The sequence below is a fragment of the Girardinichthys multiradiatus genome, chromosome 21, assembly GCF_021462225.1.
Source record: "Girardinichthys multiradiatus isolate DD_20200921_A chromosome 21, DD_fGirMul_XY1, whole genome shotgun sequence".
NCBI classification, from domain to species: domain Eukaryota; kingdom Metazoa; phylum Chordata; class Actinopteri; order Cyprinodontiformes; family Goodeidae; genus Girardinichthys; species Girardinichthys multiradiatus.
The window spans coordinates 13,815,978-13,888,066 of record NC_061813.1 but is presented as its reverse complement, the minus strand read 5'-3'; the positions used below and the strand labels follow the sequence as shown (position 1 = coordinate 13,888,066).

The window sequence follows — 72,089 nt, the reverse complement described above, 5'->3', positions numbered from 1 at the left end:
AAAAGGTACTGCAAGCAGAGTAGTCCAGGGATATATGATGCCTCTAGAGGAGCTGCAGAGTTTCTCAGCTTAGGTGGAATGATCTTTTGACAGGACAACAATTAGTCATACATTATGATGGTCACAATTAATGGTAACGATGGATCGAGCAAATTACAAGACCTATTAGTACTGCAAATATTTGAATGGGCCGAAGTTTCACCTTCTAGCAGGACAGCAACCCTAAACATACAGCTACAGCTACAACAGAATGCTTTAGAATAAAGCATATTAATGTGTTGTATTAACAGAGAAATTGACTGAAGCAGGATCAATACGAATAAACGTCCCACTTTTCAGATTTTATTTGTAAAAAACGGCTTCAAGCAATATATCCCCTTCCCTCCATCATGCTCTGTTTTGTGTTGGTCTATAACATAAAATTCCAATACAATACATTTAAATTTGTTGTTGTTGTGGCAAAACGAGGTCCAAGGCACTAAAAGGTGAGCCAGTATTCACCTATCAATATTTGGCATTGCTTAGGACATTAGACATTTTAAAGGTTCAAATGATGCATTTCTTCTAAAATCAAATGTAAGCACAAGTGACCCATATGCCTTCCATTCAGCACTTTGAAATTATCTGTATAAAGAAAAAACATCAAATCAATTTATAAATAAAAACTAGACTGACTGCAATATTTTCAAGAGCTGTCTCACCTCATGGCAGAGGTTTCTCTTATAAAGGTTAAGATGTTAACAAGTTCATAACGGCAAAGTAGGTGCTTGCAACAGTTATATCAAGGTTATGACCAGTGCTTATGGCCAGAGAGAGACGGCTTTGCATTGATTACCACAGCAGCTTCAGCTGAGAATATGACCCGAGTCCCTAAAGCCAGCAGTCCATCACTCCTCCCTCCTTCCCTCCTCCATTCTCAGCCCAACTGATGATGTCTGTCTCCCTGAGCTGTCAATAGAGCCTGATGAGCCTTTTAGACACTTATCAATATTTAACCAGCCTCCCCCATTGACTCAGCAATTACTGCCTAATTGATCTTAGATTGATTATCATTAGCACCATAATGGTAGCATTGGTTCGAGGCAGGAGCTGATAAAAATCCTTAGTGTAAAATTACATAATCTTTTTATGCAACTGCTGTGGGAAATGAAATGTACGCGGAATGAAGAGTGACTGTGTCGAGAAGCTGTTCATATTTGTACTTATTTTTGCAGCACTGGGACTGACACAAAATGAAAATTGATCATATAGTTACCTAAACAAAAATGGAAGTTAAATGTATCGAATATATTTAATTTATTTCATACAAGTCAAATTTTTTTTCAATTTAGAGCAAACAGAGAGATGTAAGCCAAATTTAATCCAATCTGTCTGTCTGTCTGTCTGTCTGTCTGTCTGTCTGTCTGTCTGTTTGTGTCTCTACACATGGTTTCCACTCATTCTGGAAAAGCACGGAATTGTATTTAGGTATTTTCTAGCTCTGTATGAGTGTGAAAGAAAGACATCAAAGTATGGAAAAATAATTGTATTTCCAGATCTTTTAATCCCTTAGATGTAAAGATCCATTATTCCATCCATCCATCCATCCATCGATATTTAAAGACTGATCTCTTCTTCCATTTGTACTTAAAATTAACTAAAAAAAGAGTACGATCTCTTGAAATTTGGATTCTGAAAAAGTATAGAATTTACTTCTAACAATACTTAGGAACCCTGTCTACTTTGAGATGCAATAAATGCTACTAACACAATATTTAAATTAAAACATTGCATTTTCATGTGATATAGCTGCCAAGTTTAAACTTTCTTTTTGTTTTTTGAAGGGTAAGCCCAAAGATTGCTGAATGATTTCCTGTAGTTGAAGTTTTTCTTAAGCCAACATCTCTGCTGGTTAAAAAGTGATATTTTCAAGTGCTTTGTTCCCATATATTTTAAACGGGCAATGGATGCTTGACACTCCAGTATAATAATGTCTACAAGGCAAGGTTGTTTTTTTTTTATGTCAATAGAAAAAAGGCAGTTAACAGTATTTTGTCTAAACGACAAATCAGTGATACTGCTGCAAAACCCATACCCTGATGCTTTGTGGGTAATATCTTAGGTAGAACTTAAAACAGGAATAGAAATAATGGACACTACTGCTACCTACAGGGCAGTGCAATGGTTGGTTACCATGGAGACAGAACAGGGGCTAGTGGACTGTCTTTGGCAGGTCCTCCTGCTGCTTGCAGATGCCAATGGTTCATTCAGCACCCTAATTAAATAACAGTAAAGTTACGTATTTTTTGCCTTAACAGAGGCTAAACTTGCAGTACATTCCTAAGTTTTAATAAATCAATGAGTGAAAGGTTTTCATCTTGTCCTGTAGGCTGGGATGTCATTTCGTAAATCTGTAGATGACAAACCTCCTTTTCTTTTTGCTCATCCAATTTTCTGAGGAGCAATGTTATCATAAAACTGACATATCACATTTTTTTTCAGACGATCTTTGTCTGAGTGGCATTTATATTTCTGTGAACCAGCTAAATTATTGTAGACCCAAAAACTGTGTAGTCTCTACCAGTAACAGGGCTAAACTACAGTCCAACTTCTGACTAATCAAAGCATTCGACAGGGAGACTGTGAGGCTGTCTGGTGAATGATCGAACAGCAAACTAAGGCAATGGGAAGTTTTCTGGGAAGTGAAGCCTCCAAAGCCACTGAGCTCAGGCCAAAGCTTTAGATGCATCCCTGATTACCTCTGGAACCTTGGTGAATGTCACGACTGTTCTTGTGTGTTATTTCAAAATCTAACTTTTACTTTTCATCTTTTTTATAATGAATGTAAAATCAAAGCTACTAACTGTATTGGAAGTAGTTGATATTTCTGTGGCCTGAATCATGCTAAAGAAAAATCTAAAGTGGTTTTGCAATTACAAAAGCCTAAGATGTAAAGAGAATACATTGGAATGCTCATGCTGGTGGAGTTTAGTTCTTTGGTGCACACACACGATGATATATTTTATTCACCCACAGAGTCCTGAGAGGTTCAGGACAAAGGAAGTGCTACTCATTCATGACAGTTTAATGGAAGGAGCATGGCTGTGTGGACCAATGCAGGTCATCAGCCTGCTGAAATACCTTCAGCTTAATTTATTTGTAAAGTGATTATAACTGTACTATAGACTAATTATAAACTATCATTATAATTCTAGAGAGACTGTTTGCACAGCTTTACTTTCCTTTGACTAAATCCCGAATCCTTTGACGGCTGCTTTGTCCTATTATTGTCAGCAGAATTCACCTTGGCTGTATGAAGATTCAAAACACCACATATGGATCCTTTACTAATGAACAGCAGGTGCATGCATATTTCTAGAGTACTGTCAAATGATGTTTAAGAGGACTAATGATTGTGTGCATTATGAAACCAACAAATTGTTGTCTCCTGACCAGGTAAGAGGCTGTCAAAGCAGCTGTCAAAAATAATTTGCAGTACATGATCAAAAACTGATGTTTTACATGCTGCTATTTTTTCTTACCATCTCATAACCTTTTCCACGTTACTTATCTGCTTGCACTGATTTGATTTTGCCCATTTGTCTTCCATGTTTTCCACTGCCATCTTTCAGTTATCCATCCTTTAAAAGTCATCTTAGGTTAGATGGAATGTCACATCGCTCAAGTGTGCCCTCTGGGGCAACTTGTGTTATTTTAAGGGGTCATGTACATTTATCCAAGCAATGTCCTGTGGCTAAAGTAAAGGGGGGGCTGAGAAGGGCCATAAGTGGAAAAGATAGAAATTATTTGGTTTGGCAAAGTTTGCTTCAAAGAGGGAAATCACCTTTATAAGGTGAAATTTTAAAGATATTTCAGCAGTGGTCACTAGCTGGACTTAGGCTCAGTAAACTTTGGACTCTTGACCATTGACCCAAAATTTTTGTTTTAACACTGGTAGACTGCAAAAGCATATTGAAACATTGTATCAGGTGTTTTAAATCTTTTTGCATACTTACGAGAACTCATTTAGCCCCATTTAAATTATATTAATTTAAGAAAAATGATGTGTAAAAATTTGAAAACATTTTAATGAACTCAAGGGGTATTTTCATACCACATACAGAAAAGGGAAAGCAAAAATAAGCTATTTTGACCATTAGCTGCTGCCTGGGATGCTTGCAGCGGCTGCAGTGCTCATTAAGCAGTGATATAAAGCACAATCTCATAATGACTAAAGATCTGTTGTCTGGTAAGCACTAACAAAGCGATTGATTCGTAAGCAGTGGAAGAGAGGAGGCCAAGAGGAGAAGGAGAAAATTATAATGAGAGTGTGTGAGGGAGGGGGGGGCAGGCATTTAGTTGGCAGACAGTTTCCTGATTCAGCCAGGCTGGAGAGCAGGGGTAGCTGTCTTCTTCCATGTACCTCATCTATCACTGCCTATTTCTAGGAGACTCACCCCTTTCCCTGCCACCACACACACAGATGGACGAGTGTGAGAATTCAATCTTTCCTTGCCTCGCAGTCATCTGCAGAAATGCATTTGTTCACCCTTCGCGGCAAGGCCCCAAAACCTGCCAATAATAGTCCGATGGGGCTGGGGAGAATAACTGCAGGTAACCAAGCTTCCTACATGTGATCTCCTTCCAATCTGTAATGTCGCACAGGCAGATTAGGGACAAGTGGAAGCAAGCTTTGAGAAGTAGCGGTGCTCTTTGACGGCCAGGACCCTTTGGCACCCGTGGCCAACACAAAAGTGTTCAGTCTCAAAGCCACATTAATCACAAGAAAATAACCACTTGGTTTGCATTAAAAAAATCCTTTCCACTACACATATTATTATCATATTATTGTTAGAATTTGAATAGAATACTTCTGTATTGTCATTGCACATTCAGTTAGACAATATTATGAAGTTGTAGCGCATCTCCAGCCAGTGTATGGTAATAAAGAACACAGTAAAAACAGTAAACGTAGAGTAATAAATCAATTTACAAGAAATTTCTTTGTTTGCATCATTATCACTTAGCAAACTCATTCTTTATTTGTTCAGTGACCTGATGGCCCATGGAAAGAAACGGTTTTTTAATCTGTTAGTCCTGCTTTTGAGGCACCTGTCCCTCCTGCCAGAGGGCATGAGGGCAAACAGGTGCTGGTGAGATCGTCCATGTTCTCCTGGGACAATGTGTGCTGGCAATATCTTCTAGTGAGGCTAGGGGGATGCCACTAATATGTTGCACGGTGTTAATAACCTTTTGCAGGTTCTTCCATTCTGCTGCAGTGCAGTTGGCATACCAAGCTACATTGTAGGATGTCAGGACACTCTCGATGGTGCTGTGGTAAAAAGCCCATTCACACTTTTTCCCCTAATTGGTCCCTTATAAGTATCCTTGGGAACTTGAGTGTTTGTCAGGCCTTTTTTTACCGTCACAGATGTTTGGAGTCCTGAAGAGGTCCTCCGCTTTAAGTGTCCCAAGCCATCTGAAGGAGGACACCCATTGACCACAGATGGGGCAGGATCCCCCTTATGTTTTCTGAAGTCGATCACCATTTAGTTTTGCTGGTGTTAAGCACCAGGCTGTGTTAAGAACACCAATCTGCCAGCTTGTTGACCTCGTCCCTGTACACAGTCTCATCCCCTCTGCTGATGCGGCCCATGATTGCGGTGTTATCCGCTAATTTAATAATGGTCTCTGCTATCTATCTATGCCATATTAAATTCCAAAGTTATTGGAACCTTTGAAAGTTGAAATTGGGATTTGGGGGGTGGGTGGGGTTCCAACTTTTTGAGAAATCGTGGATTCTGAATTCAAATGATAAAGATCATTTACCTTGCTATGTAGCTAGCTAGCAATCAAATAACCTAATCTTGTTAGTGCCCCAGTTAATTATCTAACTAGCTGGCTAGCTATCTTAAATGGCAAACTTGTTCAAATTCGATCAAAAATACTTTATCAGTTCTAAACATTTGCTTTTTCCATTGATATGAAGCTACTTATGTTTTCACTTGGGATTATGTTGCTTGTGTTTGATTTTTTTATATTTGTTACTCCAAATTTTCTTTTTCCCACTTTTGAATGGGTCTGTAACTGATGAGTAATAGGAATAGTACAGTAATAGTGTGAAGGTGTAAAGAACACTTACATATGTGTTTAAAAGACATTACACAAGGAACTTTCATCTAGGTAAGGACTGAGATTATAAATAGTAGTTATTCTACTATTACTAAAAACTTTCTATCATACATATAGTTTATAGTCCTTAGCCTTACAGCTAAGGCTGTATGGAGCGTAGAGCAATGAAGCACTTCCCCTCCCCTACCTGCTGATGCACTGACCCACGGTGTGCATCCCACAGTTGGTAAAAAAAGACTTCTAACTTTTCTCTCACAATAAAGTTATTTGTCTGTTTCCAATGAAAAGAAGTCATTGTGTGGCCACTGAAGGAGCACCACCATTACTCTTATTAATGTAACTCTTCTTAAAATGACAATATCTTAGCCATGTCTGCTGCCATGGCACTCGCCATGTGTGGTCGAGAGACTGCTTACCTGCCTTATCTGATGTTTTCTAAGCAGCCAGCTGCAAGCTAGCTATTCAAACAGATAGCCTTGTTTTTCTCATTCTATAAAGAGCAGGAAGGTATACTAGTTTTTTAACAAATTTTTTTTAACAATTTTTGGTTCATTCTATGTATTAAAATTAAAATAACGACAAATTATTTAAATCACATCATTCTAAATTTAAGACAAGATAAATTATTTTCACAGTAGTATAAGTAATTGTTGATTTTCTGTTTTTAATAAAGGCAGTTCAATTATGCCATAAATGTTCTGTTTTAAATGTTTGTGTAAATACTTTGATGCAGTGAAGCTGTGGTATTTTTATATGAGGTTGTTATATGGCACAAGTCTGATATCAGCACCTGCCTAGTTACATGTATTTGTGATTATCGTTTTCATTCCATATCTCTTTGATAATTCAAACTATACTGGTTAAAACCTGTTTTAACATTATTTAAAAATGTTAACAAACCTTTATATTTTGTAAAAAAAAAAAACGTTTTAGCAGCAAAATGCCTATTTCTCTTAACCCCATGTATTGCAAATTAAAACTATATCTAATTCTAAGAAATCCATTTTAGCATGCAATTTGGCTATCTCCTTTGAGAAAACAGGCTCATCATTACTGTGACAGGCCTAAACTCCTTCCACGCAGCGTCTCCCAAAATAATGACGACCTTTTCAGCGGAACTGTCTGCGTGGGGTCAGAACAAGGGGGACAATGATCACAAGCTATATCTGAACCTTTCAAACAAAACTATCTCCCTCTGGTGAATGCCAAGGCAAGTTTGTAGACTTCCATGCTCTTTCCTTTTTTGTTGCTCGCAACTCTTTTCTGGTCATTTGCATAATCCCTGTGACACTCCGATTAATAACTCCTGTGTGATTTGCATATCTATGCCTAAAATTGAAGACAGGCGTTTATGTAGTAAACAGAGTCAAGCAAGACACAAGCAACTGAATGTGGGTAAGGCAGGACAAGGGGTGGACAAACGTGGAATATTCTTACAATAAACAGTAAACTCTAGCATACACACTTTTTAACGCTCTTTCTCATTTTCTTTTTTACAGCCCTTGCACCTGTGAAATATATTGGAGCAGAGAAATAGAAGTCCAACAGTTCCTGGAAAAAGGAAAGCAAGCTCTGATTAAACCATTCCTTGCACAGTGAAGGCACAAAAGGTGTTAAGGCTTGTATTTGCTTCAAGAGTGCCCCCTAGTGGTGAACATGAGCCTCTCATTTTCTTCTCTGATTTCAGACTTAGATTATTGAGCTCCGCAGATCATATCAACAAATTAAACATCCATTAACATTTTTGCTACCTAGCAAGGTCAGGAAAATTATGTTTTAATTCAACATTTGAACAATTGCAGTATATTCGACCCAATTTATTTGCTGTTAATGTATGCCTTTAATGTCTCATATAGACAAATAAATGATCAAAACAACATATATTTCAAAAACATATGTGTTGCTTTTACAACAAAACAAGTATTATCATTTATAACATTCTCAAACTAATACATATTACCTATATTTACAAATTTCTGTATAATGTGGAACTACCTGATTTTGTTTAGGTTTTGAACTACAAATGACTTAAAATAATTCATAATCTGTAGATATGTAATTATTGTGTGGACCTCATGAATTCTCAGGTTTTCACTCAGATTTACACACTCGCACAAAAACAAATCCGTGCCCGTCCCCAGGAGAGCAAAGCATGGAAATGACAAGCCTGCAATGAGATAATGACATCCCCCCACCCCCTCCCCTCCCGCGTAATGTGGCCGACGGCATTGCTGTCTCTCTGACGACATGGAGGAGTTATCTGGCCGGCTCCGGTGACAAGTCCCGTTCTAATCGGCAGGTACAGCTTTCACTGCGGCTCAGGACCCAACCGCAGAGTAGCGGCTGAATAATTGAACAGATGCAACGTGTTGAGGCGGTGTGGCTGTGAGGGGGGATTGCACGACCAAACAATATCTGCAATGTTCTTTTCTTAGGGTAATATTCTACAATATATTTTTTTTTCTTAGGGAAATTTTCAAAGTAACTTGCTGGCCCATTTGGGGAACATGTATTTTCTCACCTGAGTACCGATAAGGCATCAGCTGTGTGCACCTCCTCCTTTTTTTTAGCCAAGCATTTGTAATTCTGAGCACTTATTATATAGCTTTACATGTTCAAACTTTTGTTTGTTTGCTGAGCAGTTTCTTATCAGGTTGATAGTATAACAAATTGGGATGTCATGGTGGCATTTCACCCTCATCTGAGCTCATTCGAAAAACAGCGATTCGGTCATTCCGATTCCTGATTTCACAGAAAAGATTGCCAGTGGTAGGGAATGACAGTGCTTGGGTTTGTACTCTGCGTGTGTGTGTGTGTGTGTGTGTGTGCAGCAGGTTGGATGACCTTGGGAGACTGTCCCTGACCAAAGGAAGAATAGAAGGAGGGATGGACACAGCTGAAGCAGGTAAGCAGTCTCTCAGGCACACATGGCAAGTGCCATGGCAGCAGTCAGCTGAAACCGACAAGGCCTCTTTGTGAAAGCAAAGCGGTGCCCTCTGACACAGAAAGCGCTCACCAGAGGGTACACCTGAGGTCTGAGTGTGGCGGGAAATTAGTTAAGGGGCTCAAAGATGAAGGACCCAGGAGACTGGAGAAGGAGCTAGCAAACAAAGCTTGGACTAAAAGAATGTGGTTTTAAAAAGCTTAACACACAAAGCAAAAAAAATGGAGCTGAATATAAATGCACACTCCACTTTTCAGGTTTATTTTTTCTATTTGAATTTATTTGCTCCTGTTTGTTGTTCTAACACATGACAATTGTGAAAAACCTAATGTGGCATGAACAGTTTAGAAAAGTACCGTAATTTGGCCCTTGATTAACCTAAGGAGAACTTTTTATGGCTTTCCTTTAACAATGCCTTTTTTCTTGCTTCTCCATACTCCACTTTTATTTTCAAATGAAGGATCGTATTCACAGAAAACCTGTGTTTGCAGCGAGATAATATATCACATGGGTGGACTCTAGTTTCTATTTAGGTTTCTATTTAATTCTGATAAAGGGAGTCTGTTGTATTGGACTTTATTTAGGGCCATCAAAGTAATTGGGGTTGATAAAAATACACACAAGACTTTTCAGATTTCTCTTTGAAAACCCTGCATTCTTGCATTACTGTTGCTATGCTGGTGGGGTTTTTTTTATCCACTTCACAATGATGCACTGCTACGTGTTGGTCTATTCCATTTAATACAAATGAAATACATTAAAGTTTGTAGTTGTAATGTAGCAAACATGAAAAAAAAATTAAAGACTGAAAATTAAGATCGCTAAATGTCTTTCTTAAATGTCCAAGATGAGTATTGGGGATACAAATCCAGATTGGAACATCCTTGATGCAAAGCAGTAGTTTCATAATTTGAGTGTTTTCATAGCGATGTCCCTTTAAACCACACCAGCACCTCATTACTGCCTATTTCTTACATTTACGTTGCTATGCTGGCAATTTTCAAAGCAGTGTGCAATTCCCTCTGAACACCCCAAAGAGCCTGAGTAGGAAGTGCCTTTGAGGATCTTAATGATTACATTCTCCCCCTTGGGAGACTCCTTAGAACTATGTTACAGTCTGCCCAGGATGATAAATGCCCGGACTAAGCCCTTTCCTCCCACTTACCACATGCTTAAAAATAACCATTAAAGTGTTAAGGATGCTTTAGTTGCTGTAAGGGGAGATAACAGGTGAAAAAAAGGGGAATGCAGAATATGTTGATGTTTTTTTTGTAATGTTTTCTCATTATACTGACAAAATTATAGTTGTTTGTTCCAAAACAGGCAGAATAAGTAAAGAATTCCACAACAAAAATGTACAATTGCATTTACACTATATTGCCAAAATTATTCACTCACCTGCCTTGACTCACAAATGAACTTAAGTTCTTAATCTATTCAATATGACATTGGTCCAACCTTTGGAGCTATAACAGCTTCAGCCCTTCTGGGAGAGCTGTCCACAAGGTTTAGGAGTGTATTTATGGGAATTTTTGACCATTCTTCCAGAAGCACATTTGGGAGGTCATAGAGTGATGTCGGACGAAAAGGCCTGGCTCTCGGTGTCCACTGTAATTAATCCCGAAGGTGTTCTATCCGGTTGAGGTCAGGACTCTGTGCAGGCCAGTCAAGCTCATCCACACCAAACTCTCTCATCCATGTCATTTTGGAAGAGGAAGGGGCCATCTCCAAACGCTTCCCACAAAGTTGAGAGCATGGAATTGACTAAAATACCTTGGTATGCTGAAGCATTCAAATTTCCTTTAATTGGAAGTAAGGGGCCAAGCTTAGCTCCTGAAAAACAACTCCTCATAATCCCCCCTCCACCAAACTTAACACCTGGCACAATACAGTCAATGTGGCCATGGTAGTGATCAGAACACCTGATTTCAGTTATTTGAATGGGTGAGCGAATACTTTAGGCAATATAGTGTATTTTATTATATTCACTGATAGTGTTGCACGAGACTAACTCTTTGTAAGCAATATGAAAAGTTTTGTGGAGCTAGAATAAGATGTGGAAATATGTTCAGTATTCATATATTTCCTGTGGAGCTCCTTGATGAATAAATAAATCTGCCAAAGCCAAAGTGTTATTCATCTTCTTTCCCTTCTAAAAGTTTCACTGTGCCAATCAATCAAATTGGCTATTATGGTAGAATGATGTGTGTTTTCTCCCAAGAATGCCCATCAAAGGAAGCATTGTGGTTGAGACCTCCTCTGGACCCACAAAGGTGTCACAGTAAGCAGGGGTTGTCAGAGGCCTGTCACTGCTGGGTGGTTTGAAACCATGAAAAATACCCTCTCAGGGGAGTGAAGGAGGACGAGTGCTGAGGAGATGTGAAGTGTGTCGCTGTGTGCGACTGTGTGCATGTGTGTGGGCCTTTGACTCACTTTAGCCTGTTGCATCAACCATTGTCAATCCTCCTGACGATAGGTCTCCATCCAGACAGCGGAGCCTTTTCAGCTTCTGGGGTGATGGCTATATTATTGAGGCTGACAAGCACTGCTTCAAGGAGATCAAAATGTTTGCCTAATTGAATGCTGACAGTTTAAGTTTGATTACGCTCACAGCTATAGGGGTGGAGCTGGGCACTATTACAGGGAGGGAGTTCTATCAAAAAGTCATTTAGCACACCGGGGTTTCTGATTTAATGTCACTTATTTGTGACACGAGCGTGTATTTAGCACCTGTGACAGCTATATGTCTTTAAGACTTTATCCGCTTCCCAGGCTCCCTAACATTTTTCAAAATTTACAAAGCTGTTTGAAGGAGAATTGGCATCTTCTGTAGCCTTAAATACTAACTGATCAAAACATTATATTTTTGATAAAATAGAAATAATATTGTTTGACATAGAGCAGATGTTGAAATTTCCAGACAGTTCCAGCATTGAGCTAAGTACACATGTTCTACTGCCATATCTGCCAGAACTGGCTGCAGTGCTTTTCAATAACCAACATTTTTTCTGGTGATTTTCTTTTCCAGAATGGTACTAATGCATCAGTGAACACAATGTGCCTAAGCCCTAACAGGTCACACAGGTCAGTGGTTTAAGGACACAACAATCTTCAGTGTGGAAGTTGTTAAAGAGTGAAGAAGACACAAAGTTGTTGTTTTCAGTATCAAGCAAATACAAATAAATCACTATTTTTCAGACCAACATTCTGAATTTGCTGGAAATTTATTACAAATGTTCAAGAAGTTGTAATAAAGGTATTTTGTATTCTAATGGAGAAAAAGGTGGCATCATAAAAGTGAATAAAAATGTTTCTGTGCACCTATTTTCTCGAGCAAAATTCTTTATTAAAATAATCAGCTCTGTGTCATATACTCATATGGTATGACAAACGTTTGACAAATATCTATTTATTATAATGCCACACTAGTGGCAGCCTGGTGCATCAATTCTGATCCACCTTATCGCTGTTGCTTTAGGATTCAAGATGTAACTCGTCAGTGACATTAAGAAAAAAATATATAGATAATACAGTGCTACCTGCACGGTGGTGCAGTCTTTCTGCATGGAGTTTGCGGGGGGGGGGGGGGGGGGGGGGGGGGTTCTCTCCAGGTACTCCGGCTTCCTCCCACAGTCCAAAGACATGCCTGTTAGGTTAATTGGTCACTCTAAATTGCCCTTAGATGTGTGAATGAGTGTGTGCATGGTTGTTTGTGTGTTGCCCTGCGATGGACTGGCGACCTGTCCAGGGTGTACCCCGCCTCCCCCCATAGACTGCTGGAGATAGGCACCAGCTCCCCACGACCCACTATGGAAGAAGTGGTAGAAAATCACTAGCTGATGACTGGCTTTGTCCACACGTAGTCTGATATCTGGGAAAATGAATAACTTTTTATCTGTTTTGGCCTTTCATCCACACATAAACTCTGTTTTACAGCACTAAAAACTAATAATTTTGAAAAGTGGAGATTTATAAAAACTCTGTTTTTGATCCTACGTGTGTCCATGATCAAACAAACTTTTATGGTTTGGCGCATCACTGTCTGCGACAAATATTGCGGCATTGACGCCAAATGTGGGACCATTGTTTATAGACTCAGCCGTAAAGTGCAGTAAAAATGCAAGATGAACGATTCCCAATCGACAACATCTTGTGCTTTATTCTAAAACTGTGTTTAAAAGAAGTTCACCTTCTTTTTCTGTCAGCACAAATGAACCTCCCGGCGCCATGTTGTATACCTAATAGAAAGTCATGATTGTTTTGAAGGATTCTGATTGACTGACATAGGTTTTATTTTTGCAGTACAATGCCCCCTATGAGTCTTTAACGCTCAGTGGTGTATTTCTGCGGGTCGGTTTGGATGAAAACCATTCTAAGAAACCTCATGTGTACGAGTTTATTTTTAAAAACGATGTAGGGGAGATTTTTGTTTTTTTAAATACCCTTCTATGTGCATACAAGGCCTGTCTGACAGACTGACATTTTTATCAATGGAGTCTAAATATTCAATTTCATTTATATTTATTTTTGAATGACAGATGATTACTTGAAAAAAAATTTAACATAAAAGTCTTTCAATGTAGCAATGATTCAAAAGCTACAAATCAGGGACCAACTTCAGCATTATCAGCCACTCGACTGAACATGCAGATCAGCCATAGAGAATTCATTAAGGGTACAGCTGATAGAAAACATATTTTTTATTCTTTCATTGTGGCGCCATGTTGACATGTTTTAGGTCAGTTTTATAGCTCCAGAAGCATAATGAAGGTTTCTATTTATTAGGTTTTACATCAAGAACAGTTTAAAACATCATATTTTAACAAGTGGGCACCATTTTAACATTGGTTGATTGGGTTGCTTGATTATGCAAAAATTTCCAATCGCGATTTATTTACTCTATATAAAAATGATGACTTAAATGAATTAAAATGTTTTATTATCAAGTTTGGAAAAACAATACATCACTTGAAGAACTTGGATTGAGTGGATTACATTAATGACATGTTACATGATACTTTCTAGTTGAATTACTGCTTGAAATAAGTAACAAAGTGTTTATTGAATGGTGGATATTATATAAAAAATAAATAAATAAATAAAAACAATATGGTAGATTTGGTTGCACCATGCGGACAGTTGTAACACTGCCAGTTTCTCCTCTATCTCACTTTGGTGGTTGTCAAGGCTGCAAACAGGTTCGTGCAGATCTTTTGGGAAAAAAATTTAATTTGAGTATGTTTTTGAACCACCACTAATCTTTAGCACAAATACAATAGCAGACAACAGGTATATAGCTTGTTCTGCGCTTCACTTAGCTACTTATCTAAAACAACATGAAACTGAATGCAAATATCACTGGTACTGAAGAAAAATCCACAAAAGTCCAAATTCAGCCACCTGCAGCATTCAACCAGTCCAAAACGCTGCACACAGCATATGAGATGAACAACACACTGGCACTGTGATGAGTCCCTCTGACGAGAGAGGATTTCCCAACAGCTGTACTTTTATGGCATACATAAGTACAAGTACGCATCATACACTGGATGTCCAAACATCAAGACAACACCAAAGTGATTTATAGTTTTTATATTTTTAAATGTCTGCAGAGCTTAGATCCATCCATCCATCCAAACCTTTATTAATAAAAAAACAAACAAACCAAATCTCAGGTCAGTCTTAATTTGTTTCTCTTGACTGAAGCAAACGTACCGAACCGTGGCACCCCTAGTTACAATAGTTACAACCATTACATTTCAATCATAGAGCACAAAAATGTCTTTATTATTCTGACATATAGCCAAAAAAATATATATACATATGTATGTGTGGCTATGAATATAAATGAATATACATATATGTGTGTGTGTGTGTGTGTGTTATATATATAATATACCACATAACTTCCTCTTCCTAGTATGTTTTCTGTTCTGTGCTTTCAAGGTTTGATAAAAGACCTCTGGAATGGAATGTGATTTTCAGGGGTCACATGGGGAAACTGGCTTGGCTCCAGTTAGAATTCATTTAGTCAGATAACCTCAGCAGATGATCCCCGTTTTCAAAGGGGTATATTTCTGACAGGTCATTTCTGTACACACCACAATCTGTACACACCTTCTACATTGAGAACCACAAAGCGAAAAGCTTTGTGCCTGAAAGCCTCACCCCTGCACAGGTTTGGCTCTTTACCCACACATTAAAAACCATGTCATACAGATTAAATATACTACTAATAATAAACAAAGATATGACAAGCCTGTTGTTCAGTTGCAGACCACACAGATTTCTCACTGTTGTTCTCCATGATCATTCCAGAACCATACTGCTCACAGTAAAAGCTGCAGATAATAAGCAGAATGCTTAATGCTTTACATTCATGCATGCAGTTAACCAACTGACAGGAGGGAGAGAGGATGAAGCTTATTTTCCCATATTTTATTTAAATAACTGTATTAAAAATTGCAGAACATTTACCCACTATCAGTATTCTGAATCAGGTTACACTAACCAGTTATGTACCACTAACTACAATTTGCTTTGCAGGAGGGATAGTCTGTGCTTTGGAAAATGTACTACTGCTGCTGCACCAACATAGTGCAGGACTAACTTGTAGCTTTGAAGCTGAAACATGATCTGACTCTAAACTCAGAGTATGTTAAAAACTAAAACTAAAATCACAATAAAAATTCAGATAGAAGCCTGCATCTGTATTTGGCCCTCTGAGTAGATCATTTTTAGAACCACCTTTCACTGCAAATACAACTGCAAGTCTTTTATGGTATGCATCAGAATTTTTTAACCCAGTCTTGTTTGCAAAATAGCTCTAACTTAGAGGCGAAAAAACAGTTTTAAAGTCTTGCAACAGATTCGCAGTTTGAATCAAGTGTGAACTTTGACTAGACTATTATATCATATAAATCTGTTTTGATCTAAACCATTCATGAATTCCTCTGTATTTAGCTCCAACCATTTCCCCATCAACTCTTACTCCATTGTCCCTGCAAAAGAAAAGCATGCATACATCATAATGCTGTCACCACAATGTTTTACCATAGAAATGGTGCTTTCAGAGGGATGTGCAGTGTTCTGCGTGTCAAAACGACCAAAAAAACGAAATAGTTCAAGTTTTGTCTTACCTGACGAGAGCAAGTTCTTGCATATGTTTACTGTGACCCCCACATGGCTTGTGGCAAAATGCAAACAGGACCTCTAATCACTTCATTTAAACAATGTCTTTGCCAGATTTATTGGATCTCTGCAGATCCTCTTGAGTTACCATGGAGCTTTTGGCTGCTTTTCTGATTTATGCTAACTTTGTCTGGCCAGTCAGTTTAGGTGGGCGTCCATATTTTGGTACGTTTGCACTATGGCCGCTATACCTCTGTTTCCAAATAATGCATTGACAGAGCTCTGTGAGATGTTAAAAGTTTGGGATATAGTTTTATAACCTAACCCTGCTTTAAACCTCTCCATAACTTTCTTCATCATGTTGTTTGTTTACTGATGTTCTGTAAGAAAATAAGATGTACTTAGTGTAAGGTTAAATTACACACAGGATGACACAAGATTTAATAATTACATGAATTCTAAAGGCAACTGGTTGCACTGGACTTTATACAAAAATAAAGGGAGATAAACACAAATGAACAACAGACATTTTTCACTATTTCATATATTCTTTCTACTTCACTATAATGCACTGCTTTGTGATTGCAATATTTGAAAAAGTTTAAGTGTTTTGAACTCCTTTGCTAAGCAGTGTTGGTTCCATCGCTGTTTAAAAGTGTAAACAATAAAAGCTTTCAGAAAACTAACAGATATTTGTCAATAGTTTTTTTTTTTCTATGCATGAACTTTTTTCCTTTCCCTTCACAGGCTGAAGCAGCAGCACTAGATAAAAGCAGCAGTCCAGCTGAGACATGGGGGCCTTAGAGTTTAATAAAAATGCAATCTGCAGAATAGGAGTGTGTTTACTTTTCACCATTTTCTAAATAAATGGCAATTTCTCTCGAAGAGGCTGGAGGGACTGGTGTGTGATTCAGCCAAACATGACTCCACTTGACCCTTTCCGAGACTCAAATGATGTCTGACAGCTGTCTAGCAGACAGACTTCACTAAAGAGTATGCGTTATCTCTCCCAAATAACACAGGGCCAATGAATGAAAGCAGACAGCTTGAGGCGTCCGTGGCGTTCATGTGCAACTGGTCCTCCTGCAAAAACTGCCCTGGTTTCCTTGTGTTCAGCTCTCAAAATAATAAAAACAGCTTAGTCTTTGGGTTTGCATAAAAGCTCAAAGGGAGTGCATCCACATGAGGCCTTTCAGTAAAGTATTAATCATTGACCTGACTCCGATTAATGAGCATTAGCAGAGAATTTCCAGATCCGCACAAAGCTAATTAGTGAGTGTTGCCTGGCTGTCTATCAAAACTGTAACAATAGAGCTGAATTACAAAGAGCTGCCATGGGAGTGAGGGAATATCTAGATGGGATTAATGTAAACAAGTGAAAAATGGTGGATGATGAGGTTCCTGCCTGCGGGGGTTGACTATTTACAAGAACAGAGGAAAAAAAAAGAATTAAGCAAGGATAAACTACATTGTTTCACTGCAAATTGTGTTACTAAGAACACACATGTGGAACGAGGCACCTGTTGAATGCTGAAATGAATAACCATAGACTCCTTCCGCGAGGTCACGTTTTCCTGACCCTTCCTGGTAATTATTCTTGATACAAGGATTAATACCTAATTCAACAAATAGGCTGGGATGTCTCTTTTGCTATTAACTTTGCAACACAAGGGGAAACCTTCCAGGATTAGTTCAACTCACTGATTACTTTGTAGTCTTGGAGTTGACTGCAGGATGTGCCGCTAGGTTTGCTCACCACATCGATTTCCTTGTCAATATTGAGGTTGAGGCTCTCAAGACTTATCACCTGGCTCTCTCGGCTGTACTCTCTGTAAATCTTATTAGAGATGGAAGCTGATTCTGAATGGAAGCTGAGATGAGCACAAGGTTAAAGTAGGACATAACTTGTACTGATGTCTAACGTACTCCTGGTGTAAACTTGTATACATGCAACAATAAATAGCTAAACGTTCCTAAAAGACTGCAGTAGTTTAACTGAAAATAATAGTTAAATATAAAGTTACGCCAAAAACTGTTCATCCACCTGGATATTTTAAAATGTTAAATTATTTCTGTTATAGCAACGACTTTGTTTCTGATAGGAGATAAAAATAGACATTTTTCAAAAGATAAAACAATATCAAATGAAAATCAAATATAAAAACAATGTTTTTATTCACATTTTATGCAAACATGTCAAAAATTACTTAGACCTTTCTCAATAATCAGTGTAAAGATCATTATAGGATTGCAGCAACATACATCCTTCTAATAATTTCTGACCAGCTTTTGGCATGTTTCACACTGGAATTTTTCTGTTTATCTCTTGTGAATAGCTCCACCTCTTTGAGGTTTGAGGGCCTCCTTTCCATTACCCTCACCTATAACTCCCTCTAAGATTTGTTATCAGATTTATGATGAGACTCTCCAAAACGTGAGTATTTTTTCCAGTCAGAAAAGTCATGTTGGTAAAATTAAAAGGGTACTTTAAACTAAAATCTGAAAGGCATGTGAATAATTTGGGGTTTCACTGTAAGGGGTGTGCAGCAGTCAATGACTTGATAATCTTTAAATGTAATAAATCCAATAACATAACATTATTTTACCAGTAATGTATGTCATTACATTATTTGTGTTGCATTAAAAAAATCCTCTGAAAATGTATTAACTGTAATCACTACTGTAAAAATATATAGATACAACTGCATTTCTTTGAAAAAAGCAATGTTTTGCAGTGTTGTAGTAGTTTTCTCAACATAAATGGGTGTAGTGGATGGCATAGTTGTCACATTCACTCAAGGTTAAGTTTTATGCAGCACTCAATCCCTGATCATAGTTGTAATAATCACTTTCAAAATAATTTGTACTAAATCATTATTTTTAGTAAAATGCTGTTCACATTTGCTTATTTAAATTCATACTTTCACAAATAGATACATTATTTAATTAATTACTGTGAAGCACATTTGGTAAGTAGATCAATTAGCGTAATGTGAATTCAGGAAAAGAACAGTGGTCATGTGACCTACACCTGTCAAAATGGTATTGGACAAGAATCCTTCAATTATTAGAAGATTTTTGAGTTATTGGCATTATTACTTTTCAACCCACTAGAATTCTAATGTTATTGATGCCATGATATTTCTTGTCAATGTGAAGTCTGTCTTGTTACATGCTTCTGGTTGTTCTCAGCATAAAACCTCCGCTGGTGAGGTAAGTCTGAGCTAATGTTGTGAACTTAAAATGTGAATCAGTGCCTTCATGAAGCTTGACACCCTGTTGTAGCTATGGTTGAGACTCTTATTTTGAAGTACAAAAGGAAGTAGTTTTTAGGCTGCTATGTTGTGTTGATGGAGTTTGCTAACAAAAACGTTTCTTTAAGCATACTAAGGCACTGAAGAAGCCTCTACCACTTTTAAATCTTTAATCTGGCAGCATTTTGGGAACCAGGTAAAAAAGAGAAATGGTGACAGAGTGACAGACAACCAGCTGTTACCTTTAGACATTAAAGCCATCTAGTGCATAGCAAAGCTATGATTTAGCTTCTATTGGAGTTAAGCCATAGACATAATTGGACCTGGGCATTTGGGGCTGAAGCCTCAGATGTTTGTTAAATGGCCTCAGATCTTATGGAGGCAAACATTTAAAAGTGCATCAAAAAGCCTGCATTAAAAACCCTGAAACACTGTTTGAATAGTTTCTGTGCATTCTACAAAAGATGAAATATGTGCATTTCGAGCTATGCTGCATTTTTATTCATTTTTTGATCAGTTGATTTCAGGTCTATTTCATATTTCTGGATACAAACTGGTCTCAAGTACCTTGACAAAAAAGTGTTAAAATCTAGAAATGGGAGAAAAACATCCAATATTCAACTCACTTGAAAGAGCCATTAAACCTCAATTAATCATCTACTTCATGTATTTGTGCCTGATTAGGTAAAGATGAATACAATAAATGACGACTCACAAATATTATAAATCCTATAAAACTAACAAAACTTTTAGAGAAAGATGACAATAAAACCTGACCCAGTGACAAAAGAAATTCTAACAACTAAAGAGTATATATAATCTGAACTACACAAAATATAGCAGCATAAGTTGAATGGTTATTGCAGTAACTATTGATAATATTAGCTTATTTGTCAATAAATAATTTGTTCAAATCTAATCTTTTGACGAAGACCAGTGGCAATGAAATTAGAATTTGATTAGTGAAAGTTTAAAATAAGATTTTAGAGATTTTGGACCTGTATTTTTGCACCTATATTCCTGGTCAGTGCAAAATTGGATCCCAAATAACAAGTGTATTTGAAGGAGGTCCAGTATCTTGTGTCGTTAACGAGTGACGGCAGGATGGAGCAGTTTATGGTTAGACTAGGGTCATCTTCAGTAATGCTGCTTCGGTCTTTTGTGGTGAAGAAAGAGGTAAGCTAAAAAAGTGAAGCTCTTTATTTAGAGGTCTGTCTATGTTACGACCCTCACGGTCATGGGTTATGCGTCATGACAGGATGGACCACATGCCAAATTTGAGTGGCTGAAATCAGCTTCCTTTGTAGGGTGGTATGACTCAGCCATAGAAATGGAATGAGAAGGCCCATCATCCAGAAAGAGCTTAACTCAAGTTGCTGCACCTTTGCTTCTTGCTGCCTATACGTTGGAGATTTTCCAGGCATGTCCAACAGAGTGGAGGCTGTGGGGCACATCTAGAACTTATTACATCCCTTTGGCCTATGATCCCCTTTCGTCCAATAGAAATAGCTAGGGAATGTCGCTGAAGATGTTTAGGCTTCCCTCAAAGAAACACCATGATCTCATGAAGACAGTGGACAGATTCACAAATGAATAACAAAGAAAAAAGTTAAAGGCTATGTTGTTATCATCCTTGGGTGTTTTGTTTTGGTTTTCATTTGTTTTTGTGTTCTCATCATTTCCTTGTTTTTTGTTTATGTTTTATATTCTTACCATATTCAGTTCATTTCTGTGTTTAATAGTGTGTTAGTTCTTGCCTTATTAGTTCATTTCTTTGTGTTTAGTTTTTTAGTTTATTCCTGCATTCTGTTCCCTGTTTATTCTCCTTAGTAATTGTCTTTCTCCCTGGTTAAATGTTTTCTTGTCTCCTAGTTCAGCTTGTCAGTGGTAATTAGTCTCCCTTCCTCAGTCTCCCTGCTTGCCTTCTGGCTCAGGTGTTCCACATATATCCCCCGATAGACACACTTGCATCTAATGTCATTCCCCACACCTTGCTCAGTATATGGGCTCTCTGGTTGTCATTGTTCTCTACTGGATTCTGTGTTACCTTCGTTCCCTTGTGTGTTATCCCGTTACTCTGCCAGTATCTCTGTCTCCATGTCCTGTTCTCCTTGTGCCAAGCTGTAAGTTTTACCTTTTGTTTTTATTAAAATCCATTTGTTCATCATGCTGCTCTTGAATTCCTGTCCGCACATTGGTCCTACAAACAACCCACAAATCCTGACATATTTTTATGAACTTTAACATATTTCTAAATAACATTTTCCACTAGCAAAAACATTTGGAGAGTCATCTGGTACAAAAGTTACAAGTATCACAAATATTAATTATTTTAACTTACAAATTAAATGTTTGATATAAATCCAGTATGGCAGATTATGCTTATATCTTTATTGGATGTACTAAATTTAATATTTAACATTATACTAGTTATTCTGCTTTTAACATTCTGCCCGCACCTAAGTCTCCCCTCCATTACCACCGCAGTCCCATGACAGTTTGTATCATGCTGACGGTACACTCCTTCAGAGATTTTTATGTTTCCAGCCTCGGGAAGAAACGGTAAACTTCAATTTTTCTAGTTTGTGCAGATTCAAACAGTTGTAAAATTTACTAATGTAACTTTCATAGCAAGTTGCAAAATGTCATTAAATAGAATATTGTAGGTTATTTTCAAGGTGGGAAAATCAGCCAGCCAGTTATGGCTCATTTGGAGGAGGCAATGATGGCACTGTTGGTATCAGTATTGCTGCAAATAAATGTCCAATCAATGTCACCTCGCTGGGGGGGAAGGAGCCTGAGCTGGTGCGGGAGGTCGAGAGATATTGACTAGAAATAGTCGGACTCGCCTCCACGCACGGCGTGGGCTCTGGAACCCATTTCCTTGAGAGTGGCTGGACTCTCTTCTACTCTGGAGTGGCCCGCGGGGAGAGGCGGTGGGCTGGTGTGGGTTTGCTTGTTGCCCCCCAGCTCAGCTGTCTCGTGTTGGGGTTTACCCCAGTGGATGAGAGGGTCACATCCCTGCGCCTTCGGGTTGGGGAGAGGTCTCTGACTATCATTTCGGCCTACGGGCCGAGTGGTAGTGCGGAGTACCCGGCCTTCTTGGCGTCCCTGTCGGGGGTGCTGGATAGTGCCCCTCCCGGGGACTCCATTATTCTGCTGGGGGACTTCAACGCCCACGTGGGAAACGACAGTGACACCTGGAGAGGCGTGATTGGGAGGAATGGCCTCCCCGATCTGAATCCAAGCGGTGTTTTGTTATTGGACTTCTGTGCTAGTCACGGATTATCCATAATGAACACCATGTTCTAACATAAGGGTGTCCATCAGTGCACCAAGATACCCTAGGCAGGAGGTCAAAGATCGACTTTGTTGTCGTATCATCAGACCTTTGGCCGCATGTTTTGGACACTCGGGTGAAGAGAGGGGCTGAGCTGTCCACTGATCACCACCTGGTGGTGAGTTGGATCCGCTGGAGGAGGAGAAAGCCGGACAGACTTGGCAGGCCCAAGCGCATAGTGAGGGTCTGCTGGGAACGTCTGGCAGAGCCCTCGGCCAGGGATGTATTTAACTCTCACCTCCGGGAGAGCTTTGACCAGATTCCGAGGGATGTTGGACCATGTCCTCCACATCTATTGTCAATGCTGCTGCCCGTAGCTGCGGCCGTAAGGTCTGCGGTTCCTGTCGCGGCGGCAATCCCCGAACCCGGTGGTGGACACCGGCAGTAAGGGACGCTGTCAAGCTGAAGAAGGAGTCCTATCGGCTGTGGTTGGCTTGTGGGACTCCTGAGGCGGCTGACGGTACCGTGGGGCCAAGCGTGCCGCGGCCCGGGCGGTGGCAGAGGCAAAAACTTGGACCTGGGAGGAGTTCGGTGAGGCCATGGGGAAGGACTACCGGTTGGCTGCGAAGCGATTCTGGCAAACCGTTCGGCGCCTCAGGAGGGGGAAGCAGTGCTTCGCCAACACTGTTTACAGTGGGGGAGGGGAGCTGCTGACCTCGACTGGGGACATTATCGGCCGGTGGAAGGAGTACTTCGAGGATCTCCTCAATCCTGCCATCACGCATTCCCTGGTGGAAACAGAGGCTGGGGACTCGGGGTTGGACTCTTTCATCACCCAGGCTGAAGTCACCGAGGTGGTTAAAAAGCTCTGCGGTGGCAAGGCTTTGGGGTTGGATGAGATCCGCCCTGAGTACCTCAAGTCTTTGGATGTTGAGGGGCTGTCATGGTTGACACGCCTCTTCAACATTGCGTGGCGGACGGGCACAGTGCCTTTGGATTGGCAGACTGGGGTAGTGGTCCCCCTTCATAAGAAGGGTGACCGGAGGGTGTGTTCCAACTACAGGGGGATCACACTCCTCAGCCTCCCTGGTAAGGCCTACGCCGGGGTATTGGAGAGGAGAGTCCGGCCGATAGTCGAACCCCGGCTTCAGGAGGAGCAGTGTGGTTTTCGTCCCGGCCGTGGAACACTGGACCAGCTCTATACCCTCTACAGGGTACTCGAGGGTTCATGGGTGTTTGCCCAACCGGTCCACATGTGTTTTGTGGACCTGGAGAAAGCATTCGACTGTGTCCCTCGTGATGCCCTGTGGGGGGTGCTCCAGGAGTATGGAAAAGGGGCCATCCGGTCTCTGTACAAGCGGAGCAGGAGTTTGGTTTGCATTGCCGGCACTAAGTCGGACCTGTTCCCGGTGCATGTTGGACTCCGGCAGGGCTGCCCTTTGTCTCCGGTCCTGTTCATAACTTTTATGGACAGGATTTCTAGGCGCAGCCAAGGGCCGGAGGGGGTCTGGTTTGGGGACCAGAGGATTTCGTCTCTCCTTTTTGCAGATGACGTGGTCCTGCTGGCCCCATCTAGCCAAGACCTACAGCATGCACTGGGGCGGTTCGCAGCTGAGTGTGAAGCGGCTGGGATGAAGATCAGCTCCTCCAAGTCCGAGGCCATGGTTCTCGACCGGAAAAGTGTGGCTTGTCCTCTTCAGGTTGGAGGGGAGTTCCTGCCTCAAGTGGAGGAGTTTAAGTATCTCGGGGTCTTGTTCACGAGTGAGGGAAGAATGGAGCGGGAAATCGACAGACGGATCGGTGCGGCTGCCACAGTAATGGGGGTGCTGTGCCGGTCCGTTTTGGTGAAGAGAGAGCTGAGCCGAAAAGCGAAGCTCTCGATTTACCGGTCGGTCTACGTTCCTACCCTCACCTATGGCCATGAACTTTGGGTCATGACCAAAAGAACGAGATTCCGGATACAAGCGGCTGAAATGAGCTTCCTCCGTAGGGTGGCCGGGCACTCCCTTAGAGATAGGGTGAGGAGCTCGGCCATCCGGGAGGGGCTCGGAGTAGAGCCGCTGCTCCTCCACATCAAGAGGAGCCAGTTGAGGTGGCTCAGGCATCTATACCGGATGCCTCCTGGACGCCTTCCTCGGGAGGTGTTCCAGGCACGTCCCACCGGGAGGAGGCCCAGGGGACGGCCCAGAACACACTGGAGGGACTATGTCTCTCAGCTGGCCTGGGAACGCCTTGGGCTCCCCCCGGAGGAGCTGGAAGAGGTGTCTGGGGAGAGGGACATCTGGGCGTCTCTGCTGAGTCTGCTGCCCCTGCAACCCGGTCCCGGAAAAAGCGGATGACGACGACCGACCGACCGACTGACCGAGCTTTAACCATGTTCTCCCACACTGGAGGCATCATCTCCTAGGAGCAAAGTGAGTGAAAGCCTTGGGCAGTTATTGGTGAAAATTTAAAACTGTGGACTTCTTTCCGGATGACTCTACATGTTGCTGACTCTGCCTAATGTGTTGATCATATTTGTCCTAAAAAGTATGCAAGCCATTAATGTGCAAAAATGATGTACAAGCACATTTTAATAAATTTAAACATAATGTAAAAGTTAACTTACTTTAGTAATTCAATTTAAAAATTTAATAAAAATTATTCATAATAGGGGCTGCACGGTGGTGCAGTTGGTAGCACTGTTGCCTTGCAGCAAGAAGGTCCTCGGTTCAATTCCCAGCCTGGGGTCATTCTGCATGGAGTTTGCATGTTCTCCCCGTGCATGCGTGGGTTCTCACTGGGTACTCTGGCTTCCTCCCACAGTCCAAAGACATGCCTGTTAGGTTAATTGGTAACTCTAAATTGCCCTTAGGTGTATGAATGAGTGTTTGGTTGTTTGTATGTTGCCCTGCAATGGACTGGCGACCTGTCCAGGGTGCCCATAGACTGCTGGAGATAGGCACCAGCTTCCCCGTGACCCACTATGGAATAAGCGGTAGAAAATGACTGACTGACTGATTCATAATAGACAAGCGCTTTCAAATAAAACCTTTAAAGTGGGACTAAGATGCATTTTTGCTGACTCTGGGTTTGTTTTTGCAGGTTTATGATGGAACTGTTTTGTGACAGAACTACAGAGTGGCATATTTAAGGCATCCTTTCTCTGTTCATTTGGATCTTCAGTTACAATCAAAACCCCAAATTCAGTTACTTATAAAACAAGAATAAAACAAAAGACCAATAAAATGAAGGAAGTTTAACACAATGATTTATATTATGGTCATGTTATGGCCTACACAATCCTGGGGAAACTTCCAACTTAGCTAAGTATTTTGCTAGAAAATAGAGTGGAAGGTAAAAGTTTGGTTAAAAAAAAAGAAAAGTGCACAAAAACAGGAATAACTGTAGCCGTGAGAGGGTTGTTAAGCATATCCCATGCCTGAGTTTGGAGATTTCCAAGGTGTGGACAGCAGCTGTAGTCAGGGCTTCAGGAGCCACCACACTCTGTTGTGTCGAGGACAACTGTTGATTTTTTGTGTTAAGGCTCTCCTGAACCAGAAACAACATTATAGGTGTCTTACCTGGGAAAATTAATAGAATGTTGCTTATTGATCCAAAGTCCTCTTATCAGATGAAGGTCGATTTTGCATTTCATTTGGAAATTAAGGTCATACAATCTGGGGGAAGATTATAGAGGCAAAGAATCCAAGCTGCCTGAGGTCCAGTGTCAAGTTTCCACAGCCAGTAATAATTTGTTGAGCCATGTCATCTGCTGGTGTTGGTCCACTGTGTTTTATCAAGTCCAAGTCAACAAAATGGTTTAGCAGGAAATTCTAGATCACTTCCATCCTTCCTCTGATGACAAGCTTTATGGAGATACTGATTTCATCTTCTAGCAGAATTTTCCCCCTGCCGACGCTGCCAAAAGCACCAGTACCACCAAGCTAACCTGACCTAATCCTTAAAGATCTATATGGCCTCCATTAAAGCAGCTTAGGGTTCTTTAAGACCCCAGCATTTACAGGCAAATCACCTCGATGCCATGCTGCATTGACCCAGTAATTCAAAAAGGAGTCCAGACCAAGTACTGAGTGGGTATACTGTACAGTAAAGTGACAACTACTTTTCAGTGCGCTCAGATTTCTGTACCTAATCAAATTTTTACATTTCTTTTATGTAATATTTTAATTTCTAAGAAATTTTATTTTCTGTTTTCTTTTTTTTTTACTGTGTCCTGTCCGGCAGAGTATTGCTCAGAATTGTTGTCTGAGTGCCAAGAAATTGCCCAACAGATTTACTTTCACAGGCGGAGCATCACAGCTAATGCTTTAAAGATCTGCTTGATATTTATAAAATAAACTTTATTATAAACTTCTTTGGGAATATTTCAATTGTTACGGACACGGAGACTGAAATGAAAAGGAAAAAAGTAGCTCAAAAAAGAGAGAGATGGGGCAAAAGGAAAAAAGGGGAGAAAAGGAGGAAAGAGTGGAGGAGAGAAAGAAGGATGAAGAGAATACAAGATTACACCCTGCTTGCTTATACACCTGCAGCTGTATTTTGGGTTTTTTTAACAAAATAGTACACGGTAATTCTGAATGTAAAATGTACTTAGTGAGAGGTGCAGCCCAATATAGAACATCTGTGTATCTGTCAACACCTGAAGCTTAACACCTGTGAGTATGGGTGTGGACGCGCTTTTGTATACAAGGTTTCTCCACAAAAATATGCAATAGCGAGTGTGAGGACCCACAGACCTGCCCCATGGTCCCTGGACGGACACTGAGGAGATCCGAGCCACAGACATCCAAAGGCCCCCCAAAGCACAGGAACCCCAGGAGAACCACCGCCGGGACTACCGCAACCCCCTCAGAGAAGAGCAGTGGAGAGTCCCAGGGGAACCACCGACCGGCCCCAGGGAGCCGCAGCGACGAGTCCACAGGCCTGCCGGCAGCCGTCCACACCCAAGCAGATCCAGCCATGGACCCAGAGGCTCAAGACCCCGGGACACCCCCCAAGCAGAGGCCCGACAGAGCCCAGGGGGCCAGGCGCCGGCAAGCAGCCACCAGGAGTGAGCCAGCACACACCAAAGCACCCAGCCCCGGACACCGAGAACCACAAGTACACCAGTGGGCAGAGACTCCAACCACCAGCAAGTAGTGTGGCGGGGAGGAAATAGGCCCCCATAATATGGGGGTGCCTAAGCTGATCCAGGAGAGGGAGCAGTCCAAGACCCAACCTGTCACAAAAAAAAAAAAACAGGCACAGTCACTCACAATCATCCACTCCCATACACATAAAATCACTCGCACCCAACGTAAAGATAGACAGTTTTTATTTTCTGTTTTCTTTAGCTGTAAACAATATTCATCAATTAGAAATAAACATTTGATACATTTCAGTTTGTGTAATAATCTATGAGTTTCACTTTTTGAACTGAATTACTGAAAAAGAATTTAGATAAAATTCAAATTTATTTATTGTTTGCCTTTATTTTGTTTCCCCTTAACAGCTTCAAGTTAGGTACTACTTAGCTTTACGTAACAATGTGAAGGTTTGTGCTTAATCCAAGTTTTTATACTCACAAATTCTCAACTACAGCAAACCACTGACCTCACATAAACAAACACACCTTTTTCTCAGCCTGGTCCCTGTTGGGTGTTGGCTAATGATAGCAACTCACGCTAGATGGATAGCCAGGCTGTGCCTCTCTTCGGAGGTGAAGGCCATATTAAAAGGCACAGCAGTATCGCCATACCATTCTTTGGCATGCTGCTTGGCCTCTTTGCGTTAGTCACACTAAACCACCCAGGGAATACTTTCTAACATTTCTGATCTCCGTCCTGCTACTCCTGGCCCTGAGAAATCAACAGCCAGGATTTATAGATTTGCCTTAGATTGGCTGTCCCGCATTCGTACCCCCATAAATACTTTTACAGCTCTGCTAATGCTACTGTTGGGAATAAACAAGGTTACAGCCGACAAGATGAGGCGGAGATTTAGCTGGCAACTAAAGTGTGGGGCAAAGAGAGATGAGTAATAAGTGGTGAAGTCAGAAAAGCAAGGGAGGGACATGCATTGGGGACGAGCATTTTGTAGCTTTGAAGGTTTATTTTTTACATATCTACATAATCTTTCCAGTGCTGAATTATACATGCCTTCAGACAATTTTTAAGCTTCCTACAAGCTAAAGTATGGTAGCAGGATTCGGCTTTCTGTCACCCTGCATATATACATATATATATATATATATATATATGTATATATACATATATATATACATATATATGTTTTCTTAATTCATATAGGATGAATAAACAAACATCTTGGTTTAAATAGAGCTGGTGACCTTGGGCATAGTTTTTAAAGACATTATGGATTAATTATTCAGTCACATTACTTTAGTTCAGCTTTAAATGCTACTCGTTCAGACAACTTCATGAAACTTGCAAGATTTAAAAGCATAAAATATGCATGATCAAGCCATCACTCCCTCCATAATGAATAAGCATACATTAGAATTGACACAGTCACTCCCTGCGAGACTTGTTGCGACTGTCCACATGCAGTTTTTAGAGTTGACTAAGCAGTGCATGTCATCCCCACTATTTGCGCCTTCAAAGTCAGCAAAAGCAGCATAGTTAAGTTGTTCCCAACGGGAGGAAAATTCAATGGGTCGCATCAATTGTTTATGAGGGTTCCAGTTCAGAAAGAGGTCAACAACGGGGACAAATCGATTGCATCAGAGAGAACTCATGTGTTTTCTGGAATCTGTTTTGACAGACAGTTTGTTCTGTATTCCTTATATTATTTCATTCTCTTTGAGAAATTAAAGCTGCGCTAGCTGCAATAGCAAGAGGTGATGCAGCAAGCCACCTCAACAGCTGTTAAAAATGTCAAATTTAAATCTCACCACCAACAATGCTGTCTTGCATATCATTATTATTAAGACTTTTTGGACAAACTCAATTATGGAACACATTTACAACATGAGGTGAGAATTACCTCTTCATGTATAGCTGAACAACAACTTTGTTTTCTATTAAATAATGCATGTTTAAAGAGGTTTTAAAACATTTACATATATGTTTAGGTTATTATGTAGGTGTAAACTGTGATGAACTGGCAACCTGTTCAGGGTTTGCCTGTTGTCTGATGGGTATAGGCACCAGCCTCTCTGCGACCTAAAAGGATTAGTTAGGCATAAATCATTATCACACAGATGTAAATGCTAAGTATGATAAATTTTAAGGCGTACAAGTTGAAACCCATACTCAAAAAAATAAAATAAAACATTAAGAGTAGAAAATACAAAACAATAAAATGAAGTGTAATGGAAAAAATAAACAACACGACTTTAAAGGACAGCATTTCAGTAGCTGTTTACTTGTGCTTTTGTCTTAGCTAACGTATGAACTGTATGAGTCCTCATCTCTCCAATTGTTGTTGTTTCTTACAATAAATCAAATAATCCAATTTTTATCCAATTTATTATCCTGGGACAAGTCTTTCCAGAGAGACTTTTTTCTTTGGGTGAGGAGAAAACTGTCCTCTTCACCTGTTTCCTGCACATTTCCTACACAGTGGGTCTTTGTACCAAAAACGCTCTCTCTATCCTTTTTAGCATAATAGCATTAACGTCAGCATAATAGACAAGAGATCCAACACAATGATTTATTTTTTAATTGTACAGATGCTTACCTGTTACGTTTCAGGACATCAAATTAAGCATTTCAAAAGTATTTGTACATAAAATTTAGACTTTGTAGGTATTATTTTAGATATAATTTAAAGAGGAAGTTGATTATAGTTTAAAGGTTTTCCCCCTCCAACTGTTTTCACCACAGCAAAAATACAAACAAAATACAAACATGATGATACAATGATGAAATAATTTCTTCTAATCACATTTAGAGAAAAACACTTCTGAGTCATATGGAAATTGATACTTTGAGATGACAAATCCCACATAGCAAGTGCGAGGTGAAGGAGATGGGATTTTCTTTAATGAGCATGCACCAAAACCATGTTTAGTTTAGTTTTTTGTCTGCACATTGATGCAAAGTATCTGAACTATGATCTTTGATGTAATATTTTAACATTTCTTTCTTTTTAACCCTATAGTTTCCATTCATTTCATTTTGCATTGATTTAGTGCCACTTCACAACAAATGTGGTCTCGAGGCACTTTCCAAAAAAACTTGACCTGTTTTAGCCTAAGGCTGTCTATATGAAGTTTTCACTTTATTGTTTCTCCTGGTTTTCATAATCTATTTCCCTGCTTTCTTTATGTAAGAGCACAGTCTGCTTACTTATATTAAAACCCTTTAACTGAGTTATGGTGGATTCTGTTGTAACAAAATGCACAAGTACAGTGATTAAGGGAGTGTTTTGAAAAATTCAGCAGTAAAACTGGTAAAATTACAAAGTTGAAATTCTTGAAAACGATATTTCCCAGAAGCCCCTAACGGTTAAGAAAGACATAAATGGTGTCTCTAGGGGCATCTTCAGAAGGCTTATGGGCTGAGGAATGGTAATGTCTCAAGTTTAGTAAACACGTCCATCAGTTTAAAAAAAAAAAAAAAGCAATATGAAGCTGAAACCGAAGGCTGATCCTTTTAAAAGTCCTGAAGCCTAAAATACTAAGTACGAAAAAGTGTGCATATGTATTCAGCACTCCAACAGCTAAAGTCCATCGAGCAAACAGACTGCACACCTGGTCGAATCCGAAATATGAAACATATTATCGTGATATTACTCCTGGGTGAGTTGCAGTATTAAGCTGAAATGAAGCCTGTGCAAAGCCAAGGCAGAGCATACATCTTTATCTGTGTCCACTTACAAAAGGTTATCTTTCATATTGCTCAAATGCTACCTGATAAATGTCCTGGTAACTCTCAATATTTCAATGGCGGGTGGCACATTTGTCATCGTTGGGATGGCGGGCAAAGTAGGGCACAGATGGGAACTTCTCCCCTGACGGTGGTGTTGCAGTATAAGCTGCGGGTCGAAGCAGACAAGCGCATGTGATTGATAAGCCTGCGTGTGCCAGCGTTTTTACCAGAGGCAGGCAGAGCTCACAGTCAGGACTAGGACCTAATGAACTGCACCGAGCGACACACAAAAAAGTTAACACAAAACTGTACTTAACTATGAATTTGTAGCTCCGAAAGGTGATGTTTTAAAATTTATTTAACACTGTTGCATCTGTGGTGTAGTCAAAGCTCAAGCCGCTTACCAGTGTTAAGGTGTACTGAGGTTCAGAAAATAAGACCCTCTCATAATCATTTCTAGTTTAAATTCTTTTTAACGAGAAGCAAGAGATATGGCCAGAGTCACTGTAGTTTTCTCCAGCTGGCTGAAGCATAAACATCGGTTACTGCACACTGCTGGTCACCTGGCTGAAAGGAGTCTACAACACTGGTTAGGCAGCTGACTGCAGGGTGCAGATAGCCCAACTAATTTATCAGCTAATATCAGCTTGTTATACAATTGTATTTCACTACAAAGAGAAAAAGCTTAATAGATCATATTTGGCACAATAATCACTTAAAAACAAAAACTAAATTTAGCGGATCAAAATAAATAAATGTCACTGTTACAACTAGTGCTGCAAATTTCTTTTTTTACTTTCAGTTGAATTTTAAATACTTCCTATTTAAAAAAAAACATTGTATTATTATTTGTAATACTTCTTTGAAATCAAATTGGAATTGGCAGATCAGACCTCAAAGGAAACAGAAACTGCCATCTCTAAATATAAATGTTATATTATTTTAGCAACCGTAAAAAACATTTCTTTCTCTTGTTTTAAATAAATCTAAATCCATGGCAGTTTTACTGAAGGTTTTCATATCAAGAACCCAACCTATACCAACAGTACTTCAACGGAAAAAGGCCCATATGTTCTCCAAGGCGATGCCTTATTGATTGACAGCAACAAATTAATCTTTGTTTGTGCCAAGAGAGTAGCAACTTCAGTTATTCAATCTGAAGTCGCTTTTCTTTGTTTAGTTTGGGTCATATATGAGCCAGGATATTAAGGTTATTACCATCTTAAGCAGTTGTTACAAATCAAAACAAAGATTAAGAGCTTTCAAGAAAGTCAGTATATGTGTTTCAACACGCTAGTGCTAAGAAAAATAAGTTAGAAGCATTGTATTAGGACACAGAATTTTATAATTTTAGAAAAAAAGGTTAAGTGATAACAGAACCTCTAGCTGCGACTAAAATGTTACCGAATATATTGTTGCCATGACCTGATTTCTTTATACTCTCTGTCTCTAGTTGGTAGAAAAATAACCGAAACAATGTGGAAAACTCCTTCCAACTAAGGGTTATATTCCCATCTAATATTAGACACATCATCTAGAATATATCTAGATACACTGTCATATAAATTCACCCATTGTGAAACATGGCAGTGGCAGCATAATGCTGTGGAAGGACAGGGAAGCTGGTCAGAGTTGATAAAAAATGGATGGAAGTAAATACAGGGCAACCCTGTAAAGGAAACCTGTTAAAGGTTGCAAAAACAACTGGATTGGAGGTTCACCTTCCAGCAGGACGACCGTGAAACATACAACTACAAGGATTTAGATCAAAGCATAGTCATGCGTTAGAATAGTCAAATTAAAGTCCAGAACCCAATTGAGGATCTAGCAAGACTTGAAAGCTGATGTTCATAGATTCCCTCCATTCAATCTGAGTCTGAGCAAATTCTGCAAAGGATGAGCCATTCATCTCTAGATGTTCAAAGCTAGAAAAGAGAAACCCCAAAACACTTTCAGCCTTAATGCAGTGAAAAACTGGTTCTGCAAAGTATTTCTTTCCACTTCACAATTGATTCGACTCTGTGCTGGTCTATCACATACAATCCTAATTAAATTAGATTTAGGTTTGAGGTTATAAAGTGATAAAATATGAAAAATGTGAAGGGGCATAAATGCATTTGCAAGACATCTTTAGTAGAGCATACATCTAAACAGGACACTGCCAGTTGTACTTCCAATGCTTTGCTCTGTATTCAGAAAAATGGGCCCAAGGACTGTAATGGTAAGCTTACCAAGTCCCAGCAATTTCCTACAGACTGCAGTGTCTGTTTTGTTTCCCGTCTATTCAGGAATGCTTTTTTTTTCACGCACCGTCTTGACAGCCTACCATCTGCTGCTAAGCCCATTTAGATCTCATATATCTTCTCCGTTCTGTATCGGCTGACAAGACTTTATATTTTGGGACTAAAGATGATCAGTTATGATGCTTTGGCTGAAGTATTCCCGCAATCTGAGACGTGTGCCTGAGGCAGTAATCAGATGAAAACATGACAACAGACACTCTGAGGAAAATATTTTATTTAATAATGTAAAAAAAAAAAGAGGAAGAGAGTCTCCGATGACCAGCACCTATTCAGTCAAAGGAGGAAAACAACCAGTAAGTAATAAAAAAAATAACATAAAACAGTGGAAAGAAAATAAATAAATAGGCTACAGAAAGAACAATGCTCAGTTCCTTTAAATGTAAACTACAAGACAGTTTCCAGCTCTGTCTGTACAGCAGTGACTATAATTAAACTGTGTCCATTTTCTATAGGGGTGTTGCTCCTCCAAAGGATATGTCAAAGTAAGGATACAAATGGTTCTCCAGAGCCACAATATCAAGCCTTGGTATCTTAAATAGATAAGTGTAAAAACAATTGTAAGCATTTTAATGATGCATTTTGTGCTGCACAAAAAGATGAATGCATAATGAGGATGTATTGGCCATTTTATTGTTCACCTGAGGAAGAGTTTAAAGGCATTGGAGTCTTTCTCACCTGCTGGTTTCACCGCTGCTTTGGGCCCTTCTTGCTGTCTGCGCTGTCTTGTTTCGGTCTTGCAGATCTTGCGAATTGCTGTGAAGTTAAAGTTAAGGACCATCGGTGGTTTTTCTTAAATTCCTTAGATCTAAGTGACACTTTCTGCATCAACAAGTGTGCAATTAGAGCTACCAAGCTTCCCTGAAAAGCCACATCCGTTGCTAAACATCAGGATCCCAGCTGTTGCTGTCCAAGAGCAGATCTGTTATCATACAGAACACATAAATTCTCATGCTGTAGGCAAACTTGCACGATACAGCTTTGAGCGTTTTCCCTTGTGACGCTCTCTGCCTCGTATAAATTTCATTCAAGAAAAGGTTGCAGCTGTTTCCTCAGAAGGTCAGAAGACCACTGGCCAAAACTGACCTTCCGGGAGCCTGGGCGTCTTGCTTTTTAAGCTGCCTCGGTTGCACGGTGACAGAGTAATAAAGCTGTCACCTCTATGACAGGTTAAATAAAAAGAGATGATGTAATCTGTGAAAGCTTATCACAGATGATGAACCTCACACTTTAATCTGCCAGGTTTTGTGTAGCAGGCTGACTGGTTAGCTCCCAGGCAAGCCTTTAATAAACTATTAGAGGAAATTTTTACTGGTTCTCTGCTTGTGCTTTCTTAATATTCTTAATAAAAGTTCAGCAGCAGTATAACCCTTCCTTGACTTTCTCATCCCATTGAAAGATAAAATTCTAAAGTTCCAAAACATTCCCAGTTATTTTTCCAGTCCATTGCAAATAACTCTAAACTATATAGAAGACTTGACTATTTCTTTGCTTCCAGGTCTCACTTCTCTTTTGGAAAACAATGTATGGCAAGCTGAATAACGCATTAGAAAAGGTATTTTAAAACCTCAGCTCCGCATCCTGTTTTAACATTCCGAACAGCTCAGTCTGTCTTAGTTTCAAGTATAGGGTTAAACTAACAAGACTGCAGACAAACCTGTTTATGATTTAAGGGATGCACTAATGGTAGTTTTCTTGGCCTATTCTGAGTTCTGTCAGAGATTAAATCATTTCTAGTTGAAGGTGTTTATGGTAAAACAATAATAATAAAGGCTTTTAGGTTTTCCAAAATGCCCTTTTTCTTCTCTGCAACTAAAGGTTACCAGGTTATTTGAAAAAATGGAAAAAAAAAAAAAAATGACTGCATATCTTCACCTATAGGCCAGTCTTGGTTCATAAAAAATATATTTTGAATTGTAATATTTAAATTTTCAGCTTACAAGTCTGTAAAGCTGAAAAATTGGCCCGTTTTAATCACCGGTGTACTAGTTGGTGCATCCTTAAATAACAGACTAATAAACCAATTTCAGTGTTTGTGTTTTTTTCAGAGTCAAATATAAGGTTTCTGTAACCAGCTGTTTATACACTCACCGGCCACTTTATTAGGTACACCTTGCTAGTACCGGGTTGGACCCCTTTTGCCTTCAGAACTGCCTTAATCCTTCATGGCATAGATTCAACAAGGTACTGGAAACATTCCTCAGAGAGTTTGGTCCATATTGACATGATAACATCACACAGATGCTGCAGATTTGTCGGCTGCACATCCATGAAGCGAATCTTCCGTTCCACCACATCCCAAAGATCTGGTGACTGTGGAGGTCATTTGAGTCCAGTGAACTCATTGTCATGTTCAAGAAACCAGTTTGAGATGATTCATGCTTTATAACATGGCGCGTTATCCTGCTGGAAGTAACCATCAGAAGATGGGTCCACTGTGGTCATAAAGGGATGGACATGGTCAGCAACAATACTCAGGTAGGCTGTGGCGTTGACATGATGCTCAAATGGTAACAAGGGCTCCAAAGTCTGCCAAGAAAATATCCCCCACACCATTACACCACCACCACCAGCCTGAACCGTTGGTACAAGGCAGGATGGATCCATGCTTTCATGTTGTTGACACCAAATTCTGACCCTACCATCCAAATGTCGCAGCAGAAATCAAGACTCATTAGACCAAGCAAGCTTTTTCCAATCTTCTACTGTCCAATTTTGGTGAGCCTGTATGAATTGTAGCCTCAGTTTCCTGTTCTTAGGTGACAGGAGTGGCACCCGGTGGAGTCTCCTGCTGCTGTAGCTCATCCGCCTTAAGGTTCAACGTGTTGTGCGTTCAGAGATGCTCTTCTGCATCCCTTGGTTGTAACGAGTGGTTATTTGAGTTACTGTTGCCTTTCTATCAGCTCAAACTAGTCTGGCCATTCTCCTCTGACCTCTGGCATCAACAAGGCATTTGCTCCCACAGAACTGCCGCTCACTGGATATTTTCTCTTTTTCGGACCATTCTCTGTAAACCCTAGAGATGGTAGTGTCTGAAAATCCCAGTAGATCAGCAGTTTCTGATCAGCAGGTTTGAACTGCAGCAGATCGTCTTGACTCTGTCTACATGCCTAAATGCATTGAGTTCCTGCCATGTGATTGGCTGATTACAAATTTGCGTTAACGAGCAGTTGGACAGGTGTACCTAATAAAGTGGCTGGTGAATGTATATTGTGGCTAAAGGTTACAAAACGTAGCATTTTAAACCTGGGTTAAACTCAGATGTGGGAAAGCTATGCGCTTCTCAGAAATGTTTCTCAGAAAGTACATGGTCTTGCAAAAGTATTCAGACTTTTTAAAGCTTTACACATTTTGCCACATAACAAAAACGAACCTCAACGCATTTTACTGGGATCTTACTAGACAGACCAACACAAATTCGTGCATAATTGTGAAATGGTAGGAAAAAACAAACATTTAAACAAATTGTGGCATGCATGTGTTTTTAGACCCCTCTACTCTGATGGCCCTGAATAAAATCAGCTCAAGCAACTGAGACGTCACCTAATAAGTAAAGAAAAACCTTTATTTGTAAAAACAAAAGGCTGAGCACTGTGGATATTTTGTTCATCATTTTTACAACCAAAAACTACTTTCCGCTGGTCTACCGAATAAAATCCAAATAGAATACATTGAAGTTTGTGCAAAAAAATAATTTTTGCATATATATCTATGCGATGAGGTCCAGTGTGAGCTGGCTACCTACTTGTAATAACCTGGGTGTTAGATTTAGCAAGGTAAACACTCTTTGATCTGAGCACATAACTATGCTGTCTCCATGTTAACTTGGTGCAAAATGCACATTAAAACAGCATCAAAATCAGAAGCCTTGCTCCGTGTGACAGGTTGAAAAGTTGATGCATAATTAGCTCTGAGAAGGAAGGAAGAGCAGGTGGTGGTTCAAAGCTGCCAGGAATTAGTCCTCATCATCCTGAAAGCACTGAGGGCCACAGCCAACAACACATCTGTGGAGGGGAGGGTTCATTTGATAAAGCAAAAACACTTCACCTGATCCCTGTATTGTTTTGATACATAACCTGGCTATGATTAAAACTTTTCTTGTTACTTAAGCACATAAAATATGTTGCTTATTGTTGTCAGTGATGTTTAGAAAGGTTCAGATTTGAACATTTTCCCACCAAAACAGAACTTTGCATTTTGATGTGTCTTCACAACAAAAATGAATTAAACCCGTACTAAAACACAAAGCCTGGCATTCCACTCCTTTTAAAGACCTTGTCCTCATTTCATCCTCCCAGAGAGGGGATAAAAGGATACGACGACGAGAGGTTTGTCGTTGAGAACGAAGCCGTTGGTTTCCCGCAGGGCTTTTTCTGCGATCCGCTCGTTTGGGAGTCCTATGAAGGCTTGGCCTTTCATCCGCCCCTCCTTCATTAACACAATGTCAAACCTGGGGAACAAAGCAAAAGCGGGGGGACACATCAATATTGCTCCTCGTTGGTGGCCCGTCCGGCACAACAAAACACCGCGCCCCGTTCGGTTTGACACGCGGAAATGTTATCTGCTTCTGTGAGCACATAAAACCTGAAGGCTTTAAATCCGAACCATTGATTTTTAGCGAAGACAAGCAACTGGAGGCTGTGAAGTTTATTTAGCATTCAGTGCAGGATCTGCAGCTGATGGGCATGTGTCCTTAAAGCCTTTCTCTCCAGAAGCAGTTAATAAAAACACACTCCCACTTCAGTAAATGCTGGACGACACAGCTGACAACAAGCTTCCGATAAAATAAGCACTCAGCGGCAACACTGCAGCCGATCTGCTTTAATAAACTTCTTATACAGCCTTGGTTGTGATCCTTCCTGTCATATCTCAGGATAGACGATGACTGGAGAAAAATGGTTCAGTCAAATTAAAAACCAGAGCTTTGCCACCATCTGTGGAGGGCCAGAAGTGCCACAATCCAATAAATTAAAATATTATTTATATATATCACAATTTAAATCAAATTGGAAATAAATACATTAAAACAACATAAGTATAAGTTTCAGATCACTGATTCTTGATGTGCTGCAGCACAGGACTCTATAAGATTTAAATGGTATTTCACTATATGTTTTGAGAAATATTTTTGAGGATATTCAAAAATCAACAAAATACTTATTTCAATATTTATGTAATTTTTTCTTACCATCTCAATCATTTATTTATATAACCACTTTTTTGCCAATATACTTCTCCAAACATTTGAATATCAAAAAAAAAGTTTAATATTTTTTTCCACTCATTTCAGAGAGAAAAAAAATCATATAGATTCATTTCATATAAAGTACACTGTTTCAAATCCTTTTATATCATAATTTTGATGTCTGTGGCTTAAAGATAACAAAAACCCCAAATTCGGCGTCTCAGAAAATTTAAATATTACATAGGTTCAATAAAAAAATGACTTTTTCAAACAAAAATGTCAGGCTTCTGAAAAGTATGATCATTTCTATGATCTCAATACTTTGTAGGTACCAAATCCTGCTGGAAAACGAAAGTAGCTTTTTCATAAAGCTTGTCAGCAGAGGGAAGCATGAGGTGCTCTAGAATTTCCCGTTACATGGCTGAGTTGGTTGTGGAATTCATAAAACCCACTGGACCAACACCAGCAGATGACATGGCGGCCCGAACCATCACTGACAGTGGAAACTTCACACTGGACTTCGAGCAGCGTGAATTCTGTGGTTCTCCTCTCTTCCTCCAGACTCTGAGGACTTTATTTCCAGATGAAATGCAAACTTTACTTTCATCTGAAAAGAGGACTTTGGACCACTAAGCAACAGTCTATTTATTTTTCTCCTTCGCCAAGCCCATGTGTAGCCCATGTGTAGGATTCGTCTGTGTGTGGTGGCTCTTGATGTGGTGACTTCAGCCTCGGTCCACTCCTGGTGAAGTTCCCCAAAATTCTTGAATGGATTTTGCTTGACAATCCCCTCACGTATATGGTTATCTCTGTTGCACCTTTTCCTACCACATTTTTTCCTTCCACAAAATTTTCTATGAATATGCCTAGATATAGCACTTTAAACAACCAGCTTCTTTAGCAATGACCTTTGTGTCTTAGCCTCCGTGTGGAGGGTCTCAATGACTATCATCTGGACATCTGTCCAGTCAGCAGTCTTCCCCATGACTGTGTAACCCACTGACCCAGACCGAGAGACAATGTAGATGCTCAGTAAACCTTTGCAGATGTTTTGAGTTAATTAGCTGGTTAGGGTGTGACACCATGAGTTTTCAGTATTTCACTTTTTCAAAATATGCTAGATTTCTGCGACTCTAAATTTTTGGGTTTTCATTTCCTGGAGGCCGTGATCATCAAAATTACAAGAAATATTTCACTCTATGCGTGATGAATCTATATATAATAAACACTTTCTGAAATGAGTGACAACAAATATTGAACCTTTTACTGATGTTCTATTTTTTTGAGATGTGTCTGTATAGGGCCAGTCAGTAGGCGGGGCCAACAATTGGCCAGAACCTGAGTAGTTGTGCAATTTAACCAATCAAGAGTCAATTTAACAAGCCATAGTGACAATTTCAGTTATTAACTTTAAATGATCTAACTGCTGCTACATATGAGAAAAGCTTACATTTGCATCCATCGATCTATCTTAATTTTATCAATATCTCTAAATATTTATTTAAGTATTTGTTTATTTATTGGATTTTGGCACTTTTGGCCCTCCAAACTAAAACATATACTAAAAATATAAATAGAAATCTATTTAAAAAATCTACCACAGGTAAGTAAAGGCCAGCCTGAGCCCCGGGCAGAGCTTCTCTTGTTTCCATTTCTCACAGGAGTCTGGCCCCGTCTATTTGATGTAGTGCTGACGCACCAACATCAAAATGTCCCTCAAGATCTCAGTGTGGATACTTATTAAAAACGCAGGGCAGAGTAAGCAGAAATTACCAGAAGCTCTCAAGGGGAACTGAATAATTGCTGGAGCCAAAAATAGCCCAAAGAGGAGAAAATAGAGTGCAGTGGCACACAAGAGATAAATATGAAATGGATTTGTGTTCACATACATGTTTCTCTCAGCCTCTGATGACAGGTCAATGTATCTCCCATAGATGTACCTCAGGTCCTGAAAGACATACATCAACAATAATCAGTACAAAAACAAAAATATTTACACCAACTGAACTGTTCCCCATTTTGTCAAATATCAACCACAAACCTGACTAGGGGGCTATCGTAATACAAAAGCAGGTCGCACAATTAAGATTTGCATTTGTAAGAAATTTATGAAAACTATGAATGCCTACCACTTCGCTTCCAAGTTATTTGTTACTCCAAATAAAACTTCAATAAAATACACTGAGGTTTGTGGTTTTAATGTGACAAAACTAGAAAAGGTGATGAATGAAAGCAGCCATTTTAATGCGAAAATGCACTTTTACAAACACAAGGTCCTGATACAGGTGAGTGCTCAGGACCAAAACAAAAGCTTCAGATTAGGAAGAATGGATGAAAGTGGGTCACATGCAACAGCTGGACCTACCTTCTCCTCCACCGGCTTTGCGATGTTTTTCACGTACAGTCTGCAGGTCGGCTCACCAGCTTCATAGTTTTTAAAAACAGACATCCTTTTTATCTCTGGTTTAAAAAGAGGGGAGAGAGGAGAGGAAAACTGATGCGAGACGAATTAAAAAACAAAAACAAGTACAAAGGATCACACAGCTGCCAAATTCAAAGTCACTGCATCTCAAACGCTCAATGTCTTATTAAATGTGCAACGGAGGGTGGACTACTGCAGCCATTTCTGCTCTGCAGTGCCTGAATCTATTGGAGGTCTGGTTGATTTCATTCGGCCCATTTCTGCCTGGGGGCAGGAAATGTTTTCCGAAGCAAATATTACAAATCAGGTGATGCTTTGCACTCAACAGCTCGTTTATTAAACGATGGTCACAATTAGCCTGTAGCTAATTACAAACAGAGCATCTCACAACTAATGCAACAAATCTTCCCATTTTTTTTTTTCTCAAGTCTCAGAAAAAGTTCACGCTGATGTTAAACTTTCACCAGCAGCTCCTCCTTCACTGAGGGATTCGTCAGTCTCTAGTTTCACGGTTGATTTTCCCACAGTTTGCACTTTTTTGTTTAGCAGCAACGTCTCTCAGAATAACTCCCAGTTTATTCTAATATGCATTTCAAACGAACTACAGCATCCTGGGCTTGTTGCATCACCTCTCAGCAGAGAGTGAGGAGGAAATTAGGGTGTTACAGCTGTTCTGTAATACCTACATGAAAAGGAGGAATGTTGTCATTGGAAGCACGTACAGAAGCTGAAACATGTCCCTCTATGGTTTTCCATGTTTATTGATTTTATAGAATTCCGCAGGCTGTTTGTTCTTTGTCTCTCTACAACAGTTTGCAATAAGTTCTGCTGATAATCAAACCAGCGATGTTCCCTGGGCTTAGTTTTCACATTTTAGCATGTTATTGCAACAGAATTTAATGTATTTATGGGCATTTATGTGTTAGATCAACACAAAATAATGCATAATTGTGAAGTGGAAGGAAAATTATACATATTGCATACTTTTTATAGATAAAGCTTTGAAAAGTAAGGTATGCATTTGTAGTTAGCCCCCCTCCTCCCATTGTTGGACCACCTTTTGTAGCCAATCCAAAATATATTGGGGGTTTTCTATAGGGCATTTCTACAGAGCAATTTTGAACATTTTCCTTTGCAAAATAGCCCAAGCTCAGTGAGAGCGTAAGGACAGCACATGAACGTCAATGGATTTAGGTCTGGACTTTGACTGGGCCATGCCAACGCATGAATATGCCTTATCTAATCTTCTCTACGTCCTTCCCAGTCTCAAGTCTTTTGTTGCCTCTAACAGGTTTTCTTCCTGTTAGAAAGAAGAAAAACCTGTTAGAGTTTTATTTGTGAAGACAAATATTTAGCCTTATTTGTCTTCACATCAGCTCTAAGATTATACCTGTGTCTGCAGAGGAAAAGATTCCCAACGCATGATGCAGCCACCGCCTTGTTTTACAATGGCAGTGTACCTAACTCTGACCGGAGCACCTTCTCTTACTAGTGTTCTGTGTTCCTTACAGGGCTTGTGACCAACCGTGAAAAAATTGAAACCCAAGTACTCTTTTCCTAATACTTTACAATTTTGTTGTACTTTTGTTGTACTCCGCAAGCCACTGTGGCTCGTATTTACCGTCTTTCGACAGCCGGCCTTTCTCCAGCTCCTTCCTGGAGATGACATCTGACATGAGGTCCTGTTCGTCGTCGCTGTGCTCGTCTTGCTGCTGGTTCGATTGAGCGCTGGGATAGAGCTTCCCAAAACCTTCAGCAACTGCCATCTCCTGGTTGCTGCTGCCGGAGGCGCTCTCGCTCTCATCTGCCAAGAAACGAAAAGCAGCAAACCCTCATTTAAACAAACCCATCAGTCAGTCCCATAATTTTAGGTGCCGACATATAAAACATGTCTTTGTGGTATCAGTATAATCTAAGTCAGAAAAATGGGAAATTAACGATAAATGAAAAACTGAAGGTCTTGAAGGACAGTAGCAGGGATGAATGTTTTCTGCAGTGCATGAATGCGGACACACGCAGCAGATGGGAAAGAGCAGCGAAGCTGTACAAATCCGCAGAGGGTGAAAGGTTTGTCATATCAATAAGGTGCATGTGTGTGAGCGTTGGCACAGAACGCTCTGGAGCTTTTCTGATAAACACTAGATCACTGCTTTCAAACTTATAGCCATCCTTATCAGTCCCCCACTTTTCCTTTTCATTCAAATAGCTTGTTTATCACCCCCACCTCTAAGAAATCCTCTGTACACGACTTTCAGATCTTTTTAAATTTTTAGGGAGTGAAGCTGAAGCCAGAGAGAGGGGAGATAAGGCAAACAGGAAACCCCACAGATGACAAGAGACACAGACTGTGCCCTCAAAAGACGTTTGCTCGCACAGATAATAGTTAAAAACCTTTCTGCTGCAATTTTCTGCTTTGATGCACTGCTGTGTACCCCTTGGCTCTGACTACACTTCTAGTAGGGACTTGAACTTGTGTCAACACGGCCAAAAAATCATCTCTCGGCTCGAAGTGATAATAACAACACGTAAGAAAAGAAATCGGAGCCTTGCGTTGTCTCTCCTTCGCAGCAGAGGGTGCAGACCCTTATTGAGATTGTGATTTCAGCAGGTGAAATGTTCTTTGTCAGACAAGTTGCATCAGGTGTTACAGTTCCACAGGCCATACAAACTCTTACTAATAAAACCGTAACAGTTAAAGCACAGTATTCAATGTAAACAATGTTGCTACACATTTTTCAAGTTCAAATGATCATTTTTCTCTAAATTCAGTTGTCATGAGCTCTTCATGTTTATGTAAAAATAAAAAATACTGAGGTTCCTCGTGCATCCAACAGTGGAAAGGCTGTACATAAGAAATCTGCATAGGAACGCAGAGGATGGATGGATGGACGGACAGATGGATGGATGGATGGACGGACGGACGGATGGATGGACGGACAGATGGATGGATGGACGGACGGACGGGTGGACGGACAGATGGATGGATCGATGGATGGACGGATGGATGGAAGGACGGACGGGCGGATGGATGGATGGACGGACGGACGGATGGATGGAAGGACGGACGGACGGGAGGATGGATGGATGGACGGACGGGAGGATGGATGGATATGAGCAAGGAATGGTTAAGGGGAGTAAAGAAGAAGAAATAATACAGGGAAAGGACAGATAGAAGAAGGTATAAAAGGAAAGAAAAAGGAAAGACAAAAGGGAGGAAAGACGGACGGACGGACAGACAGATATTGTCTTTAAGCATAATAATAAAGAACACCATGCATTCACATTAAGAAACCAGATAAGAATAAGTATGAAAGTATGAAAAAACACATTTAAAAAGATAATAACAGGTAAAGGCTATGACCACAATATAAAATGACTTGTCAATAATGACTGTCCTAAATTGACTGTTACATTTAGTTTTTAGAGATGCTGGTTATGTCGTTATGATGGCTGCTGGGTAAAAACTGTTCCCATGTCAGAAACCTGTCCCGTCAGCCGGAGGGTAGCAGGGAGAAAAAGTGGTGAAAGGCGAATGTGAGGTCTTTCACAATGTTGAAGGACTACTGCAACGTCGAGACTGAAAAATGTACTCCAGAGGAAGACCAGTGATAATCTGAGCAGTTTTAACCACGGCTCTGTCGGCTGCTGAACAGTTCCCAAACAAGACAGTTATGCACCATGTTAATACATTTTCTACAACTTGGCAGACCGATGGGTCTTCCTTAGTGTTCTAGGGAAAGAAGAACAACGCTGAGATGATGGGATAAGGAATAAAGCCTGGAAGTACAAGTATTCTCCAGAATCTGTTCTTTTGCAATACTTATTTAGACCTGGAAAATACTGAAATTAAATTAAACACCCTTCTAGTCTGTGTAGGGACCCTGGATAAAAGTCCTTTCAAGGTTCCTCCGAACACAATACACTTTTAACCCCACCTCTCTCAGATGCTGTCTTGATGCCCCACTGACATATAATTCTGTTTAACATATCCTTATTCTAAACTGAGGAATCATGGAGCATGGATGACGTCCCTGAACTGGATGAAAACTCTAACATGGTGGGCAAATGGAGGCGTTAGTTGAGGTTGAGCCACCGCATCAGAGTGCGCAGGACTCGGTCCAACCTGTGGAAAATAGTGTGTTTCCTAAAATCTCCTTTGTCACTTATTACATTGCCTTGAGTAAGAATCTATACCCAAATTTTATTTTTTTTTACTAATATTGTATGTCCTTGGCTTGTATTTAACTGAAGGGTATCAAATAAAGAGGACCGAATACACACTTTTATTGGTAAAAATGTAAAAAAGCTAAAATACAAAGAACATTCTTTTACCTCCACTTTATCCACACTTTGTAATCGTCAGCCAATAAAATCTGAGGAAAATAAACTGAGGACTGGTGGATGTAAATAAAAAGGTCAATAGTTTAAAAAAACGTTTTCAAGGCACTGTACCTTTAAGCAACCACCTTGTGTTCTGCTCTGTTTGTCCTTTTCAGCTGCACACTCATTTCTACAACTATAAATAATTCACAAGTCAACTCATTTCAGGGTAAATGCAAGGACTCCCAACCTGAAGCTGCAGATCTTTTAATGAAGTAAATTCTTTGATTCTTCTGTGCGAGTTATTAAAGTAAACTCAATGGTTAAAAATACCTACCTTTGCCATCCACATCAGGCTGGCTTCCTTCCACAACAGCTGCCACCTCTGACGAGATGTGAAACTCTATTTTTTTCAGACCCGCAGGGTTCGGGTTCTCAAACACATCGGAAGGCTGCAGAACCGGAGCACTGAAGGCCACAGAGAGCGAGAGAGAAAAACTGAGCATACAGCAAAACTGGATGATGCATGGTTGGTTTACAATTTGTTTTGTTTTGCTAAATCTGAGATGCTCCACAGTCGGGTAAACATGTGGCCAGGAGATGTATTTATAGTCTGCACACAGACTCCGCTCTGTTCTTGAGGGAGGTGGTGTGCAGGTGTGTGAGAATGTGGAACAAGGAGAAGTCGCTGAGCCACATGGGGCCGTCTTTAGGAGAAAGACTGATTGTCTGGAGATTTTTGGCCTCTGCTTTAACCGAACTATGAATACAGTATCCGGATAAATCATGTTTGAGGACTGCGACATGCCTGAGTGCTTTCTATGTACCTCTGAGAGCCTGGCTTTGGAGTGTAGAGCAGATCCTTGATCTTGGGCTTCTTTCTCTTTGAAGCTGTTTTGGGTCTCAGGGGTCTTTTGCATGCTTGGTTGACCAGGCCCATCAAACGAACAATCCTCAAATAAAACAAGCACAGGGAAAAAAAAACATGACTAACCAGGAAAAAAACAAGCATTCTTAATCTAAAAGCACATGAAATGGTTGAAATAATTATGAATGTTAATTCAATGCAGAGACTTCCATCGTCTGTAATGATGATTTGTTCCTTACCTCTCTTTATCTTCATCATCCCCACTCTCATATTCCGACTCTTCCTCGCCAGATCGCTCCAGCTCCTCCTCTGGTAAAGGGGGATAGTGAGGGGGGAGAGGGGGAGGCATGGGGATGGGTGGAGCAGGACGCAGGAGCTCAAACTATAACATACAAACGTCCGCGGATTAGCTTGAACACAAACAGCTGCAGCTAAGCTTAACATAACCGAACAGTAGCACCACTGTGGTTTTTTTTTATTAGCTTTCACAAGTTTTGTGGTTTAAAAGAATATCAAAAAGAAAAAAAAAACTATGCATTTAAAAAGATAAATATTTTGCAATTGAAAAAAACATAAAAGGCAGCAGGTTTACCATCATGGCGACCAAACAAATCAGGTATCAGAGAGCTAAACACAGAAAATTCTGGATATATCTTTTTAAATAGTTCATATTAGAAGCGTCATTCACCATACCTACCATACCATTTACATTGACTTGCAAAAGTATTCATACTACTTAAACATTTTCACATTTTGTCACATCACAACCTCCCTCTATAATGTATTTCAGGAGGATTTTATGTGATAAAGCAAAGCAAAAAGAGCACAACTATGGAGTGGCAGGAAATTACAACCAGCCTCCGTTCCCCCCTGATCCACCAAGCGAGGCAGTCGCAGGCCCACATTGGTTGACTAGTATTAGGGGCAAATCAGGTTCGCAGGTCGAGGGAGGGATGTAGTGATGGCATAACGTTTGTGCGACCAGGCAGGGGCAGGATTTGAAAGCAAAGACTCAGAAATCAAATCAAAAAGAGGCTGAGATGTATATTTGCTTGGTCAACAACAGGATAACTGCAATGAATTATTGTTTTGAAAGCAACAGCAGCACAAATCCTGCTGTTGTCGCTGGCCCTATTTTTGAAAGCTTACAGCTCTGGGGGACGTCGCCGGTCTCCACTTGTGATTTATGAATGGCCATAGGGGTTTTAGACATGACTCGGTTGCGCAGGTTTATAAAGGAAATGTTTCGTAAAAAAGACTTCAGAGAACAGAAGTGAACAAACAGCATCATGAAGAACACAGCAAACAAATACGGCTGAAACAATTAGTTGTGATTAATCGATTATTGAAATAATCGTCAACTAATTTAGTAATTGGATAATCGTTAACTGGAGTATACAAACTCTGAAACATGCCATTTGGTCAAAAAAACAACCCACTCAGAGCAGTAATTAGACCAAAATTGTACAAAAGATAGATACATTTGGCATTTAAGATGAAAAACCTTCTCTGCGGACCCCACACACCCTGCACACAAACTGTTTAGACTTTTACCTTCAGTTCGGCGCTACAGAGCAAACACCAGCCACTTGACAGTCAGAGTTCCCGAGCAGCACCATGCATACTTGGACTTTACATTCCATTGTAAAGTCAACTGTATATATATATATATACATTTAAAAAGATATTCTTTATTATTGACAGCAAATTGTACCAGAGTCAAATTCCTTGCTTGTCTGTACAAACTTGGTAAAAAAGCTGATTCTTAAAGTCACTAGTCGGGATATTATCCCAGGGAACAGTGCTAACAACTGCACCAACAGCAGCCATACTTGAAACTAGCATTAAGCTGCAAAATACCACAAAAAAACTTGGACGTCACATAGAGTACTGCCCATCATCTAAAAAAGACAACACACTGGCACAACTGGAAATGACAAAACATGATCCACCTAAAACTGAATGGCTAAGCATGGAGAGCATTAATTAAAGAAGCAGCCAAGAGGTCCTTGGTAATTTTGGGGGAGCTGCAAAAATCCACAGCTCAGGTGGGGTTATCTGTTAACAGGACAGCTGTTGGCCATGTGCTCTACAAGTCTGGGCTTTATGGAAAAGTGGCTAGAAGAAAGTTACTGCTGAAAGAAAGCCATGAGAAGTCCAGTTCACAGTTTAGCAGAAGCCTCATAGGAAGAAAGGTGTTCTGATCAGATGAGACTAAAACTGAACTCTTTAGCCTCCATGCAAAACACTATGTGTGGCAGAAAACTAACACTGCACAGCAGCCTGAACATACCCTCCACACTGTGAAACATGGAAGTGCCAGCATCATACTGTGGGGATCCTTTTGTGCCGCAAGAGCAAGAAAGCTGATCGCAGGTGATGGGAAGATGAATAGACATAAATACAGGTCAATCTCGGAAGATATCCTGTTAGAAGCTGCAAAAGACTGCAAACCGGGGACAGATTTCACCTTCCAGCAGGACATCAGTCCCAAACATTCAGCCAGAGCAACAATGTTGTGGCTTAGATCAAAGCATATTCAAGTGTTAAGGCTGTCCCAGTCAAAGTCCACTCTTTAATCCAACTAGGAATCTGTGGAAATGGAAATCTTCACAGGCACCTTCCTTCCAATCTGATAGCACTTGAACTATTTTACAAAGAAGAATGTCCAAGTCTTCAGCCAAAATGTGATCCAAGAGGTTAAATACTTTTGCAAGACCCAGTACAACTACTTGTAACATTTCTGTATTGAGCAAACGTGTCCGGAATCTTACCATGGGCGGTCTTGCTGTGACGGGACCAAACGGACACGGTAAATTCATCTTGTTCATCAGATGAAGCACCTGGTTCAATGTGAGATATATGCATTAGAACAGTCAGTCGTGTGTGAGGACTCATGACGCAAGCTGGTTGTATAAACATACTGCTGCTCCCAAACAGGCAGCCTCTAACGCAGGCTCCATATGTAAAACAGATTGGCTAACTTCTGCATACAAATACGAGGATCAAGGTGGGATTGAAGCCGGAGAGAGATACCTGAGCTGTAGCTGAGAATTAGGCCCAGCATTTCAGCAACACACTAGCACCACCTAGATACCAACACAAGAAGCAGCTTGGCTCCCAGGGAAATGTTAAACCCATAACTCATGCTTCCTACTTATGGTTTATTATTAATACTTGCTCCCCAAATTAGGATTTAAAAGGCAAGTGTTTGCTGTTTGATCTTTAAGAGCTTGGATGGTGCTCAGAAACTTGAAGACTTGAGTTATGTTTACATTTTTAAACACAATTTCCCAAAATGAATACAATGCATGGTTCAAAACAGAAAGATTCTCCACATCAGCATATCAACACGTTGGATGAAAGATAAAAGAACAGAGGAGAAGCAGTGTTTACTCACTTGGACATAAAACTTTGGCACAGCAATGAGGGCATGTGTTATATTTGTGAGGATGCTGTTGGAGGGCGGTGGGTATAAATATTTCAGCGTGGGATTTGAATGAAATTTCATCCTAAAGGATTCAAAAAGAGGAGAGGGAATGTTAACGCCAAACATCATGAATTATCCACCAATCAGTCAGTCAGTGATGGAAGTCGAACAGTTTTCCTATGACTGGTTCTAATTTGTGGCCAGAGGGTCAAATAAGGAAAAATAAATCTGATTATTTTGGGTTTTCCTGGCAAAATGTAACAAAGTCCACATTTCCAAAACTGACTTTTGATCAGATGTTTGTAGAGGAAATCTCTTGTGAAAGGGTGTGCATATATTTCCCAAGAGGATTTGCAGGTTCAACAAATAGTCTTTTTGAGTGAAGTGGTCTTAAAGAATCCCACAATTTCTACAGAGGATGTAAAACAAAATCCTACAATTACTTCAGAGAGGTTACAACTATAAAATGAACTGAATGTGCAACGCATAAAAATGGGCCTTGAAAAACAGGGTTAAAAAACAGGCATCAAAGTCTACATCTGAGGCCTACTTTATAAAAACAGTTAAGGTGCTGGTGCAACAAGCACAACATAAACGAATTATTTTTCTTTATCACAATACAAAAAACAATAACAGGGGCATAAAAAATAAGGAAGATTACAATTTCTGATCCTTCTTTATTAAACCCTTCCAACCAGTCTAAAACCAAAAACAGACCGATGAGCAGAACATCTGTTCCTGACTGTAGATAAATGGTTCTGAAAAAGCTGCAGAATAACAGTGTTGGAAAGGCAACATGCATTGACAGACACTGGATTTCTACATGTAGTCCTCACATATTTACTCCATAAGTAAATGCTTTATCTCGGAAGCCTAAAACAATGGAAAAAAAGCTAATTGTTAAAGGCAGAACATAGTCAGGCGTACTGTGAGCAGCAGTTGGTGGACGTTTGAGGCTTCATAGTCTAGAATACCATTTTCCTACATTTCTGGTGACAAATTTCTATATTTTCTACACTTTCTGCCATGGCATCATCGGATGTAGAGGCAGAGCTAATTTGCCGTGCAGCTTTGAAAAAACAAAAAGTAAAGACGGTGGCATATAAGGCCATGAAACCTCATTAGGGACAAAGAAGAGGAATACACCTGTCAGTGCGGCACAGAGTGGCAGTGACGCTGCGCGTACTCGTGACTAGTTGCTCAGAGGAGTGTGTCACGTATAAAATAGTTTGATGTGAAGATTTGTTCCTGCCAAGCTGTTTATTGTGACATTGTGTCATAAATGTTGGGCTATGTCCTGCACTTTTGAGATGTATCGATCAGAGTTTTGTTGCATCCAGTCTTGGTAAAGCTTTGATCTCCTGATGCCGATTTTGGCTGATTCTGATTTATCTTTAAAAATCATATTATAGCAGCATTGCAACCATTTCTGCAGGCATTCCTGCCATGTGTGGCCTCTAGTTAATTAGATTAGGAGTGGAGGCAATGTCATTCTACTGCGTGAGAGAAATGCACAGTAGTCCTCAACACATCCAACTAACACCGGAAAGTGATTATTGGATGATACAGTGACCTATGAGGCACTGAAGAGAGACTCAACAGGCACCCAAGAAAAAGGTAATAGACTGCTTACAAAAACTGTAAAAAGTTTTTGACCGGATTTGCTACCATAGATTATATGCTGGTGAGGCCAATCCATGCAGATCTGATCCATTAGATCAAATTTGCACTCTGTTAGACCTCTGTCTCCCCACCAAATACAAGGCCAACGTCTACAGACAGAAGCATAGATGCAACATGGGATCCCAAGTCTCATCCATTGTGACCAATCTCTACATGGGGGAAGTGGAAAGCGGGGTGCTGAACCCCTAAAAAGGTGCAACACCTAACCACCTGTTTACATATGTGGATGACACCTGGGTCAAAACCCAAGCCAAAAAATAGATGCCTTTACTGAACACATCATCTCACAATGGAGGACGCCAGAGAATACAAGCTACCTTTTATGGACTGCTTGGCAACATTGAGAAAGATGGAAGCCTCACCACTGAAGTCTATAGAAAACCATCACAAATGGGCCATTGCCTACTTTTCTCACCACCAACTGGAACATAAACTGTCAGTCATCAGAACTCTGCAGCATCGAACCATTCAGGTTCCCACAAGGACAGAAATGAAGGACAAGGAACACGAACACATGTTAGGAATAACCTTTATTAATATTATCATAGCTGTTTTTCCCTTTTATACCATAGTGATATAAAGCATAAGTTCTAATGTTTCCCTTTTGTTACAATAGGATAAGAATGATCATTGACACACATTACAAGGATAAATGACCTGAGGCTGGGGCACTGGGTTTGATAGTGGAGCAACCGTTATAACTGGTTTGATTAGAAAGCCACAGCACACTTAGATTAAGTATGGACACCCGCTACTACACAATCTAACAGACACCACAATGGTGACACATAATCTACTGATAATCACTGAGGGAGGGCACATCCATTGCATTGGAGTGCCAGATATAAAAACTACATGTGACCTTCTTTCGGGGCTCTTTTGTCATACTTTCATAGTCGGCGGCGGTCCGAGATTGGAGCCTCAGCGCTGATCTCTGTAATCATTCCTCTGCCTTAATTTAAAGTAAAGGAGCTAAAAGTTAGAAACTGTTTGAGAGTCGTTCATTTAAGAGTCAGTATTAGATAGAGTGTGTGATCGCTTCTGGGGACCAAGGACCGGAGGGGCTCCAAGACGTCTGACCGCCAACAGGGTGCGTTAGCTCGGCCACACATCAAGAAAGCACTTTAAACCTGTGGATACCCAAACTCGGTTAGGCCATTCTGGATTTCTACACTCAAGTCCATTAAAGGAGAAAATAAGAAGGAGCAGAAGAACATTGTTATTCCAAATGTGGTTTGATTATCCGAGAAACTGAGAAGGATATTTTTCAAGCATAATATTCTTGTGCATTTTAAACCAAAAGCTTAAACAAAAGCTCTCAGACTAAGGATCAACAATCACTGAGGATTCATCCCAAGGATATAACAACCCTCGTTGAAGACAGCGATGTGAGCATTTTGGACAGGGAAGACAGGTGGTTTGAGAGACGTGTAAAAGAAGCCGTCTATGTCAAACATGAAAAACTAACACTAAGCAGAGGGAGTGGCCTCAGATTTTATCTTTCTAACACCTACTCTGCAGCCCTGGCAGCCCTCTGCCCCTCAGGTGCCTTTTCACCAATTCACACCTACGGACATGTGACCAGAACAACTCTCATTGCATTATGCTTGGATTGTCAAGCGACAACGACCCAAACATTGAGATGAATTGAGGGTAGGGCCAATGACTTCTGTCCTAATTGCCCCATCAGTGACTTTTATGACCCTATTAGTATGATTGTTTTGACTACAATTTGTAAGCCTGATACTTCTTGTCATGTCCAGAACTGAAGAAGCTTTGAGAGCCATGAGAGAAAATAAGAGATGTCCAGTTGCATTCTACTTAACAAAATGACAAAATGATTCCAGATTGAACCTTTTAAACTGTCTTTAGCACTTTTTTGAGAGAGCAGCATTATTAAAACTGCAGTCCCCATCTGTATTCTCCAGAGAATGGATATACTTACCTTAACCCTGAGATTTTAGAAAGTCTGACAGCATTTCAAAATCCTGCATGTTCCATGACAGGCCGAGGATAAAAGAGCGCACTAGTAAAACGAAGTAAATTTGCTATACTGTGTTCAGCCTTTCTGACATCTGCTGAGAGTCTCACTCTTCTGCAGCCCAAATGAACCACAGACATGTCTGTACAAATGCTGTATAACACAGTTTTCTTATAATGATGATTATGCAAAGTTGTAGAGTTTTCTTTACTCAGTAACAACTTCCACAAGAATGCTGTTGTCAGAGCAACCGAGCAGTAGTTAACTATGGTTTAGAGATTGGAAAAAAGATGGGGTTTCTGAATTTTCAACAGACCAATCACATTAAAAATCTGCCAATTAAAGTCACCAGCAGATTTCTCTGTGCATCTCTACTAGTTGGGATATATTTTGAATTCCTGATCCCTAAATTTGGGTGTGAATGAGGATTTCGAGCGATCATTTTTGAAACTTTGTTTAATGACACAACACAAACGTTATTATACATTTTAGAGAATTGGTATGCCATGTTTTCTCCAAAATAAAACAATCCTATAAGAATGGTGATTCTATTTTCATTTATTTTTTGAGGCAGCAGCTTTGTGATACAACCGCCAAATCATTTTGGCAAAACTCTTCCCCATATTAATTAGATTACAAAAGAAAAAATATGAAATTATCAGTTTAAGATAAAAGTTGCTAAGGCGGGAGAGTCTGCTGGTATTACAGAGAGCAGTATCAAAGCACCTGGCCCTGTCAACCAGCAGGACAGGTTGCCTGTCAGGAGCTCAGAAACAGACCGGCTATAATTGAACACAAGGCGCCTGACAACCCCCAAATATACCTCTCAGATTCCCTTCCAGGTTTACTGTCGGCTCACCTGCAGATTTTGCACAGAAAACTGACAACACTTTGACAACCAACTGTTAAGGAACATGTGTCATGGGCACATTGAAGTGTCCATTGTCCAAGGTAGAGTGGGGGCTCCAGGGTGGGGGTGTGGCTGACACGCTTCAGGTAAAAAGGCCCCTAAAAGGCCTAGTGTGCCATTTCTTTTATATCTCACAATGTTTGGTCAAAACTACATAAATTCAGTAACACTCTTCGACTAAACTGATGTTAACATCCTGCAGTCATTCTTACCCGAGGCTAGGACAAACACCAGTCTCTATGAGAGGGATATTTGGTTGTTTGCTCTGCTGTGTCTTCTGCTTGTCTTTGACATGACTGTGTGGAAAAGAGAAGAGTTTAAACCCAAAACACGTGAAGTGATCATCTCCGCCTACTCCACAGAGGCAAGTAGTTCAACATTAAAAAAAGGGGGAACTGATAGATTTAACAGATATAGCATAGGAAGGATGGGGTGATTTACCAACTGGAAAAACGTACCCATCAGACACTGGGGGGTCCTTTAAAACTGTGAAATTGTCTTGGCCTGACGCAAATTCCACAATAAGGGTCTGATTCAGAATCTGTAACTGATGGAGCCTACTGAGAGCCTACAAGAGATTAGGGGGAGAGAGTGAATACCATAATCCAAAGCAAACTTGTAGAAAATACAGTGAAGTCTGTAATTGTAAAAAAAATACATAAAAGATATTGAGTGGTGTTTGGACACATGACACTCACTTTTGCTGCCATCTTCTCGCTTTTAAATGTCGCAAAGGCTGCATGTTTCTGTGAAGAAGGAAAATCAATTCATATTGTACACATAGTCAAATTTCAGCATGTTGATGGTCAAAAAAAACATCAGCAGAGCATAACCTACCAAACGTCCCCGGGTCGAAAAGACTCTAACTGACTCGGCACCAAAATACTTCAGGAGCTCCTCCTTCTCATCCTGATTGAGCTCAGCTGGTAAGTGGCGGACAAGCAGCGTTCTGCTGCGGTTCGTTTTGGCCAAGTCTTCATTTTCCCCCATTTCCTTGTGGGCCAGACGGCACGTGGAAGGAAAAACATAAACGTTACTCCTCACAGACCTCTGAATTCAATTCAATTCAAAAATAACTCACACCTGCTGTCATTTTCAATTAAAATCAAATACAAGTAGCAATGAAACATCATACACTGTAACAACACAACTTTTGTTTCTGTTTTTTGAAAAACCAACCGGTAGTTGCCGGTTTACTGTTTACATAACATAAACAGATCCTGTCTCACAGCATTAGGTTGGTTAAAAGACCTCAAAAAGCAAAAACATAATATAGGTGAGATAATTGGTCAGGGGCAACCTTCCGACTTCAGGACCAGAGAACGACTTGAGTTAATTAAACCATAAATTCTGCTCTCTAGTAGAAAATTCTGAAGGAGAACATCATGCCACAGCATGTGACATTAGGCTCAAGCACACTTGGGTTATGGAGCAGGACAATGGTGCAAAACACAACACCAAGATAACACAAGATACCAAAAAATATAAGCAATATAAGCAGATAGGCAAAAAAATAAAAAAATACCCCAAAAATAAAACTAAATTAAGCTTTTGGAATGGCCTAGTCAAAGTCTGGCCCTAAATCCCATTGAGATGCTGTGGCATGACCAGAAACAAGCAGTTAATAGCGAAAAAATGCCCCGATGTGGCAAAATTAAAACAATTCTGCAAAATCTCGGCATAGTGTTGTAAAACAAAATCATTGCCAGTGAGCACAAATACTTCCGCCATTGGAGGCAAAAACCGTTATTAGGTTGAGGGGCCAATTAAGTTTTCATATAGGAACCCCTCGGTGTGCTTACCTTTTCTTCCTTTAATAAATTAAATTGTTGGAAAACTGCATTTTGTACTCATTCTTACACACACTCTTAGACTACAGGTCCTTCTCAAAATATTAGCATATTGTGATAAAGTTCATTATTTTCCATAATGTCATGATGAAAATGTAACATTAATATATTTTAGATTCATTGCACACTAACTGAAATATTTCAGGTCTTTTATTGTCTTAATACGGATGATTTTGGCATACAGCTCATGAAAACCCAAAATTCCTATCTCACAAAATTAGCATATCATTAAAAGGGTCTCTAAACGAGCTATGAACCTAATCATCTGAATCAACGAGTTAACTCTAAACACCTGCAAAAGATTCCTGAGGCCTTTAAAACTCCCAGCCTGGTTCATCACTCAAAACCCCAATCATGGGTAAGACTGCCGACCTGACTGCTGTCCAGAAGGCCACTATTGACACCTTCAAGCAAGAGGGTAAGACACAGAAAGACATTTCTGAACGAATAGGCTGTTCCCAGAGTGCTGTATCAAGGCACCTCAGTGGGAAGTCTGTGGGAAGGAAAAAGTGTGGCAGAAAACGCTGCACAACGAGAAGAGGTGACCGGACCCTGAGGAAGATTGTGGAGAAGGGCCGATTCCAGACCTTGGGGGACCTGCGGAAGCAGTGGACTGAGTCTGGAGTAGAAACATCCAGAGCCACCGTGCACAGGCGTGTGCAGGAAATGGGCTACAGGTGCCGCATTCCCCAGGTCAAGCCACTTTTGAACCAGAAACAGCGGCAGAAGCGCCTGACCTGGGCTACAGAGAAGCAGCACTGGACTGTTGCTCAGTGGTCCAAAGTACTTTTTTTCGGATGAAAGCAAATTCTGCATGTCATTCGGAAATCAAGGTGCCAGAGTCTGGAGGAAGACTGGGGAGAAGGAAATGCCAAAATGCCAGAAGTCCAGTGCCAAGTACCCACAGTCAGTGATGGTCTGGGGTGCCGTGTCAGCTGCTGGTGTTGGTCCACTGTGTTTTATCAAGGGCAGGGTCAATGCAGCTAGCTATCAGGAGCATTTGGAGCACTTCATGCTTCCATCTGCTGAAAAGCTTTATGGAGATGAAGATTTCATTTTTCAGCACGACCTGGCACCTGCTCACAGTGCCAAAACCCCTGGTAAATGGTTTACTGACCATGGTATCACTGTGCTCAATTGGCCTGCCAACTCTCCTGACCTGAACCCCATAGAGAATCTGTGGGATATTGTGAAGAGAACGTTGAGAGACTCAAGACCCAACACTCTGGATGAGCTAAAGGCCGCTATCGAAGCATCCTGGGCCTCCATAAGACCTCAGCAGTGCCACAGGCTGATTGCCTCCATGCCACGCCGCATTGAAGCAGTCATTTCTGCAAAAGGATTCCCGACCAAGTATTGAGTGCATAACTGTACATGATTATTTGAAGGTTGACGTTTTTTGTATTAAAAACACTTTTCTTTTATTGGTCGGATGAAATATGCTAATTTTGTGAGATAGGAATTTTGGGTTTTCATGAGCTGTATGCCAAAATCATCCGTATTAAGACAATAAAAGACCTGAAATATTTCAGTTATTGGGCAATTAATCTAAAATATATGAATGTTAAATTTTCATCATGACATTATGGAAAATAATAAACTTTATGACAATATGCTAATATTTTGAGAAGGACCTGTAATATCTGAAACAAAGAGTGACAAAATAGCAAAAACAGCAGAAATCTGTAAGGGGGAAATACTTTTTTCATGGGACTGTATGCACCCTTAATATTACACAATAAAAGAACAATAAAAAAGAAAAAGTAGATGCAACGTTTCTATGGTTTAAAGTCCTTTTAATAAGATGTCAGAGAACATGGTGAAAACAGCTAAGGTTTTTCTGGGTGAAAGAGCGTAGAGCAGCACTTTCATCCCCTCCCCCACCTGCTGCTGCACAAAATTTTGATTTTACGGCTGCAAAATGGTAAAACCAAAGGAGTGAGTGTTGCTGCCCCTTTCCAAGACAACTTCAAGTTACAGTGTCTGTAACTTGTTCAGTATTACTGTTTGTTTTTAACTGTGCAATAACACTTTACAAAGGCAAAATAAAAAAATGCATGGGACATATCATGCAAAATCCACTTTTTTACCCTTTAAATACATTTGTTGTGTACTTGGAGTCTGTAGGAGTGTAGAAAAGTTGAATTTAGTCTCTCCAGGTGCTGTGTAGATATTTTTATATTTTGTTTGGGTCATATTTCAGGTTTCTCTATCATCTGTTATGTTTTTCCAACTGTTACATCACAGTATTTGCTGCAGAACAGCTAAACAAGGTCATAGACTTCCAGCTGATCAATTTCGCGTATCCGCCATTTTTATTTCGCGCTTTGATTTCGTAGTCCAAGCTCAACTATATGTACACTGCAAGAGGATAAGTTCGTTTGTTGGATGTATTAACTCAAACAATTCATGACACCGTCCCCCAGCATCAGAACCTCTCCAAGTGCCCGGTTAAATTTTATTTTTCATGGCAATGTTCCCACATCAGTGGGGAAATTCCTCTGTCCCCACTTCAAGGACGAGTGCCTTCAACAACCTCCGCCAGGATTTGCTGAAAGGCTTCATCTGATTAAGCGGTCAGGTCCTTCTCTCTAGGGAAACGACGGACACAGCAAAGCGATAAGCTGTAAATAACGCTAAAATGAGAACATATTTTATTTTAGACACAAATTTATTGTGTGTTGATATGACGTCCTGGCCATTGTGCTGATAGCAGTAGCATCCTGTCCCTTTTGCTTATGTTAGTGCTGTGTGCTGCTTTTAGCTCCTTGAGGACAGAACTGTACTGCGTGTTTTGAATAGTATTATTATAAACAGTTTAGCATTGTTTTTGCCATTTTGTCTTTGTTTCTGCGGACGATAGATAATTGTTATCAAACTACAATAATGGCCGAACGGGTTGAATTGGAGCCCTCTTTGACCTGGAGGGAGGTGGGGTGTGAATGCCTCAGTAGCACGGCACCAAAATGAGTTGCTCTCAGCCGCACCTCAGAACAGGGGTACAAGAGGGACCTGTGGAGCTACAATAACAAGGAGTTCAGACCCCCCAATTCAGTTCCGAGGGTGAAAAGGAAGGACTTAAAACAATTATATATCTCCCCTTTAAAGTGTGGGCCTATATTTGCTTTATATATTTTAGTTTGGATAATTTTCTGTTGTATTTTATAAAAAGCTAAAAATACAAATAGAGGGGTTGATTTTTTGTTTATGTTTGCTTATGTTTATGTATCAAAATTACAGTCGCAATAAATTAATGGTATACATCACGTAACGGTAGTAATCAAACATAATAAGATTATTTTCGTAGCAGTAAAAATCATTTTGTATAAATGTTACAGTTTCACTAAGATTATCGCCTGTGAATACATGCGTAATTACGTACCTGTTGTGTAATTCTATTAATTTAGTGTAGGTTTTTAAAGCCAGTATAAGAAGCTGTTGTTTTTCTCTGTGTGTTAATCAATTTTTGACCACAAAGGAAAACAACTGACGAAGCTCCCATCCTCCACGATTTTTTATGTCTGTCGGCCTACTGCTTTATCAGCTGTGACGGTCGTCACGCACGGAAGTGAATTCTTAGTGGCAATTTAGTGTCTGTGTTATAGATGCTGAATAAAAAGATATATATATATATTCAATCTCCTTCTAACTTCAATGTAACGTGTAAACAGGGTTAGGAAACCTAGAAATAAGGTTATATCTGAAAGGACTTCGCAATAAACGAAGCCGAACTGTGCTAAGCAGTTCAGTGTTTTCAGTTGCATTGTACACGAAGTGCTAAATTGTCAATATAAAGTAAAAAAAAAAAATTATCTTCATGAAAGCTGTACTCAAGTTGAGCTAGCTCGTTGCTAATGCTAATAGCATCAACAAAAGCACGTCCTTTAATAAACCTCTTTTATGGCAATCTAGTGACAAGACGCGGTGAAAACATTGACTGAATACAGCTTAGTACAGAGCTGCAGTGACGCGAAGAAATTCAATATCCATTGAACAGATTTTATACTTGCCTCCTCAAGTTCCCTGTAAACAAGCAGGTCTTCCGGTAAATCTTCTTCTCTCTTTTTCGGGCAGCCGAGGTACATTTCAGAGTACTGCTGCCTCCTTCTGGACGGAAGAGTCATTGCTTCCCTCGTGCTCGCCTTCTGGAATCAGTTCTTTTTAAGATTACAATGTCCCCTAAAATGTTTTTTTAGATGCCCTGCGATGGGCTGGCGAGTTGTCCAGGTGTACCGTACCCCACCTTCTGTAAACTGCTGGAGATATGTACCAGCTCCCCCGCGACCCTGTATGGAAGAAGTGGGTATAGAAAATGTATGTACGGATGGATGGATGTTTTTTAGATGTGCTCAGCCAATGTATTATAGACAACAATCTCTGATAGTTATCTGCCGTTGAGTTGTTAGTATTGGAACTAACCCTCAAAGATCTTTAAGGAACACTGAAAATGTTAGAAAACCCTTCATTTTATAAAAAATTACAACAAGATTCTTTAAAAGTTATTTTCAAATCGTCATGGATGGTTCCCCAAATGTTCTCCAAAGATAACACTGTGAAAAGTGTAGATAGCTTTGAGGGAACATTTCCTGAATGTTCTGTATAGGTTACATTGCAAAAATAGCAGTTGACCTTCAGGGACCCTTTTAGACAAGTTCCCTGAAGGTTCTGCAAATTCAATTCAATTCAATTCAAAGATACTTTATTGATCCCCGAGGGGAAATTAGAATTCCAGTACAACCCATCCAAACATACATCATGACACAAGACAAGGGGGGGACGGGTCACCGAGGCTTTGCTGCCCACTCACAGGCGCTGCCCTTGCTAGATGAGAAAAGAGACCACATTAGGTAAGTAGAGGAAAAAAATCATATTTCACACTTTATCCTTAGCAGGATACAGTTTGAGATTGCAAAAAACCTCAGCACAAAGAAGCAACAAGTTAACAAAACAACATCATGCCGGGAACAGTGAAGGCGATGTGAGGGTGCATATGCTTATCTTGAGCATGTGTGTGTGTGTGCAAGTGAGTGCGTGCAAGTAAGTCCATGAAGCACTGTCACAGAGGCCATTGTCCTTGATGGTACGTTGGAATGTTCATCAACCTGCCACAAAGTTCTGAGCAGGTCCACAGATGTCCTCAGGGAAGGGAGGGGGCAGAGGGAGCAGAGCATCTTGTTTACATAACTTCCGGGAGAAGTTAGCCAGCCATCAAGGCCGTGCAGGGGAGCCAGATTCAGAAAAACAACCATTATTTGGGCCAGGCTGACTCTTAATTTTCCGTCAGCCTTGAGAGTCTCGCTGCTGCTTCTCAAAGGCGAATCCAAACAGCCAAATTCCTGGTCTTTCGCCAGATCCGAGCGAACAACTTTCTCCAAGATTTATCCCATTTCACCCCTGAGTCCAGGAATCGCAACCTGCCTGCGATCCAGGATCACATCCAGTCTGCGATTCAGCTCACGTAACATCTCAGTCAGAGTGTTGATCGCTCTGCAGATCCCATCATACATGCCAGGCAGCCTCACAATGGCCAGAACAGCTGGTGACATTCTCCGAATTTCTCGATATGCCAGGTAACCGCTGACTCCAAAAAGCAGAAATCCTGATATCAAACATCCAATTATATACATATCTTCAACATCCTCGACTGACATTATCGACAAACACACAATCCTCCACTTCTGCCAGGAGTCCATTGTGTATCCAGAGAAAAACGTCCAGCCCGGACAAGTTGGGCTCTCCTTCACCCTGTCTTCTCGTCGAGAAAATTTGATCAATTGCATTGAGAGACCAGCTGACCAAATCCATAACTCAGAATTTGGAAGATATGCAAAAAGAGGCACCAAAAAGAAGACAAGACAGAGCTGAATCAGGGCAGATATGGGAGGGGTGCGGGAGTCAGAGAAAAAGTGTCCTCCTCCACCGAGAGCAGAAAGAAAAATGAAACTTCTTGATGATCTTTAGGAACCCTTATGAGTTTTCCAAATTTTAGATAGTGAAAGTTGTAAATACATGAAAGTTGTAAATAATCTTCAATTAACCTTTAGGAACCTTTCCTGAAGGTTCTCCAAGGGTTACACTGACAAAGCTGTAGATCACCTACAGTTTAAACTTTAGGTAACCTTCACTTAAGGATCTCTGAGGGTTACATTGTAAATGTAGTTAACTTCAAAAGAACCTTGATTTATGGTTATTGAAAGTTCTCCAAAGGTTACACTGTGAAAGTTGCAGATAACCTTCAGGGAACTATTATGGAATATTTCCCAAAGATTCCACAAAGGCTACATTGTAGAACGTTGATACCTTCAGGTAACCTTTAGGGAAGGTTCTCCGAAGGACAACAGTGAAAGTTGTAGATAAACTTCAGACCCTTTGGAGAACATTCCTTGATAGTTCTAAAAAGTTGCATTGTCATGACAAAATTTAACCTTTGAACATTCTTCAAATAACTTTCTAGAAAGTTTATCTGAAGGTTAGAAAATTATTAATCTTCAAAGAATGTTCCTATTACACTTTTAAATGTTCATACTTTTAGGGAACACTCCTAGATGTCCTTTCATGGTGTAGCATCTTTGAAGTGGAGGATTCGAATCCCGGTTGTGTCCGAAAGGGCATCCAGGGTAAAAGCGCTTCCAATTATGTGTAAGTGCTGATTTGCTGTGGCAACTTTTGAGTAAGGGAGCAGCCAAAAAGACTCCTTCAGGGAATGTTCCAGTGACTTTTTTTGTCAGTTTAATGTTCCCTGAAGGCTTCAGTAAGGTAAGTGTTTGTTGGAAATCCACCTGCCAATTCAGAACGGGACGCTTCTGCCTGATTGGGTCTTTCTCAAGTTTGTTCGTTCTTGCCAAATTTTACGTAGATTATGCTGAACATACATCTCGTCTTGCTTCCACTACCTTGTTTATTCCTCTCATGCTGTGATGCAATTTCCTGTCATTTTGTTTGCCAACTCATTGCCCTCAATTTACAAAACACCAAAATACCAGCATCACATCCTCGCTTTTCCCGTTTAAAAATCATCACTTAACCATCCTCCTTCTGCATCATTAGGCTCCAACAGGTGCCAACAAGGCAGCAAATATTGACTCAGCGCATAAGATCATTACACCCGGCCTCCCATTTCTACCCGCTACAGGGCCTTTAATAAAACAGCCAATTCTGCAGACAAAAATGGTACTCTGTGCGGTAGTCTTTTACTTCTGATAAATTTGTTCATTTGAATCTTACTACCCATCCATGTATATTTATGTGACAACCACACAGTTCTCCTCTAAATGCTGGATAATTTCCCATTTCACCAAACTGCTGTTGTTTTTAAGAGAGATAATGCGTAAAAAAGTGCAAGGGAGCACTTGTATGTAGTTGCAGATCTTTGTACAGTAAATCTAGAGTTGTTTCATTCTATGATTGTATTTTGTTATTTAGAATGTTTTATTTCTAAATTGAACCACCAGCTAACATGTAAGTTCTTCTCTCCCAGCAGATGTCAGCATAACCATGTTAAAACAACAGCTGTTTCTGCAGCAGAAATACTGTACAAACACTGGATTGAAACTTTCATTCAGCTTGTATTCATCCACAATTTGGTAATAAATGTCTTAAGGTAACTAAAGTAAACTATTTCATTAACATTGAATTATCCCTACTACAATTTATTGAATGACAATTAGTTTATTCATTCATTGGATAGATACACAAAGATGTCCCCAAATTAGAATAAACTGACCACATCCTGGCATTTAGATTATATTAGATGACAGTTAATCTAAAATTATACCAAAAACTAAATGCCACAGATACAAAAGAGCTGTGCTATTCCTGTCCAACCAAAACTCCTGAAGGCCTTCAATGTCGCCATTCCACCCTCCCCCTGGGGAAAATCTCCCTTACAGTTCTCGAGATGCCTCAAAATTCCAGTTCAGATGAAGCCTTTTCTTTGACGAGCAATGCGAGGGCATTCCTCAGCAGAGTGACACAAAGCTCCCTTTCACCATGGCCTGGCTCTGAAATTTCACAGGTGATGGGAGGAAAGGCAGACACTCGACCCTCCTCCTTGCTTCCACCAAAGTAACACATCTGTTTCACCAAGAGAGGGATGCTCACTGGGATTCTAACTGTGGCCAAGAAAGAGGACTTTAGTTATAACAGTAATATCAACAAATATTCAACATATTGTGATAAACATGATGATCAACAGACTGGAGAAGACCTACAGCCACTTCCCTGTCTGTTTGTACATCCCTTTTCCAAGATCTGGAAGAAGACCTAAACTGTCAACGTCAGATGAGAAACTTGTGTTTTGAAACAATCCAGTAACATCCTAGGCTCAAGCATACCATTTAACTGTAATTTGTATCGGTACACATGGGCAAGTCCAACATTTTCTGACAGTTTTACATGAGTTTTATCATCAGACAAGATACATTTTCAGACATTTGGCCATAATACGTATGCTTGGAGGTCTAAAGGTGAGGCTTTCAAACCCAAAAATACTGATCCAGCCATCAAGCATAGTGTCAAGCACAGTATTCTGCTGTGGGGTTGTTTAGCTCACAATAGTACTTGGAATGGAATAGTGAAGGAGGACAACTACCTTCAAAATAGTTAAAACCTAGACACAACTGAATCTTCTTGGAGCACACAGTGGAATGGATAAAGCAGGCTAACATTAAGTTTCTGGAATGGCCTTCACATAGCTCCAACCTCAACCCTTTAGAAGACATCTGTTTTGTGCTAAAAAACCCAATTTTTAGGAAACATTCAGTTAAATGAGCTCTTCTAATTCTGCTGAGAAGAGTTATCAAATATCCAGGCAGAATTATGCTAGAAGGTTGTTGACGACTATAAAAAGCAAGTGGTGGAGGTGGAAAAACATAAGTTAGGGAGGATGTATGTACACAGATGAAACCAGACGTTTACATACACTGTATAAAAATATATTTACCTTTTTCCCCTCATTGTCTGTCTTTAAATCAGACCAATGAGGAAGAAGCCATTACTCCAAAGGCACCATAAAAAAGACTTGTCTTGTGGTTTGATTGCAGTGTTTGGCCACATTGTAACATTTTGAGTAAAACGTGGGAAGCTTACAAATATGAGGACAAGCAAGATCCAAAGAAATCAGCCAGGAAGTTAAAGGTTAGGCACTAATGGTCTTTCAAACGGACAATGGTATCTCTGCCTGCTCAGACGCTTTTCTCCTAAGCTCCCTGCTTGCTTGCTTTCTTTTACTCCTAACTTTTTATCTCTTAGCCAAAAAACTATTGGACTAAAACTACTTCTTACCAGTGACTCCCAAGGATTATTATTATTATTATTATTTTCTAAAGGATTTTGATGTTTTTATAATCGAACTCGAAAGAAGGACAAGTTGACACCAGCTAATCAGCAGAAAATGCCTCTCTTCACCACAGAGGACTTCAACAAACTTTTACAGAAATTGGCTGTTTTGGAGATGAACATCCATCGACTAGAAATGAATGTGGAAGTGAATATGGGGTACAACGATGATTCAACTCTGCCTGTGATCCCAAACAGTGACAGCCAGCTCAACAACTCAGCCGGCAATCAGAACACTGAGAATAAACCTACCGGCAGACCCCCCTGGCATGTTTTAGGGGCATGCCCAAAAAATCAAGGTGGACGACTCACTGGAAGATCTCAGCAATTAAATAAATTAGAATGTCCAGAATTACAGAGAAATGCCCATGATTCCCCTGGGAAACGGAGACTTCGACAGCGAGCTGCTGTCACATCAACTGAAAGGAGTGAGACAGCTGGAAATAATGGAATTCCCCTCCAAAACAGATTTGCCCCACTACAGAATGAAAACCAGGAAAATGATCCATCTTCTGAGATCAATAAAAGGTTTGAGAACAACCTTCATTCTAAACAGTCTTCTCCTAAGCTGACAGAGAAAAAGTGTCCCACCAGACCAAGAACCCTAATAGTGGGCAACACAGCTGTGGATGGGAATAAAAACTTCTGCAACAAGAAAAACACAGAAGTTATGATTGGTACCAGTAACGTGGTGTCTGATATCTCAGAGAATATTCTTGCAATCACAGAAAAGTGCCCGTCTCTAGAAAACCTTATTATACAGGTCCTTCTCAAAATATTAGCATATTGTGATAAAGTTCATTATTTTCCATAATGTCATGATGCAAATTGAACATTCATATATTTTAGATTCATTGCACACTAACTGAAATATTTCAGGTCTTTTATTGTCTTAATACGGATGATTGTGGCATACAGCTCATGAAAACCCAAAATTCCTATCTCACAAAATTAGCATATTTCATCCGACCAATAAAAGAAAAGTGTTTTTAATACAAAAAACGTCAACCTTCAAATAATCATGTACAGTTATGCACTCAATACTTGGTCGGGAATCCTTTTGCAGAAATGACTGCTTCAATGCGGCGTGGCATGGAGGCAATCAGCCTGTGGCACTGCTGAGGTTTATGGAGGCCCATGATGCTTCGATAGCGGCCTTTAGCTCATCCAGAGTGTTGGGTCTTGAGTCTCTCAACGTTCTCTTCACAATATCCCACAGATTCTCTATGGGGTTCAGGTCAGGAGAGTTGGCAGGCCAATTGAGCACAGTGATACCATGGTCAGTAAACCATTTACCAGTGGTTTTGGCACTGTGAGCAGGTGCCAGGTCGTGCTGAAAAATGAAATCTTCATCTCCATAAAGCTTTTCAGCAGATGGAAGCATGAAGTGCTCCAAAATTTCCTGATAGCTAGCTGCATTGACCCTGCCCTTGATAAAACACAGTGGACCAACACCAGCAGCTGACATGGCACCCCAGACCATCACTGACTGGGTACTTGACACTGGACTTCTGGCATTTTGGCATTTCCTTCTCCCCAGTCTTCCTCCAGACTCTGGCACCTTGATTTCCGAATGACATGCAGAATTTGCTTTCATCCGAAAAAAGTACTTTGGACCACTGAGCAACAGTCCAGTGCTGCTTCTCTGTAGCCCAGGCCAGGCGCTTCTGCCCCTGTTTCTGGTTCAAACGTGGCTTGACCTGGGGAATGCGGCACCTGTAGCCCATTTCCTGCACACGCCTGTGCACGGTGGCTCTGGATGTTTCTACTCCAGACTCAGTCCACTGCTTCCGCAGGTCCCCCAAGGTCTGGAATCGGCCCTTCTCCACAATCTTCCTCAGGGTCCGGTCACCTCTACTCGTTGTGCAGCGTTTTCAGCCACACTTTTTCCTTCCCACAGACTTCCCACTGAGGTGCCTTGATACAGCACTCTGGGAACAGCCTATTCGTTCAGAAATGTCTTTCTGTGTCTTACCCTCTTGCTTGAGGGTGTCAATAGTGGCCTTCTGGACAGCAGTCAGGTCGGCAGTCTTGGGGTTTTGAGTGATGAACCAGGCTGGGAGTTTTAAAGGCCTCAGGAATCTTTTGCAGGTGTTTAGAGTTAACTCGTTGATTCAGATGATTAGGTTCATAGCTCGTTTAGAGACCCTTTTAATGATATGCTAATTTTGTGAGATAGGAATTTTGGGTTTTCATGAGCTGTATGCCAAAATCATCCGTATTAAGATAATAAAAGATCTGAAATATTTCAGTTAGTGTGCAATGAATCTAAAATATATGAATGTTAAATTTTCATCATGACATTATGGAAAATAATGAACTTTATCACAATATGCTAATATTTTGAGAAGGACCTGTACACTGTGGAGCCATGGATGACGTGGCTAAGAAAAAATCATAAGGATTGAAGGAGGATTTCACTCATCTTCTGAATATTGTTGGAGGTCTCAATATCAAGGTGTTTCTCAGCGGACCCTTTGCACCAATTTTCTGCGGAAATGAGATTTTTTCGAGACTTCTGATGATTAATAAATGGTTGAAAAAACATGTGTTACTACATCTGTGAACTTCATCGACAACTTTAATATTTTTTGGGAAAAAAGACAACTCTTCAAGCAAGATGGTTTCTGTTTGAACAAGCCAGGAGCCAGACGTCTCACATCTAATCTCTTCTAATCAGTAAATAATCCACCAGCAGCTTCGACCTTCAGCAGAGAACATGGAGTATCAACAACAATGATAATGCTGCCTCCAACAGCTCCAGCAGAAACAATCGGCCAGTTTGCTGAGAAAGAGAGGTCATCACACAAGGTCTCCCCGTCAAAATCCACAGGATAGGTGGACCCCCCCCCATTCAGTACAGTTTTCCTTCCATTTTTTATCCACCATTCTGTCTCTTTTTTTTATTATCTCTATTATTTGATTTTCTGTATCATTGTAATGTTTTTTCTTATGTACAGCACCTTGAGTGCCTTGTTGCTGAAAAGCGCTATATCAGTAAACTTGACTTGATCAGACCTGACAAAGAATTTCGCCAAATTAGTTTCAAATACGGGGAGAGGCGGCGGGCTGGGGTGGATTTGCTTGTCGCCCCCCAGCTCAGCCGTCTAGTGTTGGGGTTTACCCCAGTGGATGAGAGGGTCGCACCCCTGCGCCTTCTGGTTGGAGAGAGGTCTCTGACTATCATTTCAGCCTACGGGCTGAGTGGTAATGCGGAGTACCCGGCCTTCTTGGCGTCCCTGTCAGGGGTACTGGGTAGTGCCCCTCCTGGGGACTCCATTATCCTGCTGGGGAACTTCAATGACAGTGACACCTGGAGAAGCGTGATCGGGAGGAATGGCCTCCCTGATCTGAATCCGAGCGGTGTTTTGTTATTGGACTTCTGTGCTAGTCACGGATTGTCCATAATGAACACCATGTTCAAACATAAGGGTGTCCATCAGTGCACTTGGCACCAGGACACCTAGGCAGGAGGTCAATGATCGACTTTGTTGTCGTATCATCAGACCTTCGGCCGCATGTTTTGGACACTTGGGTGAAGAGGGGGGCTGAGCTGTCCACTGATCACCACCTGGTGGTGAGTTGGATCTGCTGGGCGGAGGAGAAAGCCGGACAGACTTGGCAGGTCCAAGCGCAGAGTGAGGGTCTGCTGGGAACATCTGGCAGACCCCTTGGCCATGGATGTATTCAACTCTCACCTCCGGGAGAGCTTTGACCAGATTCCGAGGGATGTTGGAGACATAGAGTCCGAGTGGACCATGTTCTCCGCATCTATTGTCAATGCTGCCGCCCGTAGCTGCGGCCGTAAGGTCCGCGGTGCCTGTCGCGGCGGCGATCCCCGAACCCGGTGGTGGAAACCGGCAGTAAGGGACGCTGTCAAGCTGAAGAAGGAGTCCTATCGGCTGTGGTTGGCTTGTGGGACTCCTGAGGCGGCTGACGGGTACCGTAGGGCCAAGCGTGCCGCGGCCCGGGTGGTGGCAGAGGCAAAAACTCTGACCTGGGAGGAGTTCGGTGAGGCCATGGAGAAGGACTACCGTTCGGACCCGAAGCGATTCTGGCAAACCGTCCGGCGCCTCAGGAGGGGGAAGCAGTGCTTCGCCAACACTGTTTACAGTGTGGGTGGGGAGCTGCTGACCTCGACTGGGGACATTATCGGGCGGTGGAAGGAGTACTTCGAGGATCTCCTCAACCCTGCCATCACGCATTCCCTAGTGGAAACAGAGGCTGGGGACTCGGGGTTGGACTCTTTCATCACCCAGGTTGAAGTTACCGAGGTGGTTAAAAAGCTCCATGGTGGAAGGGCTTCGGGGTTGGATGAGATCCGCCCTCAGTACCTCAAGTCCTGTGTGGGGGGTGCTCCAGGAGTATGGAATCGGTGGCCCTTTACTAGGGGCCATCCGGTCTCTGTACAAGCGGAGCAGGAGTTTGGTTCGCATTGCCGGCACTAAGTCGGACCTGTTCCCGGTGCATGTTGGACTCCGGCAGGGCTGCCCTTTGTCACCGGTCCTGTTCATAACTTTTATGGACAGGATTTCTAGGTGCAGCCAAGGACCGGAAGGGGTCTGGTTTGGGGACCAGAGAATTTTGTCTCTTCTTTTTGCAGATGACGTGGTCCTTCTAGCCCCCTCTAGCCAAACCTACAGCACGCACTGGGGCGGTTCGCAGCCGAGTGTGAAGCGGCAGGGATGAAAATCAGCTCCTCCAAGTCCGAGGCCATGGTTCTCAACCGGAAAAGGGTGGCTTGTCCTCTTCAGGTTGGAAGGGACTTCCTGCCTCAAATGGAGCAGTTTAAGTATCTCGGGGTCTTGTTCACGAGTGAGGGAAGAATAGAGCGGGAGATCCACAGACGGATCGGTGCGGCTGCCACACTAATGGGGGCGCTGTGCCGCTCCGTTGTGGTGAAGAGAGAGCTGAGCCGAAAAGCGAAGCTCTCAATTTACCGGTCGGTCTATGTTCCTACCCTCACCTATGGCCATGAACTTTGGGTCATGACCGAAAGAACGAGATCCCGGATACAAGCAGCTGAAATGAGCTTCCTCCGTAGGGTGGCGGGGCACTCCCTTAGAGATAGGAGCTGCTGCTCCTCCACATCGAGAGGAGCCAGTTGAGGTGGCTCGGGCATCTATACCGGATACCTCCTGGACGCCTTCCTTGGGAGGTGTTCCAGGCACGTCCCACCGGGAGAAGGCCCAGGGGACGGCCCAGGACACGCTGGAGGGACTATGTCTCTCGGCTGGCCTGGGAATGCCTTGGGCTCCCCCCAGAGGAGCTGGAGGAGGTGTCTGGGGAGAGGGACGTCTGGGCGTCTCTGCTGAGTCTGCTGCCCCCACGACCCGGTCCCGGATAAAGTGGAAGACGACAAGTACGAGTACGAGTACGAGTACGAGTAGTTTCAAATAGACTTGAGGAGAAGAAACTCAATGCTTTGAAGTGGCAGTTACGAAGCCATAATCGCAGTCCCATAGAAAATTTGCGGGCAGAGCTGAAAAGGTGTGTGTGAGCAAGGTGACCTACAAACCTACTCAGCTACATCAGTTCTGTCAAGATAAATTGGCGAAACTTTCAACAAACCTTTGTGAGAAGCTTGTGGGAGGACACCCAAAACATCTCAAGAAATTTGTACAATTTAAAAGGCAATTAAGAAGGATTACCAGCTTTCTTAAACGGCACCATTTCTGAGCAGGTTGTCCCAAGTAACTCCTATGGACAGAGGCCTTGAGAGCAGAACATAGTTGCGCATTCTTGACTCGGGTGTACACACCGACTAAATTTAAACGTCTGCCAGACATGTTCACGCAATGCTCAGTTTTTACAACCGCATACGCGTGGTCACACAATAAACTGTAGGCGGGACAAAGTCTCCACAACAAACTGTTTTATATTTGACACACCGCTCCGAGACACCTGTCATGAGTAAGCACAATGTCCCTACCACTCTCTGCGCTACACTGACAGGTTTATTCCCCTTCTTCGTCCCTAGTGTGGTTTAATGGCTTTAAATCCTACCTTCTTTTTATTTTTTTTTTCAAAGTTACATGGCAAATAAGCTCTGCCTACCTGCCCAATGACGTGATGGCAGAAAGTGTGGGAAATGTAGGAATTTGTCACCAGAAATTTAGGAAATACGTACGCTCGACTGTGCAGCCTCAAACATCCTCGGAAAGTGCGTGCAGAGTCCACGCTGGTCATAGTATGCCAGACTATGTTCTGCCCTTTAAAAAGACACATGCTTAGGACAGTTGGAAAAAGAGAAGCAGCAAGGCTTCCT

The 72,089-nt window shown here is 40.9% G+C and overlaps 1 protein-coding gene across 3 annotated transcripts; it reads right to left on the bottom strand.

The window, feature by feature from the left end:
- Positions 1-34,038: 34,038 nt before the first annotated feature.
- rnpc3 (RNA-binding region (RNP1, RRM) containing 3) lies at positions 34,039-60,594 on the bottom strand. Of its 3 annotated transcripts, none has more exons than XM_047350499.1 (16): positions 60,496-60,594; positions 55,473-55,628; positions 55,334-55,381; positions 55,094-55,203; positions 54,848-54,931; positions 50,032-50,143; positions 49,406-49,474; positions 46,871-47,013; positions 46,591-46,716; positions 46,101-46,231; positions 43,065-43,247; positions 41,387-41,481; positions 40,911-40,969; positions 38,154-38,286; positions 34,515-34,592; positions 34,039-34,369 (listed from the first exon to the last, which is right to left on the bottom strand). In XM_047350499.1, exons 1-15 carry the CDS (start codon positions 60,568-60,570, stop codon positions 34,524-34,526), a joined length of 1,593 nt encoding a protein of 530 aa, XP_047206455.1. In that variant the 5' UTR covers positions 60,571-60,594; the 3' UTR covers positions 34,039-34,369; positions 34,515-34,523. The 3 variants fall into 3 exon arrangements, with proteins under 3 accessions (XP_047206455.1, XP_047206456.1, XP_047206457.1); XM_047350500.1 differs by having other exon boundaries at positions 34,039-34,104; XM_047350501.1 differs by lacking the exon at positions 49,406-49,474.
- Between the last annotated feature and the right edge of the window lie 11,495 nt (positions 60,595-72,089).

Bases quoted from the DNA above. Each gene is read 5' to 3' on its own strand.
- rnpc3 (XM_047350499.1), bottom strand. From the start codon at position 60,570: ATGTACCTCGGCTGCCCGAAAAAGAGAGAAGAAGATTTACCGGAAGAC. The intron at 55,382-55,472 runs GTAGGTTATGCT...CCTTCTTCACAG, and splicing joins TTTCGACCCGGGGACGTTTG to AAACATGCAGCCTTTGCGAC. The intron at 54,932-55,093 runs GTACGTTTTTCC...TTTTCCACACAG, and splicing joins GACCCCCCAGTGTCTGATGG to TCATGTCAAAGACAAGCAGA.